General features: G+C 42.9%; 2 protein-coding genes across 17 annotated transcripts; one reads left to right on the plus strand and one right to left on the minus strand.

Annotated features, from left to right (window-relative positions):
- Positions 1-1,068: 1,068 nt before the first annotated feature.
- kdm2bb (lysine (K)-specific demethylase 2Bb) lies at positions 1,069-43,773 on the plus strand. Of its 11 annotated transcripts, XM_029709100.1 has the most exons (22): positions 1,522-1,645; positions 2,030-2,096; positions 2,750-2,894; positions 3,151-3,229; positions 3,647-3,693; positions 4,581-4,759; positions 4,854-4,960; positions 9,993-10,086; positions 10,467-10,620; positions 10,807-10,922; positions 19,182-19,308; positions 19,613-20,034; positions 20,167-20,253; positions 36,520-36,756; positions 36,898-37,041; positions 37,282-37,368; positions 37,524-37,871; positions 38,177-39,249; positions 39,497-39,660; positions 40,472-40,633; positions 41,107-41,325; positions 42,873-43,773. In XM_029709100.1, exons 2-22 carry the CDS (start codon positions 2,064-2,066, stop codon positions 43,052-43,054), a joined length of 4,206 nt encoding a protein of 1,401 aa, XP_029564960.1. In that variant the 5' UTR covers positions 1,522-1,645; positions 2,030-2,063; the 3' UTR covers positions 43,055-43,773. The 11 variants fall into 11 exon arrangements, with proteins under 11 accessions (XP_029564965.1, XP_029564956.1, XP_029564958.1 ...); XM_029709105.1 differs by lacking the exons at positions 1,522-1,645; positions 2,030-2,096 and adding an exon at positions 1,069-1,086; XM_029709096.1 differs by lacking the exons at positions 1,522-1,645; positions 2,030-2,096 and adding an exon at positions 1,163-1,365 and having other exon boundaries at positions 38,180-39,249.
- A 1,802-nt stretch (positions 43,774-45,575) lies between these two features.
- On the minus strand, positions 45,576-70,528 carry rnf34b (ring finger protein 34b). Of its 6 annotated transcripts, none has more exons than XM_029709113.1 (9): positions 70,433-70,528; positions 70,194-70,229; positions 55,185-55,403; positions 51,127-51,522; positions 49,297-49,362; positions 48,901-49,102; positions 48,638-48,673; positions 48,395-48,436; positions 45,576-47,421 (listed from the first exon to the last, which is right to left on the minus strand). In XM_029709113.1, exons 2-9 carry the CDS (start codon positions 70,200-70,202, stop codon positions 47,237-47,239), a joined length of 1,155 nt encoding a protein of 384 aa, XP_029564973.1. In that variant the 5' UTR covers positions 70,203-70,229; positions 70,433-70,528; the 3' UTR covers positions 45,576-47,236. The 6 variants fall into 6 exon arrangements, with proteins under 6 accessions (XP_029564973.1, XP_029564970.1, XP_029564966.1 ...); XM_029709110.1 differs by having other exon boundaries at positions 49,297-49,359; positions 51,127-51,576; XM_029709106.1 differs by having other exon boundaries at positions 51,127-51,576.
- Positions 70,529-72,089: the final 1,561 nt, after the last annotated feature.

Below are 72,089 nucleotides of genomic sequence, written 5' to 3' on the forward strand. Positions count from 1 at the left end.
TGGTTGTCTGGTACTCTTCTAATACGTCTTGCCCACCAGGTCTACTACTCAGGGCATCTCGGACCATCTATTAAGACGAGATAAAAGTTAAACAATTTAGGGTCGTAGGCAGCTGTAGCGTCTGCTGCCTCAATATACCCGTGATATCAAATACATTTTTGATAAGGCGCGATAATTAAATAAACGGTTTGGTATAATTGTTTATGTGGAAGATTGAGTAAGTGTTTGCTGTTTGCTTGGAATGATTTCTAGCTATCGTCTGTCTCTACCTGGGCATCCGACTCATTTTCCCTACCAGAAAACACGAACAAACGTAAATTGTGTTATATTTGCGCACCCAAATTCAGGAGGAAACGGACGTGCGGATGGCTTGACTTTTGTGAGTGTCGGCTCACTTAACGTCAGTCGGCAAGACCGTACGTACAGAAGCCGCTACATTGTTACAATTTAAAAATAAAGTTGTCACACGTTTGTCAAAGGAATAAATGTCGTAATTGAAGAGTCAGATGAAGCACGTTGCTGTAATTGTGATGGGTATGACGTTCCGGAGTTCCCGCAGTAGCTAGGATCAGGGCTATCCAGGCAGTGAACATAGCTGAATGAACGAGTGGAGATGAGATGGTAGTGGATGCCCCACACGACAAACACTAACAGTGAAGAAGGTGGACTTTGTTGCATTCATTGTGCACGAGATAAATTGCACAGGACAAACTTATAAAACATCTAAGATGCTAGACATAGTTGTAAAGACGGCAAAAATAGTTCTGTATCTCCAGGACTTAAGTTGACATGTTAGTGGGAATACTTAATAAATAGGTTCACCCCTCCCAGGTTCATGAGCAGGGATTTGAATCCGACTGAAGGAGTACATGTTTTGGGGGGTTTACTTTTGAATATAAGAAATATTGTTTCGCCCTTCCCTTTTCCCTATTACTTTGCGTTAAAGTGATCACTTTTCACCCCATCCACTAGGTTGCGGCACACACCACAAACGTTTACGGACCGCCATAATACCATAGAAGATGGTTTCTTGTGAAATTTAGGGCCGACTACATCGATTCGCCAAAGATCAATACTTCTAAACATGTAAATTGTTAAAATCTTACCCCGTACCAATGTTTAACCTCTGTAGTTGTTTCCTCAAATCCATACTTTTTAACAAAACGTTCGTCAAATACAACCTCCGTTTCCGTTGCTCCAAAATGGCATATCAGGAATACGCTAATTCAATCGCAGATTACGTTAAGTAAAGTCATTTTAGAGCAACAGAAAATGAGTCAACGGTCGGTGGTTGTATTTGATGAACGTTTTGTTAAAAAGTTTGTATTTCAGCAAACAAATACAGGCAATACAGAGGACAAACAGGTACAACGATTTTTTTGAACGAAAATCGTTTACCATTTTAAGAACAAAATGGAAGCAAATGAGTTTATATTAGACAAATTAAGGTAGGTTCCTCCCGGTTTCGTTCCGTTTAAGAAACGTTTTGCAGCGGGATCGTTCTAGTGAATATGTCCCTGCTCTGTTCTGTTTCAGTTCATCAGAAACTTCCCTCACCATGTGGGGTTGAGTTTAGTTTGCTAATCTGAAACATATGCTGGAGAATGCGCACCAAGCCAATTGCAAACGATTTGAATGATAGCGGGTGATTATAACGAAGCCATTCGTGTCACACGTTGTAGTTACAAACGAACAAATTGTTATAATAGATTGTCTAAATAATTCAATGTCTCCGCTGCGGATATCGCGCATGTATGTCATGCCGTTGATGAAATTTCCGATCTGTGACGGACAGTGGAATAGTCGCAGAAAGAAATGGAAGTGTTTTTCTAGACGTTTACAACTATTTGAGTTGACATGAATAAGTAGTGTTGGAAATCAGCCACTACGGATGACGTTGTCCAACAATGTTTTGATTCAATCGGTGACGTAATCCAGAACACAACAAATATGGTTCCCACTTAGTTTTGTGTCGAAACGTAAAGTGATAATTACTTTCAATGTGATTATTTGTTTTCTTAAAATTAAGGTTTAAACGGATATACTAGGCAAGGGCTCAGATCATGGAAGCGAGTGCAGAATCTGGACGCAAACTGGTGTGTAGCATTACCCTATTATAGCTAGCCTAGTTTGCCTACTGTGTACGCGTTAGCTGAGCTATCATCAATAGCTAGCTAGCGTTCAGTGATCCTCATTAGTCAGAAGAAGTGCCGTGTCAATTTCGTTAAAATGTTGACAAAGTTCAGCTTTATGTCGTTACTTACATTTTACTTGTTTGGTAAATTATATAGCTAGGTAGTTGGCTACATTACATTATTCACAAGCCCACTCAGCGCATCGTTATGGCAAGTGCAGCAGTTCCAACGTTGTTATTGTTTTGCATCTATCTTAGCACGTTATGTCAATGTTGATCCGGGACATGATATCAGCGATTGATGTTATTAACGAACACTGTTTAATCATCTGTAAAGGTGTTTGGAGCAGAAGGCCCATCTACAACCACACATTCAGAGGTTTAGCCTAGCCATGTGCACGTGCACCACTGTTTTATTGTGAATTATTTCGAGCCTCCACAACAATGCACTGACTGGCCTACTCTTTTCTCATTTGAAACGACAGCTATTATTCAAAGATATGCATACATGTTCATTATATACATTTTTAAAAAAACACTGTTAGTGAGATGTGATAAATTAATATATTTATATTGATATATATACTTTTATAACAGTTATTTTCATTCCTCTAGCGCTCCATCTGCCGGACAATGTATGACGAAAATGAGGACTTCTCTGACGTTGAAGAAATTGCAAATGTCAGGGGTTTCAATCTGGAGGAGAAACTTGTTAGCGACTCATACAACACACATTTCGTTCAGTTGATGGATGGCAAAGGTACACATCTGTTTCATTCATAAAATATTACCACACACTCACAGTCCCCCATGCAGACTCATAACTGGCTGGACATGCACAATTTCTACCCTTTATGGATTCACACATGATAAGGGAAAAGTTCCTGTTGGTTAATTCGTTTTTGTGCAGGATGTCCTTACAAATCCATGATATTCACACACATCACACATTGCTCTACCTGAATATATATGCTGAAGTTATGGCCCACTGACTACTTACACTTTTTTCTTCTCAGATTTCACTTATGAGTATGTTCAGAGAGAGGCACTTCAGACCCCTCTTATTTTCAAAGCCAAAGATGGACTGGGAATCAGGTGAGACATGAGTCAAATATGATGACCTGTGACCAATACAATCAATTTGTTTTTACACTACTGCTACTCACTGTTTATTATCTATGCATAGTCACTTTACCCTACCTACATGTACAAAATACCTTCACTAACCTGGACCTCCGCACATTGACTCTTACAGTTACTTTTTACTTTAGTTTATTAAGTAAATATTTTCTTAACTCCTTCTTGAACTGCATTGTTGGTTAAGGGCTTGTAAGTAAGCATTTCACGGTAAGGTCTACACCTGTTGTATTCGGAGCATGTGACAAATAACATTTGATTTGATCATGTTTAGCCTATTACATGCTCTTTTTCTGCCTTGGTTAAATAGTAGGCTTTATGGAATGGTTTGATGTTAATATGCTTATCTTGACTATATTCTTTAAAAAAAAACAGAATGCCAGACCCGGAGTTCACCGTCAGTGAGATTAAAGGTTTGGTTGGTAAGTCTATTTGTTTTTAAATAGCAGGCAAAAAAGTTGCTAAATGCTTCCTTTCCCTCCATCAATTCTTATCTTACACAGCAGTGCTGACGTACTCCACAATACTCTGCATTTCTTGATGAATGAAAAGCATGCTACTGGAAAAGGTGTTATGTCAAAAAGTATGTGGGTGTTGATGTAAACTTCTATAAGCCTGTAATGCAAAAATGAGATGACTCACTGTACCAAGACAATTTCTATACATTTGCATTGCAGACCCAATAGATATAGGCCTATTCATATAGATCAGTTAAATGGCACTTTTTACTTAGGCTAAATGACCATTTATTAGATCATGGCAGGGTTCTTCAGTGCGACCATTTTACTTGCATATGCGCTTAAATATTTTTCTGTGCGACCTAGAATTTTAATTAAGGATTACCAGTGCCTAGACAAATGTAGGATTCTAGCTTTACTACCTCAAAGATTTTTAATTGTGCTCCTACATTTCTTTGTAAGCGCCTACATTTTCAACTTAGTGCACATGTATTTGGTATTTTATTAGGATCTCCATTAGCTGTTTCAAAAGCAGCAGCTACACTTCCTGGGGTCCACACAAAACATGAAACATAATACAGAATGACATAATACAGAACATCAATAGACAAGAACAGCTCAAGGACAGAGCTACATACATTTAGTTTATTTGCTCAGCGTAGGCTAGCCCTGCTCTCATGTCAGATGATGAAAGGGTTCAGGACAGAGTGTACTTTTTTTATTATGGTACATAATGGATGTGCGCTGTGGTTCAGCATCTCCACCTGTTGGTAAAGGTTATGAACAACATGCATACAAATTGTACAGTTGTACCCAGGTTTACAGTAAGACTGCTGTGTTGGTGTTTGCAGGTAGCCGTCGTGCCGTTGATGTGATGGATGTGAGCACCCAGAAAGGCTCTGAGATGAGCATGGCCCAGTTTGTCCGCTACTATGAGACGCCTGAGGAAGAGAGGGACAAACTCTTCAATGTTATCAGCCTAGAGTTCAGCCACACCAAACTGGAGAACCTCATCAAGAGGCCCACTGTGGTGAGATGACGCTGGCAGTTTTTATTTCATGTGTTCATTATGAACGAGGGCAAATTTGATAGTGAATGCCAGCCAACTGTCAACTCTCTTATAGGTGGATTTAGTGGACTGGGTGGACAACATGTGGCCCCTAAAACTGAAACGAAGACAAACCGAAGCCACTAATGTCATCTCAGAGATGAAGTACCCCAAAGTACAGAAGTAAGTATTTTAGAAATGTCCTTAGTTATTGCATAGTATTTCCCATGCAATGTCAGAAAGTTTATTTGGATGTTTTAACCTGTTTGCCAAACGTAGTGGATTGTACCTAACAGAAACATGCTCAAGCACAGGCCACATTTTATTTTAAAAAGCTGCTTTGCTGGGAGGAAATATTAGCCTACTCCTCCTCCTTTTTCCAAAGTCCCTCTGCCCGCTGCGCACTGCTGTTGTTCACTTCCTCTTATGGCTCTAGATGGTTGCTAGGCAGCGGGGCTCTTTCATGGTGGAGGGCGGTTCTTCACAGGGTGCAGAAGTGACTATGGATCCTCCTCAGCCAATCAGTTGCCAGCATTAGGGCATAACCCGCACTCCAGAGCCAATTGTGCCCTCCCTTTCATCCTCATTCTTCCCCTCTCTCTCACACTCTCTATCTTGCTCTCTCTCTTTCACTATAATATTCTCTCTCCTCCCAGTTTCTCACTCTCTCTTCACTAAATGAAGCCCTCTTCAGATGGAGAGGCAGGGAAATAAAAGCCAGAAATAAAATCTATAGTAGTTCTCTCCTGTCCGGTCGGTGACCAGCGCATGGGGGGGGGCTGGTCCTGAGCTAACCGGCTCAGAGAGAGAGGAGTAGCTATCGGGTACGTCTCTGTCTTTCATTGGGAAAAGCTGCTGGGGTTTAGAGATGTCGGGAGTACTCTACCATGTGATTTGACTTAGATTTATTTACCCCCTCTTTTATGGAGACGCTTATGGGCTGCTGAGATTGATTGTGAGTGTTGTTTGTAGTGGGATGTATGGCTCTTAGCCCAGGGTCTGGTCACTCTCTGTCCATTGGGGAAACTGCTGTGCAGCCAATAGGATGGGGATCTATGTGTGCGATTATGTTGTGTCTCACAGGTTCAGCAGATGGCCCCTCAGTTTATGATAATTGCAACAGACGTGGGAGAAGATAGTTCTATCATAAACATCTGTGAATGTGTAGGAGGCCTATATGTGCTTCTTTGTAATTATTTGTCTTTGTTTGCAAGTATTGTATTCATAATGTAAAGAGAGTGAATGTGAAGTATGTAAGCCATACAGTTTTATGCGTCTCTACATGTTCCGTTGAGTGTAGGTGATATTTGTGTCTATTTATACAACGGGTGGGTCTAATCCTGGACACTGATTGTTTAAAACCGCATTCCAATTGGTGTCTATTCAACAAGTTACCACCGACTAAAGCTATGACGTTGAAATGCCTATTTACTCTGATCCATCTCACTGCGCAATTCACTGTCTCATCAACCCAGCCAGGCAATTTATAAACTTGATCTCCACTATAAAAAGCATCTAGACATTGGTTTTCCACAGCTGAGATTTGTATAAACCTCGCTGTCTCTCTGACATTTGCAACATTATTTCAATATTGACATTCGTTCTCCAGCTGTCCCATAGTAATGAATGTGTCGGGACGAGACAGACCACTTTTCTCAGCCAGTTAAATTCATGAATCAGCTGACATCATTTTTATGGATATTTACAAAGAAATGTCAATAGAAAACACGTAAAACAAAACAAAATGCAGCTTGTTTTCAATCTTTCCAGCTTCAGTTTGAAGTGATTGTGTTAGCTGTGTTGTTGGCTAGCTCCTCTGAACAACAGTGTCCTGATGAGAGAACACATTTTCTATGCCAGACAAAATCGCGGCCCATTAGCTCATTGTTATGGATGTATCCAAATAAATGTCACTAGAAAACAGCTTAAACAAACGCAAATGCAGCTACTTTGCTGTTATTCTGGCTGCACTGTTTGACGTGACTGTAATTTAGCCATAGCTGGCTAGCAAGCGAGGGATAAGAACGTTGCCAGCCAGTATGGTAATGGAACATTTAGAATGAACGACTGGGTCGCATCCATAGATGGAGAACAAAAATAACGGATGGGTCACGTCTTTTGCAACCGAACCGATAGAACGAATGACCAGTCGGCTTGGCTAGCAACCTTAGATTTGTGTCAGGACTATATCTCGTGGAAGGATGAAATAGTATGAATAAATTCATAAAAAATATTTTTTTAGGAAAATATGTCAATCATTATTTGAATATGTTGGTAACCCGTTGTATAAAAATCACAATGCCCTCGGTGCCAGTGTTTGGAGGATATATTGGCACGGTTTTCCGGCCCTCTACGACACTCGTGGTAATATATCCTCCAAACACCGGCTTCTTGGGCATTATCACTTAAATGGATGAGGTGTCCTTCTCCCTCTGAGTATTTATGTGCTTAAACTGGCAGTTTAACCCATTACCTCAGTCAAGGTCATACTCCTGTAAACCCTTTCCTCAGGTCTCTCTGTGGGAGGGAGCAGATACACTGCTGTAGGATGGATGACAACCCTGTATCTCTCTGACTAGCGTCATACAGTAGGAGCCAGTGGAGGCTGGAGAACTATATCTTAGCCCCCGACTTATGTAATAGACCAAATGAAATATGTATGGCTGAAATTAGCCGTGTTGACAGGATGGGAAGTGGTCTGTATTTTATGAGCTCTTGCAACTGACTGGATCAGAGGAGGCAAACAAGCTTGTATTGATCAGCTGGTGTTATGGAGGCTCCCTGGTGGACTTGTGCTGCCAAGAGAGGTTATTTGTCCTACAACAGGAACGGGTTGTGTCGATCAGAATTTGGTATAGAATTGGTGTATTGTTTGTTCATCACTCATGATGGATGTCCCATGGCTTGAATAGTGGAATTACAACCCTGTGAAAGGCTTTGAATTAGAAATGACACAACCTTTTTTATCAAACACTCAGTGTATGGATGGACCTGTAGTTAGTAAAAAATATTCCCTGATGCACTGTAGGGTATAGATCTACCAGGAGAATGGATGCACCATTTTGCAGTAGCCTACATGCAAATCAAACCATCTTACAACAATCATGACTGTGGCTTTAACCATAATGTGCATTGTTTCCCCTATATTAATTTAGCAGCTGCGGCCTGCTGCTGCTAAATAGTTGCCGCCACTGTAAAAAATATACGATTTTTATTTAAGTACATTTTTATTTTGTTTTGAGAGAGGGAAGATATTGGGATTGTAAATGTATTTAGTGTAAACTTAAAGCTTCAATATGCAACTTTTTGGGTCTGTCATTCTCATTGAAAGCATGTCTAAGAAGCGGTAGATCTGTTCTATGTGCACTATTTCTATGCTTCCCGTTCTTAAGTTTAGTTTTTGCGTCTTTTTCTTTCGGTTTTGTACACCAGCATCAAACAGCTGAAAATACAAATATTTGGTTTTGGTTATGGATAAGATATTTCACAGCAGTTTTGATAATACAAGGATTCTCTATACTATACTTGCTTGTTTTGTCACAAACTGAAATTTGGGGAACTATTAGAATTGTAGCAATTTTAGGGATTTCTGCGTAGTGCATCTTTAAATTACTAAAACCAGATATAAAGTATGTAGACAAGATGGAGTTATATATTTGTTTAAGATCATCTTTGAGAACTGACAATCACAAAAAGAAAAACTAGACTGTGGAGAATATTTTGTTATGTTTGATTCACTCCGATACATAAGAACACGGCATAAGCCTCGGCAAAATGTGTAGAATTGCAAGAAATGAGCTTAAAACGTTAACATTTTCTCCCCGCCGAAGGCAAAATTTGCAGGAAATCTCTGCGCCATTGGCCACGGCCACAGATTTCTAAGTAGATTTAAGTCAAAACTCCCAGTGTTTGGAGGAATGCGGACTGAACCAGGTTTTACTTTTGCCTGCCCTTAGCTCCATTTATTTTTTTATCCTGAAAAACTCCCCAGTCCTTAATGATTACAAGCACACCCATAACATGATGCAGCCACTGCTATGCTTGAAAATATGGAGAGTAGTACTCCATAATGTGTTGTGTTGGATCTGTCCCAAACATAAGACTTTATATTCGACAAAACTTTTGCATTTGTACTTTAGTGCCTTCTTGCAAACAGGATGCATGTTTTGGAATATTTTCATTCTGTACAGGCTTCCTTTTCACTCTGTCAATTAGTTTAGTATTGTGGAGTAACTACAATGTTGTTGATCCATCCTCAGTTTTCTCCTTTCACAGCCATTAAACTCTGTAACTGTTTTAAAGTCACCATTGGCCTCATGGTGAAACCCCTGAGCGGTTTCTTTCTTCTCCGGCAACTGAGTTAGGAAGGACGCTTGTATCTTTGTAGTGACTGGGTGTATTGATACACCATCCAAAGTATAATTAATAACTTCACCATGCTCAAAGGGATATTAAACGTCTGCTTTAAAAAAAAAACAACATCTATTTACCAATAGGCGCCCTTCTTTGCGAGGGCCCTTCTTTGTGAGGCATTGGAAACCCTCCCTGGTCTTTGTGGTTGAATCTGTGTTTGAAATTCACTGCTCAACTGAGGAACCTTACAGATAATTGTCCATTGCAACTTATATTACTTGCTAAGCAACATATTTACTCCTGAACATAGGCTTTCCATAAGTAAGGAGTTGAACACCTATTGACTCAAGACATTTCATATTTTCTTTCTTAATTAATTAGTAAAAATTGCAAATAACATTCCACTTTGACATTATGGTGTATTGTGTGTGTTCCCTGTAGCACATTTGTCGTTATTGATTTTTTTTTTTATGTTGGTTGGAATAGAGTATTGGTAGATGTAGAAGATTTCAACCAGGTATTGGGGCTGTTCCAAATTGGTTGAACTGCTTGTTTTGAAGGAATAAATAGACATTTTCGGCCAAATAGCTTCCATATTCAAGCTCCATTCCATGTACTGGAATGTTGCAATGCTACACTTTCTGTATAGTTTCTGGGGTAAGAACAGTGAACAAAAATTTGCTCACTGAATGTTTCTTTGACAAAGTTGGTGCTCATACTGCACATGTTTTATTTACCCATTTCTGTTCATGATGTTCATTCAGCTCAGCATCTAGCCCACGGTCTTTATACGATCCCTCAGGGTCATCATAACTGCAGATGCAGGGTCTCATCATCCATCCCTCTCATCCCTCCTCTGTAGGTACTGTTTGATGAGCGTGAAGGGCTGCTATACTGACTTCCACATTGATTTCGGGGGCACGTCTGTGTGGTATCACGTTTTCAAAGGAGGGAAGGTAAGTTCATGTATTTTTATAATTATTTTTTAACAGTATGTGGATAACAGCATTGCATCCACCTGAGGCTCTGATGTACCCTCCCCCAATGCTGGTACTGTATATGTATCAGATTTCTGCAGAGGCGCTACAAATTAACCTGTCACCTGTTTTTCTCAGCGACGGCTGCAGAAATCACAGGACTGTTGCTAGGTAGTCCGTTGAGGGATCTCATTATATAAACGTGCAAATTTCAAGCTAGAGGAAGAGAAATGTTGTGATAGGATAGTCAAATCTAAGAAATGTCCTGACTTCTCTAATATAAGATGTAACATTGAGTGCTGTTATCACCCTTTGTTTTAGATGACTACCAAAGCTACATTCACCCTTTTCATACCCAGGTGTTCTGGCTGGTGCCCCCGACACCTCATAACCTTGCCCTGTATGAGGACTGGGTTCTGTCAGGCAAGCAGAGTGACATCTTCCTGGGAGACCGTGCAGATGGCTGCCAGAGGGTGGAGCTGAAACAGGGCTACACCTTCTTCATCCCCTCTGGTGAACTGCCTAGCATTTAATTTTTATGTATTCCTATCATATTAACGTTAATATTATTGTAACAAACCATACATTACATGCTCTGCTTTATTCAAGCATGTGTTTGAGGACATGTTTGGGCATGCCATGTCTGTTTTGAGTGGGTCAGCCGGTTCTCATGATGTTTGGCTGGCTGTCCTGTTTCAGGCTGGATTCATGCAGTCTACACCCCTGAGGACACGCTGGTGTTCGGAGGCAACATTCTGCACAGCTTTAACATTCCCATGCAACTCTCCATCTATGAGATAGAGAATAGGACTAAGGTAGGCTGTCATACAGGTGTCCCACTACATACGCTTCACTCCACCTATGACCATTAGTTAAACTAAACTGTGTCTCAACAATGAAGATGGATGGGGAAACAGCCTCACCTCATACAAACTTAGTTTGCTGCGTCAATGAGTGTGAGAACGACAAACCAACCTTGTGACGTCATCAGAGTGCGCAGCTGAACACTATATGCTGGAAACACTCGGTTTGTTATTTTATATTAAAACAACTAATATTCGTTAAATATAAATACCAAACTTGTTTTTGCGTGGATTCCGTGACGTGGTTAGCTTTTAATAGCTAGGACCGCTATTTCTTGAATGTTTACCTTTTCCATGCCAGTGGCTGGACGGCATTCGCGCTTGTTGGATGACTCTCCGCCTTGTCTTTTGTCATTATGCGACTGGCCGGTGTTGCCTGGAGCTCCCCCATCTGATAGCAGAGTCGAAGGGGCACAGCAAGAGGAGCAAGGCAATCAACGATGGTCGCATGTCATGACAGCGGCCTCCCGCGAAGCAGTCTACACTCCCAAAGAGAGGCCCGGAGCAGATACAAACAACGAATAGTTTTGGCATCCTGGAGCCTGATCTTCCTGCACCTTTGTCGCAGGGGGTACCTATGTCTGCGGCCGCAGTGCCTACTCCTATGATTTCGAAGTCGACGTCGGGAACCTTCCGTCCCTGCTCTGGATCGAGCGGGGATTCTCCATCTGTCGGAGGCCTGCATCGAGAGCAATGGGCTCAAGTAATCCTGCCTCTCGCCCGTCCATAAAGTGTTCTCCGAGGCATGGGAGTGGGTGTGTGTCCTCGTCCTTCTCGCCAGCTGTGATTTTGGGTTGCTCCATGGTATGAAATGTGACTGTTTTTGCACTAGGAACAATGTCCTATCCCAGAGCTCGAGTAAATGACATTACTAAACTGCTACCGAATGTACTACTTCAGGACATGGAAATCGATTCTACTGTAGTTCATGTGGGTTTTAATGACATTATGAAGGGCAACTCTGAACTGTTGAAACTGGATTTTAAAGAACTCATTGACTCTCTGCCAGACGCTAATAAAAGACCCATCATATCTGGCCCTGTGCTCTCTGAATCGTGGCATTGAACGCTTTAGCAGGATTCTTTCTCTTCACAACTGGCTACGTGATTATTGCAGCTCAATGGGTGTAACTTTTGACAATTTCGATACCTTTTTGGAAATGTTATAAGGAGGATGGGATCCACCCAAATCATTTGGGTTCCTGGATCCTGGATCCTTTCACAACACTGTAAGGCTGCGTTGAGACAATGACATATCAATGACTCAAGCCCAGCTCAGCTAATCCCTACCATTGTGACGCTGAGTTATCATAATTCTTCAGCAATTGTATGTTATACCAGGGGAGTTGGTAGACACAATGTAAGTAACCTGATGTTCTGAAAGAACTGCAAAATCTGGATCCCTACAAATCAGCTGGGCTAGACAATCTGGACCCTCTCTTTCTAAAATTATCTGCCAAAATTGTTGCAATCCCTATTACTAGCCTATTCAACCGCTGTTTCATATCGTCTGAGATCCCCAAAGATTGGAAAGCTGCCGCGGTCATCCCCCAAAACAGACCTCTCTGTATATATCAATGATGTCGCTCTTGCTGCTGGTGATTCTCTGATCCACCTCTACGCAGACGACACCATTCTGTATACATCTGGCCCTTCTTTGGACACTGTGCTAACAAACCTCCAATCGAGCTTCAACGCCATACAACTCTCCTTCCATAGACTCCAACTGCTTTTAAATGCTAGTAAAACTAAGTGCATGCTCTTCAACCGATTGCTGCCTGCACCCTCCCGCCCGACAAGCATCACTACTCTGGACGGTTCTGACCTAGAATATGTGGACAACTACAATTATCTAGGTTTCTGGTTAGACCGTAAACTCTCCTTCCAGACTCACATTAAGCATCTCCAATCCAAAATTAAATCTAGAATCGGCTTCCTATTTCGCAACAAAGCCGCCTCCACTCATGCCGCCAAACTTACCCTCAAAAAAGGGACTATCCTACCGATCCTTGACTTTGGCGATGTCATTTAAAAAATAGCCTCCAACTCTCTACTCAGCAAACTGGATGTAGTCTATCACAGTGCCGTCCGTTTTATCACCAAAGCCCCATATACTACCCACCACTGTGACCTGTATGCTCTCGTTGGCTGGCCCTCACTACATATCCATCGCCAAACCCACTGGCTCCAGATCATCTATAAGTCTTTGCTAGGTAAAGCCCTGCCTTATCTCAGCTCACTGGTCACCATGGCTACACCAACCCGTAGCACGCACTCCAGCAATTATATTGCACTGGTCATCCCCAAAGCCAACACTTCCTTTGGTCGCCTTTCCTTCCAGTTTTCTGCTGCCAATGACTGGAACGAATTGCAAAAATCTGAAGCTAGAGACTTATCTCCCTCACTAACTTTAAGCGTCAGCTGTCTGAGCAGCTTACCCATCACTGTACCTGTACACTTGTACACTTTGGGGATCCCAATCTGTAAATAGCACACCCGACTACCTCATCCCCATATTATTACTTACCCTCTTGCTCTTTTGCACCCTAGTATCTCTACTTGCACATCATCTGCACATCTATCACTCCAGTGTTAATGCTAAATTGTAATTATTTTCACCTCTAGGGCTTATTTATTGCCTACCTCCCTACTCTTCTACATTTGCACACACTGTAATTAGATTTTTCTATTTTTCTTTTGTGTTATTTATTGTTTGTGTTATTGTTACACATTGTTTATGTGTAACTCTGTGTTGTTGTTTTTGTCGCACTGCTTTGCTTTATCTTGGCCAGGTCGCAGTTGTAAATGAGAACTACCTGGTTAAATAAAGGTGAAATAATAAATAAAAAACTGCGTAATTTATGTCCCTCCAGCTGCCCTGAATGCCTCTGCTGATCCTTCAGCTATTGTATGCAGTAATCATGTGCATATGAACCAGATTTATACTGTTAGCACTGAGGCGGTATGCCCTAGTAGGAAGTCCACTGTGTGCAGCTCACCCTGCACTAACATAAATAACATGAGCATATCTACTTCTGCTAAGCTTCACCGTAAAGCAATGAAAACAAGTAAGCATCCCAGAAGAAAAGTGCTCAAAATAGCCAATGTTAACATATTTTTCAACCTCTCCCTGTCCGAGTCTGTAAAACCTTTTATTTTTTACCCCATTTTTCTCCCCAATTTCGTGGTATCCAATTGGTAGTAGTTACAGTCTTGTCTCATCACTGCAACTCCCGCACGGACTCGGGAGAGGCGAAGGTCGAGAGCACAACCCAACCTAGCCGACCAATCAGCCTGGTGCCAACCCTTAGTAAACTTATGGAAAGAATTGTGTTAGATCAGATACAATGCTATTTTACAGTGAACAAATTGACAACAGACTTTCAGCACGCTTATAAGGAAGGACATTCAACAAGCACAGCACTTACACAGCCAGAAGAGGACTGCCCACCCCTCGTAGCCTGGTTCCTTTCTACATTTCTTCCTAGGTTCTGGCCTTTCTAGGTAGTTTTTCCTAGCCACCTTGCTTCTACACCTGCATTGCTTGCTGTTTGGTGTTTTAGGCTGGGTTTCTGTACAGCACTTTGTGACACCAGCTCATGTAAGAAGGGCTTTATAAATACATTTGATTGATTGATTACACAAATTACTTATGATTGGCTGAGAGAAATTGAGCATAAAAAATATTGGGGGGGCTGTTTTGTTGAGACTTCAGTGCGGCTTTTGACATTATCGATCATATTCTTCTGCTGGAAAAACATGTGTAATGGCTTTACACCCACTGCTATATTGTGTATAGAACTCAGAGGGTGTCCTTTAATGGAAGCCTTTCCAACATAATCTATGTAGAGTCAGGAATTCCCCAGGGCATCTGTCTAGGCCCCTTACTTATTTCAATCTTTACTAATGAATTGCCACTGGCTTTGAGTAAAGCCAGTGTGTCTATGTATGTGGATGACTTATCACTATACACGTCAGCTACTACAGCGACTGAAATGAATGCAACACTCAACGAAGAGCTGCAGTTAGTTTCAGAGTAGATGGCAAGGAATAACTTAGTACTAAATATTTCTAAAATTGAAAGCATTGTATTTGGGACAAATCATTCACTAAACCTCAACAAAATCTTGTAGTAAATAATGTGGAATTTGAGCAAGTTGACTAAACTGCTTGGAGTAACTCTGGATGTTAACTGTCATGGTCAAAACATATTGATACAACAGTAGCTAAGATGGGGAGGAGTCTGTCCATAATAAAGCGCTGCTCTACCTTCTTAACAGCACTATCAACAAGGCAGGTCCTACAGGCCCTAGTTGTTGCAACTGGGCTGCTGTTCAGTTGTGTGGTCAGGTGCCACAAAATTGCAATTGGCTCTGAACAGGGCAGCACAGCTGGCCCTTGGTTGTACACAGAGAGCTAACATTAATAATATATGTCAGTCTTTCCTGGCTCAAAGTGGAGGAGAGATTGACTTCATCACTACTTGTATTTATGAGAGGTATTTATGAGAGGTATTGACATGTTGAATGCACCGAGCTGTCTGTCTGAACTACTGGCGCACAACTCGGACACCCATGCATACCCCACAAGACATGCCACAAGGTCTCTTCACAGTCCCCAAACCCAGAACAGACTATGGGAGGCACACAGTACTACATAGAGCCATGACAACATGGAACTCTATTCCACATCAAGTAACTGATGCAAGCAGTAAAATTAGATTTAAAAACATAAAAATACACCTTATGGAACAGCGGGCACTGTTAAGAGACACATGCACACACACATACACACACACACACACACACAATAACATACTCACTATACACACACGTACACATGGATTTTATATTGTAGATATGTGGTAGTGGGGGAGTAGGGGCCTGAGTGCACACAGTGTGTTGTGAAATCTGTCAATGTATTGTAAGGTTTTAAAAATTGTATAACTGCATTTAATTTTGCTGGACCCCAGGAAGAGTAGCTGTTGCCTTGTCAGCAGATAATGGGGATCCATAATAAATAGAAATACAATTAATCAAATGTATTTATATAGCCCTTCTTACATCAGCTGACATCTCAAGTACTGTACAGAAACCCAGCCTAAAACCCCAAACAGCAAGCAATGCAGGTGTAGAAGCACGGTGGCTAGGAAAAACTCCACAGAAAGGCCAAAACCTAGGAAGAAACCTAGAGAGGAACCAGGCTATGAGGAGTGGCCAGTCCTCTTCTGGCTGTGCCGGGTGGAGATTATAACAGAACATGGCCAAGATGTTAAAATGTTCATAGATGACCAGCATGGTCAAATAATAGTAATCGCAGTGGTTGTCGAGGGTGCAACAGGTCAGCACGGCCAGATGGACTGGGGACAGCAAGGAGTCATCATGCCAGGTAGTCCTGAGGCATGGTCCTAGGGCTCAGGTCCTCCGAGAGAGAGAAAGGACAGAAAGAGAGAGAGTTAGAGGGAGCATACTTAAATTCACACAGGACACCGGATAAGACAGGAGAAATACTCCAGATATAGCAGACTAACCCTAGCCCCCCGACACAAACTACTGCAGCATAAATACTGGAGGCTGAGACAGGAGGGGTCGGGAGACACTGTGGCCCCATCCAATGATACCCCTGGACAGGGCCAAACAAGCAGGATATAACCCCACCCACTTTTCCAAAGCACAGCCCCCACACCACTAGAGGGATATCTTCAACCACCAACTTAACATCCTGAGACAAGGCCGAGTATAGCCCACAAAGATCTCCGCCACGGCACAACCCAAGGGGGGGTGCCAACCCAAACAGGAAGACCACCGTCAGTGACTCAACCCACTCAAGTGACGCACCCCTCCTAGGGACGGAATGGAAGAGCACCAGTAAGCCAGTGACTCAGCCCCTGTAATAGGGTTAGAGGCAGAGAATCCCAGTGGAGAGAGGAGAGCCGGTCAGGCAGAGACAGCAAGGGTGGTTTGTTGCTCCAATTAGGCCCTTCCTCAGCCAGGCCTCCTTGGTTTTCACAGATCTGAACAGGATAGGTTTAAGTAATATGAAATAAGCTGTTGGGAAGCTAGGGATTTGAATGGAACTGTGCAGGAATGTGACACCGTAAGGCACACAAGTGCTGAAAGTGCAGTAATTTCCATTACCGTCCAATTCAGAAGCAGACTGATACTAATGGTGGTGCAGATGAGGATGAGGGCTTTGCCCCCCTGCTTTTATAAAAAATGCCATCCATATTCATGTGGAAATGGAGTCGGTGACAGGAGTGCATGTTGAATCAGAATACAGCTTTACAAAGGCTGAAATTAATCATGGCGCTTGTTTCATATTAGCAGCCAGAGACGGACTTCTAGGAAAGAGGGTCAAGCCTGTAGGCCTATTTGTTTATCTCTTCTTTTCACACAAACTCCCAAGGGCTTCTTATGGTGATCAGATATTGTGTAAGATTGGCTTTGTGTGTATGTGTTTGTTTGTACTGTATGACCTATATAGAGGGATTCCTAGACAGATTTCACTCTTCTTATTCGGATATTCTTTACAATAATATGATCAGAGTAGTTATTGTAATGATATGGATGCAAGTCCTGCAGGCTTTGCGATTTATATGGATACTTGGCTAAATGTGGCTTTCTCAGAAATGATGGATAGATTGTAGGAAGAGTCAGCTTTGCAGGAAGTACAGTACTATTTTTGTTTCTGCTGGAAAAGAGGCATGAGCGTAACAACGGCGACAGTTTCATATGCTCCCCAGGGCTCGGCACGTTGTGCTCGCTCTATTTTTACACCTCGAGATAGAAATGTAGCTAAAGAAAGGAAAGGATCATCACTTTGACAAGTGTTGATCTGTGTGAAATTGTCTTTGGGAGATAAATATAGCTGTGTTTCTAAGAGGAGAGTGGGAATCAGATCATGCCGCTGTGTCTATGAGAGGGCAAGCTCTGCCTGGATAAGTGAATGAATGGAAGAGCTTGGGCTTCAGAAGAGCCTCTGGTTTGCCAGTGTGTTACATTTGTGTCACTTAACTTAAAGGTCCTGAACAGTCATTTTGAAAAGTACTTTTTCTCAAATGGCTAACTACTGGGAAGTTTGAAAAGACTGGCTGAGTGGGCGGGGAGCTTATATTCAGGAGCTCGCTTTGACTGACCAGTCATTGAAACACCTATGTCAAAAGCAACTTGGATGCAGTGTCGCAGTAAAATCATCTCAAGCAAATTTGGTGATACACAAAGCAACTCAAACAGCATTGAAATTGCATCAATTATATAACATTTTTCATAACATCTCTAGGTTTGTATGTATCTTGTGATGTGGTTCACAGCAGCACTTATGGATGTGTTGACTTGACAGCTGCATCTTAGTTTTGGACCCCCCCCATTTGTTCCATGCTGGCTGAAGACCTAGCTAGCCAGTAACTAGCTAATACCAGACACAGATGAAAGGGGAAACATATAAGTATTTTTGCCATAGATGAATAGGGTACACTTTTTAAAAATTATATTTGCTGACACCCTACAGTCACATTTTTGGCACCAGAAGAGTAGCTATATAAACTACGCGCCGCTGCAAACACTTCTCCGATGTTGGTTACAAGACGGTACTTATTTAAATTAGGTAAGAGAATATCATGCTGTATTAAAATGAGAGTTAAGGTGAAGTCACCTTGTCCCCTTTATAATGAATCCAATAGGTTGACAAGGGGGAGGGGACCAGTAACTTTATGATCAAACTTTCAATCAATGCACAAGCAAGTCAGTTTTCATACTTGGGTCATACTTTGATCTGGTTTCCTTAAAATATCATCCAATTTCATGAAAAACATGATTTTTACTGTTCATAACCTTTAACCTTTGTCTTTTATCCATGTTGTTATTAAGTTGGATTTTTTAACTAGTTCTCATTTTCATAAAATTCCCAGCCACTGAAAATATCACTACTGTCTAAATGTATGTATGTATGTGTGTGTGTGTATATATATATATATATATATTTATATTTTTATTTATTTCAAAAAAATTATATATATATAATTTTTTATTTTTTTACACAACACTTGACAGTCACAGTAGATCAACTGTCTGGGTATTAACACAGTGAATGTATCAACTCTTGTTAATCATTAAAAAAAATGGTAGTAGGTTAAACATGGTAATGAAACCCCCATTGTCTTTTTTTAAGCTTTTTGGTCTCTCAGATTGTGAAAGTTTCTCCAAACTCGTTTCAGGTTAATTCCAAGTTCCGCTACCCATTCTACCATGAGATGTGCTGGTATGTCCTGGAGAGGTACGTGCACTGCCTGACCAAGCGCTCCCATCTCACTCTGGAGTTCCGCAGAGAGCCTCTGCTAATCGGTGAGTGAGCCCAGCTAATGCCGCTATTTAACAAATACCCAGAGTGTGTCTATGAATACTGGTTCTATCCCGAGAACTCTTATGGGGAGCCTTGCCTTGCACTCTTGTTGTAATTACCACTCACAAGTGGGTAATGCTTTGGAAAGAGCCAATGATATAACTCATCTGTTTAATCAGTTAGTTTGCCTTCTCACATAAATGATAGCATGATGAAAGTGACTGTAATTATAATCTGACCGGAATGGTTACACATGGAGCACAGCAGATTGGTCCACTCGTCTTCTCTCATCCTTGTCTTCCTCAGACTTGGAAACTAAGCTGAGCACAGAGAGCCCCTCCTCTGACTCCCGGAGTCAGGACATGGACGAGGAGGACTCCTGCGAGACGCAACAGGGACGAGATGAACAGGGTGACAGGTCAGCATTTGATGATCCCTGCTCTCCTGATAACAGGAAGGGTAAATCCAGCGGCCTTCGGCACCTCAAAGCTGCCTTGTCCAATGATTCTGAGGACAGCTGCATCCCCACCTCCACCCAGCCTCCAGAGTTCCCCAAAACCCCCTTTGGCTCGCCAGTCTCAGAGTCTCAGAGTAAATGGACTCATCTCACTGAGTTTGAACTGAAGGGCCTCAAGGCCCTTGTGGAGAAACTGGAAGCCCTCCCTGAAAATAAGAAGGGTGTTCCAGATGGCATTAAGGACCCCCAGGCCCTGCTGGAGGACATGAAGGTATGTGCCTCATCCTGCTTAGTTCTCATGCATTTTTTGTCTTGTGTATATATCTGGATGAACCATTACAAAACACTGGATGAACCATTACAAAACACAGGAACATACTTTACTCTTCTACCCTTTCCCCAGGTTGTCTTGAAGGAACATGAAGACGATGATCCCAAAATGGCTGCCACTGGAGTACCTGTGGTGTTCTGGCCCAAGAAGTCTGCCAAGGTGAGAATGCATATTTGTTTCCTCAGTATTGTTATTCATTTTTCATCTGATATCCTGCCCATCCTCATTCTCTCTGTCTTGGACCAGTGAAGTAGGGAGCATGTCCTAGGGGAGAGTGGGGTGTCCTAGGGTCTCACTAAGCTTCAATATGAGGTCCTAAACCTAGCATGAAAGCGCATCCTTTTTTTTGCCTCGGGTTAAGTTGAGCCAATGGCAAGTTGAGCAAATTTGAAGTGTTTTCTTCTCAGGTATAATGCAAGGCATTATCACTGGGATATGAGGTAACAGCAAGGCCTGGCCTATGTTAAAGTACAAAGTGTTTGTTAGGTGTTAAGCGCTGTTATATACTTACAGTTATTAAAAGACATTGTGATTGTATGGAATTGTGTTTGGGAAATAAAGATGGTTTTGACATTTTTGGCCGATACCGATATCCAACATTTTCCTTGCCCCCAAAAAAACTAAAACGATATTTAACATTTTTGTGGCCTTTTAAGCATTGTAGTACAGTTAGAGTTAACACACACATGGACCGAGCGGTCGAAGGCACTGCATCTCAGTGCAAGAGGCTTCACTAGAGACCCTGGTTCGAATCCAGGCTGTATCCCATCCGGCCGTGATTGGTAGTCCCATAGGGCGGTGCACAATTAGCCAAGCGTCGTCCGGGGTAGGCCGTCATTCTAAATAACAATTTGTTCTTAACCGACTTACCTAGTTAAATAAAGGTTGCACACACACTAGCTATATATAGCTAGGTGTCATCATCTAAAATAACCATATTTTATAAGACAGTTCTTATTTGATTAATAGTGGTTGGACCCATCTATGTGAAGCTAACCAGAATAAGGATTTGCCACAATAGTGGACTTTGCGTTTAGCCTTCAAAATAAAAGTATGTCATTAACAGTGATGTAAATGAATACAAATAGTACTATGCCATACTTTTATTTTGAAGGCTGTCCGCAAGGTCCACTATTGTGGCAAATCCGTATTGTGGCTAGCTTCACATAGATGGGTCCGACCACCATTAATGTGAAGCTAGCCACAATAAGGATTTGCCACAATAGTGGACTTTGCGGTTAGCCATCAAAACAAAAGTCCGCTCGAGCCTCACTAGCCAGATGATGCTATCTGGCTGCTTATAACGTTAGCTTTGGGCAACAGGGTTAAGTAGCTGGCTAGCTATTTATTTTCATGAACTGAAGTTCAATTTCAAGTGGCAACCTAGCTAATACACTCACAAGGATTCCTAAATCATTGCTAATAATAATGAAAATACTGCCGTTTCTACTGGTCATTGTTTTCAGGCTGGTTGTATTGGTGCTAGCTAGGTACAAAGCTAAAGCTAGCTACCCCAGAAGTTGCGGTTGAAAGATTATGCTTTATTACCAACGCGGTATTGTAAACACATCATTTGTGGCCGGTGTTTGGTTGTTTGCAGACTTTTTTGTACAGCTTTGACAGTGCTACTGTATCTATTTTGACACGCATAGACCCAAACGGTGTTCCATAGTATGTATGTATGTATGTATGTATGTATGTATGTATGTATGTATGTATGTCGTGAAGCTAATAGCAGTGTAGCTATTACTGTGCAACTTCGGTAGGGCAACATCTGAAAAATAGCACACTTGGTAGTGTGTACTGGTGCTCGACCAGTCGGCGAAAGCCAACATCACCCACGACAGAGAACGGTTGATTGTCAAGGGCAATGAATTCCATTATCTTGGCTTTAATGGATTTCGCCTTTTGAGTTGTCTCACTGAAATGTTCTTACTCTTTCAAATAACTGCTCGATCCACACAGCAGACATTGTGTGCTAGGTTAGGAATGCTGTGTTGCAGGTGTAGCGCAACATTTTACGTGGCGTCATTATGTCATGTACCTGCCTTCTATAGGTATGCACGTCAGCTTTGACATCGGGACAGATTTTGGCATTTTTAGCTAATATCGTCCGATTCCGATATGTTCACCGATATATCGTGCATCCCTAGTAATATTTCATTCAGTACAGAAATTTGAAAGTGGCAAATTACCCAGGGTAAGTTGTGCCAAGAGACCATTTTTTAGGACAAGCTATGTTTTCAAAACTAATGTTGACATGAATTCTGATTATTTCCAGGGATACACAACATCCTGAAACATATGCAGATATCTTTGTTGGAAAGAATACTATATTTCTTTGACGGAGTGATGCTGAATGTAAAAAATGGCTCAACTTACACAAGCACCAGAAATAGGGGAGAGGGGTATGTGTGTCACTCTCTCACTTCATTGTCTCCTTCCCTAGAGCAGAGGCTATACTTATTTCCATAATTTTGACTTAGCGGGCTGCAGGGTTGCCTAACGAGGAAGACAATGAGATTCTGTATTTGTTGCTCTTCATCTTCATGTCACAGCTGGGCGTCCTCATCAGTGTTTGTTGGATAATTAACACTGTTATGAAGTGTTCTTGTTTACCAAGCAAGAGCTTTGCGCTAAATGATAAATTGTTTTCTCTCAGTCGGTTACTCAGTATAACATACTATGGGGAGTCAACTATTTTTTATAAAAAAAATGTTCACCTTTATTTAACTAGGCTAGTCAGTTAAGAGCAAATTCTTATTTACAAACCCGGACGACGCTGGGCCAATTGTGCTCCGCCATATGGGACAATCACGGCCGGATGTGATACAGCATGGAATCGAACCAGGGACTGTAGTGACACCTATTGCACTGAGATGCAGTGCCTTAGAAGTGGCGCAGCGGTCTATCAATCCTGCTCACCTGAAGCAAACTGAAATCACGCCCAACGGGCCAATGGATGGCGCATCCATTTCCTTAATTCTTCGCTCTTCAGGTTGCCTGAAGGAAGAACGTGTCACGCAATTTGCAAACTTTTAAAGCACGTGAAGGCTACGAGATTCGCTTCCGAATAAGGTGTCTGTTAGTGGGGAGAGAGTACTCGTCCCCCTAGATGTTGCAAGTTTTGGGCCTGGGGCCTTGGTATGGCTTTTGTGTTTGCTAAAAGCTAACTACTTTCTGCTCTTCTTGTGTAGCCAGTGCTTCCTTGCTTGAGTAAGATGGCCAGTGGTGAGAAGAAGTTCAAAAAGGCTAACTAGTTGGGTTTGAACTTCCGACCGTGCTGTCGGGCATGTGATTTCACAATGAAAATGAAAGATACTCATCACTGAACAATGATGTGATATCATTTAACTGAAGTTTTCTGACAGTTGCTTTTTTGCTTGTGTGCCATTATTGCTGGCTAGACTACCCTAGACCTTACTTAGATGGCAGATGTGTTCTGATTAGTCTGTCAGTATTTGTTCAGGCTTGTGATTGCATTGCAGATGGAAACTTATAGCGCCCAGTTCAGATGGGTTTATGCAGATAGAACTTCACAGATATACTGTATGAAGAACCATCTGAAGCTCTGTTATATGTAACTAACTCATTTGACAATGTCAACCTTGTAGTCCCAAGGTTACGATTTGTAGTTGAACAAGTCATTGCATGTGTAGATTTTTAAAAAACTATTATTTTTACTTGAATTGAAAAAACTTGACATGCTCTTAGGATGCATGACTTGGACTGTGTCCATAGTATGACGTGATTGTGTGTGTTATACAGAGTCACCGACTGAAAGGTAACGTACAGTTATAATTACTGTTCCCTGAAAGAGGGAACAAGGTATATAACATGTTTGGCCCCACGCCGTCAGGGGTTTTGGGCTCGCTGAAGAGCGGTACTGAATTGAGAAAATGGATGCAAGCCCTGGTATTGTAGCCAGGAAGGCTGTGTGTGATTTCATCTTGATTCAGGTGAATAGGATCGGTCATTGACTCTTCATGGTATGTTGTACCTTATTCCCTCCTTTAGGGAACATTAGTTATATTCATAACTGTACATTATGGATGACCTAGGCATACTGACCAGCTTGACAAAAAGTCTGATTTATCCTTTTGTAGCAGGTCCAAAAATGCTAAATTGTGTCACTGCATCTGTGCCTTTTGTAAAAAAAGAAATATATTCATGTAGTTCTGTCCTTGAGCTGTTCTGTATTATGTCATGTTTTGTGTGGACCCCAGGAAGAGTAGCTGCTGTGTTTGCAACAGCTAATGTGGATCGTAATAAAATACCAAATACCACATTTCCACTGCTGTGTTAAGACAGAATGGGGAAGGAATGGCAGTATAATAGAACATGGTCTGTGTGGAGCCCTTTGATCTTCTCTAACTTCCTGTATTGCATGTTAAGTTCCAAGCTACTGGAAATATAGTAGATGCCATAGCAGAGCCATCAAATCCAGATCCACTGATACAGCGGGCAGGCAGGAAAGCAACAGACTAGATCAATCACTCACAGAGCAGTGCGATTGAGACACAATAGCAGATCTCTGCATTTTGCTAGAATTTTGAGAATAGAAATCTGTGGTCTACTGCTCCTCCTGTCCGTCGGTCCCTTTAAATGCCAGCCGGTGATTCTGTGTGCACCTTTGGTGATTAAACCCCATCTGTCTCTCTATTGGCTGGACTGGTCTGGTTTTCCTTCCCAGTGATCCTGCTCATGAATATCCCCCAATTGTTTTTGCGTTCTCTCTCCTGACTGGAAGAAGTGGGGCTCCCTTGCACATATTCAAATACATTATCTGCATATGGTCTTCCAATTGGCTGCACTGTCTTCCTGTACTCCCTCCCAGACCTAGCTTTTCCCTACTCATGAGCTAGCCTGCTATGTGGTGCGGTGCTGTGTGCCTTGCCTTTGCTGGTGATTGTGGAGCAGGAGGGAGGGCCGTGGGGTAGACAGAAGTAGGAGGAGGAGGCTTTAGGCTGGGGCTGCCTTCAGCCATGTCAGTTTTCTGTGAGCTGGTCGGGGTATGAAAACCAGCCATGGCCATGTCGCTGAGCGCTGACGATGAGGATTACGACTCAGAGGCTGAGCAGGTAGGTTAGCGCACTGAACCCAGCCCCTCGGGACAAAGTAAAGGAGAGGAATGTGTATGTGTGTGAGGCACGGTGAATTGAGCTGAGCATTTGGTAGATGTTGTGTGGAACTGGAGTCACCTAAAGAGATGCTGGTTTCTCATTTCTCTCGTTTCTTTTCTCCCCTGTACTTTTCATTGACAGGTTGTGTGCGTGTGTGTACCTGGTAAGTGCAGGAAGAAGGCACTGAGTGTTCAGACAGCAGTGTTAGTACTCAGGGCAGCTACTGGTTGTTCCAGAACAGGGAAGAAAAACGAGATAAACAACAAGAATGTCGTGTGTGATCAGACAGAAAGATGCAGATTAGAGATTAATATTTAAATGGTTTGTATGAGCTTGTGTAAGCATGTATGAACAGGGAAGAATAAATCAGATGCATTTTAATAGATTTACTCTGCCTGCGATTGTGTATGGCAATAAGAGAAAATGAAGTTCATGTGTACCGTATGAATTGGGTTTGGCACAGCCTGCAAATTGTGCATGTAAACAGTGAGGGAGGTATTGTGTTTGTGTATAGGCTCTTCAGCCACACAGTCATATCCCTGACTGCATTCCACACCCCCTTCCAATTATACACAGACTGGGTTGTGATATCATTGGATACAGTTGAATTCTTTTCCATCCTTCCACAGATGAGATGGCGGAAGATATCCCCCCCGTAATTGCTGTAGATATTAACACAACCAGTTTGTATGTGGTGTTCCTGTTCGACAGGGATTTGCAAGTTTGCAGATGTTCAATGTCAGATGAAAACACATCACCATTTCAAGGGTCTGCTTGCAGATGTTTTTACAGTGCTATGAGATATGGATAGATTGATTTGAGATAAATTACAAGAAGTTGTTCAGTCAGTCACTAGTGAATTCCTTGTCCTTTTTGAGCAAGTTTCATAGGCTTGTAAATCCCCCAGAAGATTACAATAAAAGTGTCAGTGTAGTCAATGATTGGACAGCAGTTGGCAACAAGCCTTTTTGATCCCCGTTAACATGAATATTCATGAAGTAGCCTAAAATAAATATGGTGACGTGATAACGATTCATCTTTTTCTGACCGTACCCCTGGGCGATCACAGCGCCTCAGGTTCTGAGAGCTCTGCATCTATTAATCCTCGTTCGCGTTTCCTCTTGAGGTTTTCCAGCTGTATTTTATCTAAGATCCAGGCGTCTGTTTGTACTGTATGACTGTGAGTGCGTGGGTATGGCCAATGCACATTGAGTAGGTTCTCCTGTGCTTAGCTGTAGTGCAGTAGATTATTATGCTGTGGCATCTGCTTCTACTCCTCTGCTGAACCTCAGCTTTGCTGAGCTAAGGAATAAGCCTGCTTAGTAACGCTCATCTTCATACCTTACATAATATATGTCTGTGGTCTGGGAATGCATTACATAGTTTACAGATAACAAGCCTGTTGTCAAACTACTAGGCATTAAAGGCTTTGTTGCTGATGAGATGGAGAGGCTACACTTCTGATGTCATTGCATGTCCTTGCAAGGAGATGGCATGCTCCCTATACAATCTCCATTGGAATATGATGAGGATCATCTGTCACTGAAAGGGATCCTAGCTTCCTGTGACCGTGACTATGGTAACTGAGACTCTTTCTCTATGTCGAGGGAGATCTAACCCCTTCTGTCACTGCTCTACAGGAATCACATTGTGCGTTTATCCCTTCAAGGGGTGTTGCATCCAGACATGGTGGGAGACCAAGGTGATTATGGAGACAGTGTGGAGGGCTGTCTGAAATATTTTCTCGTGTAAGGTCTGTGGTCCTTTGGCTTCCTGGCCTGAGGTATGATCTGACAGCGATAGAGCTACTCTTTTAAGGTTAACTTGAGCATTAATAGGGAGTTGGTCCCACCCTTTGCTGCGATAACAGACTCCACTCTTCTGAGCTTTCTACTAGATGTTTGAACACTTATGCGGGGACTTGCTTCCATTCAGTGAGGTCGGGCACTGATGTTGGGCGGTTAAACCCAGTTTGCAGTCTGCGTTCCAATTCACCTCAAAGATGTTCGATGGGGTTGAGTTCAGGGCTCTGTGCAGGCCAGTCAAGTTCTTCCACACCGACCTCGCTTTGTGCACGGGGGCATTGTCATGCTGAAACAGGAAAGGGATTTCCCCAAACTGTTGCCACAAAGTTGGAAGCACAGAATCATCTAAAATGGCATTGTATGCTGTAGAGTTAAGATTTCCCTTCACTGAAACTAAGGGGCCTATCCCGAACTGTGAAAAACAGCCCCAGACCATTATTCCTCCTCCACCAAACTTTACAGTTGGAACTGTACATTGGGGCAGATAGTATTCTCCTGGCATCGTGATTGTGGTGAATCGTGATTCATCACTCCAGAGAACGTGTTTTTCCACTGCTCCAGACTCCAATGGCGGCGAGCTTTACACCACTCCAGCCGACGCTTGGCATGGCACCTTGTGATCTTAGGCTTGTGTGCGACTGCTGGGCCATGGAAACCCATTTTATGAAGCTCCCGATGAACAGTTCTTGTGCTGATGTTTCTTCCAGAGGCAGTTTGGAACTCGGGAGTAAGTTTTGCAACCGAGGACAGACAATTTTTACGTGCTTCAGCACTCAACAGTCCTGTGCTGTGAGCTTGTGTGGCCTACCACTTCGCGGCTGAGATGTTGTTTCTCCAAGACATTTCCACCTCACAATAACAGTACTTACAGTACTGGGACAGCTATAGCAGGGCTGACAAACTGACTTGTTGGAAAGCTGGCATCGTATGACGGTGCCACGTTGAAAGTCACTGAGCTCTTCAGTCCATTCTACTGCCAATGTTTGTCTATGGAGATTGCATGTCAGCGTGCTTGATCTTTATACATCTGTCAGCAACGGGTGTGGCTGAAATAGGGGTGTCCACATACTTTTGTGTTTATATGGTGTTTGCCAAGGAGGTGACCGGTGACACAGGACAGGTCATGGAGCACTGTACTGTATATGTCCATGCTTTGTTTAGTTTTAGCAGTTGCTTGGATCAGTCAGACCCCCAGTCTGTAGTCCTAACAGAGTCCCTCGGATTCCACCACTGATTTAGATTTCTCCCAATATCCAAAATAATCCTCTCTGGCTGTTTCCTGGATCTCTGATCACCCCAGCCTGGACACTCTGCTTAGTGTCCACTTGTTTGAGGAGTCTAGAACAAGGCAAGGATCTATCCTCGGACCCTGCTGTTCCTTTATGTGTGCTAATAAAATCGCTGATTGATTGTGTTTTCTCTGTGGTAGCTGGGTTGGTTACTGAACTGATTTCTTTGTGTATGACAGTAAAACATTCTTCTGATGACTATAACATTTGTTGGCACCTTCAATTCTTGCACATTTTCTTGTAAAAAGTATATTTCAACACTGTTTGCTCAGGTAAATTTGCTGAAATGCTAAACTTGGACCCAATCAGAACTCCTGTATATACCCCTCGTGATGAAGGCAGCCAATGGCCTGCTTCTATGTAGGATGCAAACACACGCTCACGTGAAAACTGTGATAAAGAGGATGATCTAGCTAGCCCCCAAAGACTGAAATAAGATACATATCTGTTTTCGAATGTTTTGGATTTTTGACCTGAATTCATTTTTCACTTTTTCAGCATCTCCTTTCAGGAAAGCAAACTTCCTTTCATTGAGGCACATGTTCAAGTCATTAGACACCCAGGGCTTGTCGTTGGGAAATACTCTTAACAGTTTTTGTGTTAATGACGGTATACTCACAAAACTGGATGTATGATGTGATGCTGTCTGTCAACTCATGGGGATCCTTTCACGAATCAAAGAACACCTCCCAGTCTGACGTCAAAGCAGTCCTTGAGCTCCTCCCTGCCCCCTTCTGTCTATACCTGAATGGATTTCGTGTTTCACCTGCTACCTGTATCTCGGGTGCGCTGCACACTGCCTTCTATGCGTCATCTACATTGGCATAACAATGTAGTTGAGCGAGTTAAACAGGTGACGTACTGTTGCAGACTGGGGAGGTGTGCGGAGAGGGAGAGGGTATTAAAATCCTCAAGCACAGTCAGGTCAGCCGATGGTGAAAGAGCAGCATTGAAACAGTCTGTGGTCCTGGCAACAGCTTCCTTATTGTTAAGTCCAGGCACATAGACCAGAGTAATGGTAACCTGTCCAAACTCGCGGGGTAGATAGAATGGCCTGAATGATACAACGAGAATCTCAGTCTCTGGTGAACAATTGTTCAATGACATTACACTGCTCGGACAAGCATTTCGCTACACTCGCATTAACATCTGCTAACCATGTGTATGTGCCCAATAAAATGTGGTTTGTATTATCTACAAAGATGCATAGTCCCCCAGGCTATTGATTTATGTGTTGTTTTGTCTCGATCTGTTCTAATAACATTGTGTTCACAATTCACATCAATATTGAGCCACGTTTCTATAAAGCTGAATTTAGATATCTTCTCCTGAAGGATTTAGACTAACTCATCCAGGTTATTATTTAGTGACTGCATGTTTGACAGGGTGATCACCGGGGAGCGGGTGATGGCTTCCCTGTCTCCGTAGTCTGTTGCTAATAATACCACCTCTTGAGCCTTGCTGCTGCTTCTTCTTTACTTTTTAACAAAGCAATGCTGCTTTCGAGCTTTATCTCGTAAAGGGAGCAGGAACTCACAGGAATAGATGATGATGGTTGATTTACTGATTTACTCACTGACTATAGTGGTTGCTCCACTAAAAGTTTTGCGATTATGCTGCGGGACTTAGAGGTAATTTGTTGTTTAGTACTGTACCCTGCGTCACCACTTCATGGCTCCAGACCAGCGCAAAGGAGAGTTAGAGCACCGATTATGCTTTTGGGTCCTGCTTTGTCTCTAACTGACAATGAATGGGTGACCATAAACCTAAATCGAAACTGCTAATTGTGCATGACTTCAGTATTACTTACTAAAACTGTTGTTATACTGAGGTTTTTATGATTTTATTTTGTTAGGATTATTTTGCTCTTACTGTAGTACTGTAGCCCACTCCTGACTGATCACATTGTACAGCGCCTGAGTGGTGCAGCAGTCTAAGACACTGCATAGCAGTGTTGTTACAGATGCTGGTTCAATACCTGTACCAGCCTCGACTGGGAGACCAATGAGATGACTGTAGGTTTTTGGTTTCTCTCCCTCTAAAAACAGAAATAAATCATTCTAAATAACGAACTGGCTTTATTTACAAATTAGTAACAATCTCTCACCCCATGGCCTTTTTCTCACTCATTTTACGTAATTTGAAAACAAAATAATCTCCAAAATATTGTTATTTTTTAAACAAAACAATTTATTATTATTAATTAAGAATTATATAAAAGCCCCTTGGATATTCTCACAGATATATGATTAACCCTGTTGTTAGCAGGACAATATCTATTGGTCATATTGGTCATGGCTCCCGAGTGGAGCACAATGGGATTGCCTTGCAGTTCTCCAGCTGTATCCACTGAAAGCGCGTGAGGTTTAAGGCACGAGGGCAGGGGGCACGGGATGGGCCACAGAAGACAGACCTAAGCCCATGGGGAAGGGGGGTGGCCCCCCACCCCGCCACACTGGGTAGCACAGAGCAACACTTTAAGGGGCATTGCACTAATAATGGCACTGACTAGGGAAACGTTGCTGCTGTTCTTAGTGCCAGTCTGCACATTCAAACTAAAACAATATAACTAATAATGGCATCTTTATGCTTTCGCTAATAAAGTTATTTATAAAAAATACTCTTTCAAAATGCCGATGTTTATTTAGTTATGGATCCATAACGAATTACTATGGGAATAAATATCACTGAAATATCCCATTTCTATAGGCTATGCAGTTACGTGAGAAAAGCGTTTTGATGGCCTCTATTAAAAAGAGGATCCCAGCTTTCTTGTGCTGCTATATTTAGTGCTACATTCTTAAAATGAAGCACGTTAATCTGCATTCCAACCGGTGTAGCCTAGCAGTCATACATAGGCGCGGTGCATGAGTTTTAAGTTTGGGGGAAGCAAATTTTCACCATAAATGCACCTTTTATAATGAAGCATTCCATTCCATGTATCATCGCATTTGCAGACTTGTGTAAGATAGCCTACTATTTTGCAATGTGATGAGTAGATTGGATAGTCATAATTTAGGCTAATAATGTAACTCAATCACTGTTTGCAAAAAAGACCGTTCAATGCATGGCTGAGCGTGTAGAGTAGGCCTGGGCTATATCAGATAAGTTTCTTCTTCCTGCTGGAGGAAGAAATGATTGTCCAAAAACAAACTTTTAAGTAGCACTGACCCAACATTGATAAATAGTGAATATGTGCAGTGTGCACTCACCAGGGATATTGCCTCCACTATTGGCTCAATTAAGTTGATCATTTTGAAAACTAAAAGACCTGTTAGTCTTCTTTCTTCACAGCAATAACCATTTGCATTCCGAACTGTTTTCCCGCGATTTATATTTTACATTTTTTAAATATGCCTGGTTTGGCCTCTAGCGTACTTTTCAGACAGTCGCAACACAACAATAATCCTTTCCTTACGACTGTAGGCAATGCGATTTTAAAACAATACACAACTACATTTAAAAAAATATATATAATGATCCTCTGTGGCCAAATCATGACTATAGTACCCTGTTTTGAATGATTTTATTTATTTATGGACAGGAGTAGGCTAATTCAGCTATTTCATTTTGGCAATTTAATTGTATTTACTTTAGGGAAAGCTTAGTTTCCCCTCGCCTTATGAACTTGCCACCTATGCTTGCATATTAAAAACGTAACCGCACGTAACCTACATTCGCTATTCGAGTGCAGGCTACAGATTTTTATATTTTTTTTGTGGGCCATTATCAATCAAAAATAATTCCACACATACAGTACCAGTCAAAAGTTTGGACACACCTACTCATTCAAGGGGTTTTCTTTATTTTTACTATTTGCTACATTGTAGAATAATAGTGAAGACATCAAAACTAAAGTAACCATTTTTTTTAATTTTTTTTTTTACAAATCAAAATATATTTTATATTTGAGATTCTTCAAAGTTGCCACCCTTTGCCTTGATGACAGCTTTGCACTCTCTTGGCATGAACTCAAGCAGCTTCATGATGTAGTCACCTGGAATGCATTTCAATTAACAGGTTGTTAAAAGTTAATTTGTGGAATTTCTTTCCTCCTTAATGCATTTGACGCAGTCAGTGACAAGGTAGGATTGGTATACACAATATAGCCCTATTTGGTAAAAAACCAAGTCCATATTATGGCAAAAGCAGCTCAAATAAGCAAAGAGAAATGACAGTCCATCATTACTTTAAGACATGAAGGTCAGTCAATCCGGAACATTTCAAGAACTTTGAAAGTTTCTTCAAGTGCAGTCACAAAAACCATCAAGCGCTATGATGAAACTGGCTCTCATGTTGACCACCACAGGAAAGGAAGACCCAGAGTTAACTCTGATGCAGAGCACAAGTTCATTAGAGTTACCAGCCTCAGAAATTGCAGCCCAAATAAATGCTTCACAGAGTTCAAGTAACAAACACATCTCAACATCAACTGTTCAGAGGAGACTGCGTGAATCAGGGCTTCATGGTCGAATTGCTGCAAAGAAACCACTACCAAAGGACACCAATAATAAGAAGAGACTTGCTTTGGCCAAGAAACATGAGCAATGAACATTAGACCGGTGGAAATCTGTTCTTTGTTCTGTTAAGTCCAAATTTGTTTTTTTAAATTCCAACCGCTGTCTTTGTGAGACTCAGGGTAGGTGAACGAAGGATCTCCGCATGTGAGGCTCCCACTGTGAAGCATGGAGGAGGAGGTGTAATGGTGTGGGGGTGCTTTTTCTGGTGACACTGTCACTGATTCATTTAGAATTCAAGGCACACTTAACCAGCATGGCTACCACCACATTCTGCAGCAATACGCCATCCCATCTAGTTTACGCTTAGCAGGACTATAATTTGTTTTTCAACAGGACAATGACCGCAAACACACCTCCAGACTGTGTAAGGGCTATTTGACCAAGAAGGAGAGTGATGGAGTGCTGCATCAGATGACCTACAATCACCCGACCTCAACCCAATTGAGATAGTTTGGGATGAGTTGGACTGCAGAGTGAAGGAAAAGCAGGCAACAAGTGTTCAGCATATGTGGGAACTCCTTCAAGACTGTTGGAAAAGCATTCTAGGTGAATTTGTTTGAGAGAATGCCAAGAGTGTACAAAGCTGTCAAGGCAAAGGGTGGCTACTTTGAAGAATCTCATATATATAAAATATATTTTGATTTGTTTTAACACTTTGGTTATTACATGATTCCATGTTTATTTCATAGTGTTGATCACTATTATTCTACAATGTAAAAAATTAAAATAAAAACATGAATGTGTAGGTGTGTCCAAACTTTTGACTGATACTGTATATTAATAGGCTATACAGTGCATTCGGAAAGTATTCAGACCCCTTAACTTAAAAATAAATAAATTACGTTACAGCCTTACTCTAAAATGGATTAAATAAATAAAAAATCCTCATCAATCTACACACAATACCCGATAATGACAAAGGGAAAAAAGGTTTTTAGAAATGTTTGCAATTTATCAATAAACAGAAATACCTTATTTAAATAAGTATTCAGACCCTTTGCTATGAGAGTCGAAATTGAGCTCTGGTGCATCCTGTTTCCATTGATCATCCTTGAGATGTTTCTACAACTTGATTGGAGTTCACCTGTGGTAAATTCAATTGATTTAACTTGATTTGGAAAGGCACACACCTGTCTATTAAGGTCCCACAGTTGACAGTGCGTGTCAGAGCAAAAACAAAGCCATGAGGTCGAAGGAATTGTCCGTAGAGCTCCGCGACAGGATTGTGTCGAGGCACAGGTCTGAGGAAGGGTACCAAAAGATTTCTGCAGCATTGAAGGTCCCCAAGAACATAGTGGCCTCCATCATTTTTAAATGGAAGAAGTTTGGAACAACCAAGACTCTTCCTAGAGCTGGCCAACCGGCCAAACTGTGCAATCGGGGGAGAAGGGCCTTGGTCAGGGAGGTGACCAAGAACCCGATGGCCACTCTGACAGAGCTCCAGAGTTCCTCTGTGGAGATGGGAGAACCTTCCAGAAGGGCAACCATCTCTGCAGCACTCCACCAATCAGGCCAGACGGATGCCACTCCTCAGTAAAAGGCACATGACTAAAGGACTCTCAGACCATGAGAATGGCAGCATCATGCTGTGGGTATGTTTTCAGTGGCAGGGACTGGGAGACTAGTCAGGATTGAGGGAAAGATTAATGGAGCAAAGTACAGCGAGATCCTTGATGAAAACCTGCTCCAGAGCGCTCAGGACCTCAGACTGTGTCGAAGGTTCATCTTCCAACAGGACAACGACCCTAAGCACACAGCCAAGACAACGCAGGAGTGGCTTCGGGAGAAGTCTCTGAATGTCCTTGAGTGGCCCAGCCAGAACCCAATCGAACATCTCTGGAGAGACCTGAAAATAGCTGTGCAGTGATGCTACCCATCCAACCTGACAGAGCTTGAGAGGATCTGCAGAGAAGATTGGGAGAAAGTCCGCAAATACAGGTGTGCTAAACTTGTACTGTAGCAGCATACCCAAGAAGACTCGAGGCTGTAATTGCTGCCAAAGCTGCTTCCATAAGGTACTGAGTAAAGGGTCTGAATACTTACGTAAATGTGATATTTCATTTTTTTTATGTTGAATACATTAGCAAAAATGTTTTTTAACTATTTTTGCTTTGGCATTATGGGGTATTGTATGTAACTTGATGAGAAGGGAAAAAAACAATGTAATCAATTTTAGAATAGGGCTGTAATGTAACACAATGTGGAAAGTCTAGCGGTATATATACTTTCAGAATGCACTGAGATAGAGACCAGATTCAATTTGAGAATAGTCTGATGGGTGAAACACGTGTTCTTCTGTGGGTTGCTGTGGAAACAAGTTTCTTCTTGTGTACAGCCCTCTTAAAGTGGGTATTGGTCATGCCATAACCATACATCAGTATGTGCCATTTGGTACAGTACAAGTATAGTATGTCCCTGTGATCTATACTATGAGTAAAGGGTGGTTATGAGTGCAGCATATTTTTGATGTAGGAACAACCTCCAGTAGTCTGCCTATATAGATGAGATCACAAGTACCCTCAGTAGCTAATATATTCTGGCCAGGCATAGCCTGTGTGTTCTTGTTTGCGTACAGTACATCTATATAACGTGTGTGTGTGTGTGTGTGTGTGTGTGTGTGTGTGCGTGCATTTTTATGAGCAGCATGTACAGTATTGTCTCAGTGTTGGCTCAGCCAGTAATAACAGGAGAACATAAACTCAATAATGGAAAGTGCTTTACATCAAAGCAGTCCCCCTTCTCATCTCTCACTGCCTTCAATTTAATTTATGCCCTCTCCCTGTTATATAACACTTTGTTAAAGTGGTCCATGTTATGGCATACCGTTTTTTTATTTTATTTTACCAGGTAAGTTGACTGAGAACACGTTATCATTTACAGCAACAACCTGGGAAATAGTTACAGGGGACAGGAGGGGGGTGAAAGAGCCAATTGGAAGCTGGGGATGATTAGGTGACCGTGATGATATGAGGGCCAGATTGGGAATTTAGCCAGGACACCGGGATTAACACCCCCTACTCTTACAACAAGTGCCATGGGATCTTTAGTGACCACAGAGTCAGGACACCCGCTTAACCTCCCATCCGAAAGACTGCAACCTACACAGGGCAATGTCCCCAATCACTGCCCTGCGGCATTGGTCATTTAAAATATATTTCTTTACCTACTGGCCCTCCAACACCACTTCCTGCAGCATCTGGTCTCCCATCCAGGGACCGACCAGGACCAACCCTGCTTAACTTCAGAGGCAAGCCAGCAGTGAGATGCAGGGTGTTATGCTGCTGGCAAAATGTTGCTAGGTAAACAGAAGCACATTCAAACCAAGCTTTTAAGACGTTTGAGTGCAGATAATTTGAGTTTGAAAAATGTCATGTTCTCACTTGAGTGCGGTCAGATGATGGCTTCTTCCCTGTCCTGTGTGTTCCATAGAAAGTGGAAGTAGATAGTTAGACCAGACAACTGAGTACAACCGGTCATAATAAAGGCTCTGCTGCTTATGACTCAGCACTTAATTGGTCAACCGCTAGCGTTGATTAGATGAGCCAATTCACCTGGTTTCCCTAATCAGCTGCCAATTCAGGGGTCAATATTACAGACACTGCAGCACACCGTAGACCTGATCCATCTGTCTCTGTACCTTTTTAGTGTTGGGCTATAAAGACACCTCTCCCTCGACTTCTACTTTCAGCAGCAGCGGCCTCCCAACAGACCCAAACCCAAAATGGCGGCCTCGTCTCCTGCGGCTGCGGTCAAGCTGTCGGCCAGCCGGAGCACGTCTGGCGCCCGGAGGAGGAGGACGCGTTGTCGGAAGTGCGAGGCGTGCCTGAGGACAGAGTGTGGAGAATGCCACTTCTGTAAAGACATGAAGAAGTTTGGAGGGCCAGGTCGCATGAAACAGTCCTGCATCATGAGGCAGTGTATAGCGGTAGGTCTCCGACTAATCTTAACTACAGTAAGTCTGTTTGGCTTTTCATTGTGATATGTTTTAAATGGTCAAACTAAAACTATCCTGCAAGGTGTGGACGTTTTTAGAGTGAGTTTCTAATATGATGTTTGTGGTCTCCAGCCTGTCCTGCCCCACACAGCGGTGTGTCTGGTGTGTGGAGAGGCAGGGAAGGAGGACACAGTGGAGGAAGAGGAGGACAAGTTTAACCGCATGCTCATGGAGTGCTCCATCTGCAATGAGATAGTCCATCCTCTCTGCCTCAAGGTAAACGGCTCAATACAGTGTGTGGATGCTGTCACTGAGCCTCATATCTCTCTGTACGTGATCGATCGATTCAGTGTGAGCACTTACGTTACTGCAGTGTATTTGTTTATGTTTGCCCTTCATCCTATAGAGGACTTCTATGCTGCAAATGATAAATGATAGCTTTGCTTCTTACTGTCTCACTTTTACTTGTGCTTTCTATCACCTTCACCCACTCAGTACTTGTGCTCTTTTGTTCAGGTGAAAGATTCCGGTGGAGTTGTAAATGACGAGTTGCCAAACTGCTGGGAGTGTCCAAAATGCAACCATTCAGGGAAGACAGGGAAAGTAAGCATCTATGTGGGTGTGGAACCGGAATGTTCGGAATATCCAGCCTCTGTTCAAGACATCAAATGTATTGTAAAAATACTTTAGAATTAAAAGTGTCCGGAAACAAATAGGCAAAAGATATAAAGTAGTCTTCTCTTGTTTCTCACCTTTTGGCCGTCAAGCAAAAAAGAGGACCAGGGTTCAAGTACGCGTCCAACCTTCCCGGGTCGCTGCTGAAGGACTCACGATTGAACCGTGATATCAAGGAAGAGCCCGACCCGCCCAGTCTGCCAACATCACCCACTGGGACCACGGAGACCATGACCACAGTGAAGAGGAAGGCGGAGCGTGATGACACCCCCAAAACGAAAGCAGAGGAATCGCCTCCTCTGAAGAAACGTTCTCCCATGCTGTCTCTGGGCGGGCTGCCCCGACCCAGGCCTGAGGACAACCCTCTGAGGAAGAAGAGGATGCTGTTCGACATCAAAGATGAGGACGAGCCTCCTGTTGTCAAGAAAAAGGTAATTTATCCAACAGACTGATCAGCCTGATCATGGATAATTACGTTTATAATGAAGTATCTGTACTGAGCATTCCTCTTGATTTGAGAAAATTTGACAAGGTCCTAAGTTTATTTTGGCAAGATTCAATTGCCAAACAGTAACCCTTGTCATTTGAGAATTGTAAACCCCTTAAACCCCTTGTGAAACACTACTTGGAGAAAAATGTAGAAGATTATATGTATAAGGCCACTTCAAACTGTGTAAAGTGGATTGTAAGAAATGCATGTCAGAGTAACTGATCTGCTCCTTATGTTCCTTTACAGAAGAAGCCCCCAAAATCTGATGACCTTTTGATCCCCAAGCTGTTAAAGACCATCAAGCAAGAGCAAGTAGATGAGGACGAAGAACACAAAGACCATGAAGATGAAGAGCAGGACAGATGCACAGGGGACAGGGTTGCAACTAAAGGGAAAAGAGAAGAGGGGGAAGAGGATGGAGATGAGGAGGAGGAGAAAGATGGTGGTGTAGAGGACAGTAAAGACGGTACAGTAAAGACTATACTGAGTCCACTGCTACGGACGTCTACAGCCAGAGAGAGTGACCAGTCCTGCTCCAGCTCTCCCCGGGCAGGGCCCAGCAGTGAAGGGTGCGATGCCCCAGAGAAGACACCTGGCCAGCTGAAGGCACGCAAGCGCCGCCGCCTCCCCAACAAAGAGTTGAGCAAGGAGCTAAGCAAAGAGCTCAATCTGGAGATCCAGAAGACCGAGGACTGCCTGGCCAATCAGAACCGCAGACCACTGAAGAGGGAGGACAGCCCAGCCAATAACAGCCGTCGACCCTTGAAAACTGAGGACTCCTCGACCAATCCGAACCGCAGACCACTAAAAACAGAGGACTCCCCTGCCAATCATAACCGCAGGCCAATTAAGACTGAGGATGGCCTATCCAATCACAACCGCCGGCCATTGAAGACCGAGGACCGCTTAGTCAATCAGAACCACAGGCCAATGAAGACAGAGCCTGAGAGCGATGGGGAGGAGCCTAAGCCCAAGCGGCCACTCAACAACTGCACCAGTGACCTCGGAGACTGGCTTCACCCCAGGGGGCGGGAATTAAACGGGACGCCCCGCCAGATCTCGCCCCTGGGGTGGAACCGCAGCCCTCCGATCACACCCATTTGCCCACGCCCCCCTCCCTGCCGCTCACCACCCAAGTGTGTCCAGATGGAGCGTCACGTGATCCGGCCGCCTCCCATCAGCCCCCCGCCAGACAGACTGCCCCTGGAAGACGGACAGACCCACATGATGCACAGGGAGGTGTGGATGGCCGTGTTCGGGCACCTCGCACACAGAGACCTTTGTGTCTGCATGCGCGTCTGCAAGACCTGGAACAGATGGTGAGTTTTCAGATGTGCTGTGGCTATCAGACAGAGCAAGGGGTCTGATAGCAAGTTAAACCAGTCAGTCTTGTGAAGTAGTGGGTTGTGCTTCTCATAATGGACCTTGTTCATTGGAACTACAGTATGGACGCTAAGCTGTAAGGCTGATGGCTAGCCTAGAGCTCTCACCTCGGTGTAGTCGTTCCACAGCTGTAGCTAGGGTGGCTGTGTGATCGTGTGCTGACCTTCGCCCCTGCCTCCCCAGGTGCTGTGATAAGAGGCTGTGGACGCGGATCGATCTAAACCGCTGTAAGTCCATCACTCCCCTCATGCTGAGTGGCATCATCCGCAGACAGCCTGTGGCTCTGGACCTCAGCTGGACCAACATCTCCAAGAAGCAGCTCAGCTGGCTCATCAACAGACTGCCAGGTAAACACCAGCCAGCAGTGTTGGAACTGAGGGAATGTGCAAATCCCTCTGTGCCTTTATAACAGAATGGTCTGAACTGTCGTATGGTATGTATGTATGTATGTATGTATGTATGTATGTATGTATGTATGTATGTATGTATGTATGTATGTATGTATGTATGTATGTATGTATGTATGTATGTATGTATGTATGTATGTATGTATGTATGTATGTATGTATGTATGTATGTATAGAGCTGTTACACTGTATCTCTGTCCATGGTTCTGGGTACACACTACAAACCTGATGTCACCACTACAGTCTATTACAGTGCGTCTCTGTACTGAGGGAATTGACAGGAACATATTTAATGTGACTAGTTGTGATAGGTTTATGTTTGGCGCTACTGTAATGCCGTCTTTGTTTCCATGGCTGGGTGAGCTGCTCCGGCATGTCTGACGCTTGCATCCCCAGGGTTTCCTTAAGTGTTTCAGCCCATTTGCTTTGTTTCTTATTAATTTATGCGGCGACTATAATTACATTTGCATAGTGATTGTTTTTGTTTCCTTGTTTTTGCAGCCTCAGGTTAACGAACTGTTGGAGACTAATATGATTCCTTAATGGAAAATCACAATTAGTCCCCTCCCCTCCCCCTCAACGATTGAAAATAGCAGCAGAGAATGTTAGACGTTAGTTGGGACTGGCCTAGTTGGAGGGAGGGGAGCCCTAATGATGTATTATTCAGGCTTCATTTTTGGCAGTGCTAGGGTGTTAGCAAGAGCGATGTTGAGTTTTGACCCCTGTTAACCCCTGACTGTTGTCCCTGCAGGTCTGCGGATGCTGCTGCTCTCAGGCTGCTCCTGGGTGGCTGTGTCTGCCCTCTGCACCGCCAGCTGCCCGCTGCTGAGGACCCTGGACGTCCAGTGGGTAGAGGGGCTCAAAGACGCCCAGATGAGGGACCTGCTCTCACCCCCCACAGACAACAGACCAGGTATATTCCCACCATCCTCCAGTGTGTTAGAATTGTTCATTCGAAATGACACAACGACAAGGTTCCAGTTTAACAAAGTTTACTATACTGTATGAACACTCTACAAGGTAGCCATTCCACTCAAGGCTAGGTCCATCAACAACCAAACTTCCCGCGCAGGCGCACTCTTGACAGAGTGACAGCCCCGTAATAACAGAAATATAGGGCTACTTAAAACATGAACTTAACAAGAATGACCATCTGGACACGTGGCGTGAAGTTCTGAACAGCATGTCCGTGTGTTTTGCGATCCAGTCAGGCTGTTGCAGCCCATCGATGTCAGGTCTTGCTGTGCTCTCTGCTGCCCCCTTGTGGCTGTCTTTACAGGCCACACAGCTGGAAACACTTGGACCTGATTGTGCTCCGAGTAAGGAAGCTTTAAAACAACTTGACACATTCAATCTCTCCGTCTCTTTCTGTCTCTCCCTCTCTAGGTCAGCTGGACAACAGGAGTAAGCTGCGGAACGTGGTGGACCTGCGTCTGGCCGGGCTGGACATCACAGACACCTCCCTGCGCCTCCTCATCCGCTACACGCCCCAGCTGACCAGACTGGACCTGAGCTACTGCAACCACGTCACTGACCAGTCGGTCAACATCCTGACCGCTGCAGGGACCACCACCAGAGACTCGCTCACTGACATCAACCTCTCTGGTAGGAGGATACAAGGCCGTGTCACAATGCCTACTATCACTACGGACAATGACTATGTCAGAATGTCCCTACAGCCCACTGTTAACTGAAAGTATTTATTACTAACAGTAACAGTACTAGTCACTAGTTAGAACATATTGGTTAGAATCCAGACACAGCCATTGACTGTTCGTTGCAACGTTTATTTGTTGCTTCATGGTATGTTTCCTATTCATCGGTCATGGCATGTTCCCATGGATGCCAATATAAATATAGGGCTGGGCGATATGGCCTAAAAATCATGTCTTGATTTTTTTTCCTAACTTATGGGCGGTTCACAATATCTTTCTAGAATTTCTAGAACGTTTTCTCTCAATAAGCTTTGTTGCACAATTAACAGACAACACACCTCATTTCAAACCGTCAGGAATAATCTAATGAATTCAGGGCTTGTTAAGTTACACCTAGGCTAAATAGAAGCCTTCCACAACCATAAGACCCACTAATAATGGAATTATTTTATTAAAATAGTTTAACCTGCTTTTGTGGTGTTGCAATAATCATTGATCTGGCTTTCAAGTCTGTGAATGACAATGCCCTTTTTTGTTACAAAATTACCCAGAACCATGCGTAATGCAAATCCACTAATGATGACGAACTTCTTGAGGCGGACATTATAGAAAATGAACATAAGTCTCATAAACAATATCTCAAACACAAGCCCACGTGCTAGTGAGGAGCCAGCTAATATTCATATTTCAAGTCTAGCCAACTTGAATCTATTTGTTTGCTAAAAAGGCAGAACAGTTGAACTGTTATGAACACACCCTCCTGTCCGTCTCTAACTGTGTGAACGACATAGTGATTCTGTTGGACCAAACCTCAAATGCAAATAGCTAGATGAAACTGATTGTTGTCAGAGAGGAAGAAGCTCTTTTGTCATGAGTGGCAAGGGGAGGGACTTGGGGTCTGTGTGCGAGTAGAAATGTGCACGCAGCACAGAAGGTGCGAAGGACACGAGACCAAAAAGACAGACGCTCAAAAACTAACAAAATGTGATTCTTGTGATAGACATTTGGAACACCGCGCTAAAACATACATTCAAATGAATTATATCGATTGCGCAGCCCTATATAAATACCTTTAATTGTGTCTACTTGTGATGCGCTAACTGAAACACCCCCCATGTTCCTCCACTCTGAGTGGACCCTTAAAGGTTAAAGGTTGGATCAATGAGAGACAGACATTCCCATTATGAGACAGTCAGGGGGAACCCTGTGGTAGTCAGACTAATGATGCCTCTGGCACCACTGATGTCTTATCCACTGTCAGTCACTCACTGATGGAACCACTTGAACGCTTGTTAATGGAGGTAGCCATCACCTATTGACAGCACTTGAAATCCCCATGCACATGACTATGGTGAGGTTTTGGTTAGAATCTTATATCCTAGAAAACAAAACGACCGGTAGGTATATAGGAGGAGCCTATCTGTCTGTATACGTACTGAAGATGCTGAGTGGTCTCCTGTTACACCAACCTATCTTCCTCCTCCCTCCCCTCTGCAGTGTGCAACAGAGTCACGGACCAGTCGCTGACCTACTTCAAGCGCTGTGGAAGCATCTGTCATATTGACTTGCGCTACTGCAAGCAGGTGACCAAGGAGGGCTGTGAGCGGTTCGTTGCCGAGATGTCAGTGAGTGTACAGTTTGGACTTGTAGAGGAGAAACTACTGCAGAAACTCTGTTAGTGGCTGAGAGAGACTCTGCGCTGTGTGCACTCGCTAGTTAGGACACCCGTTAGAATAAGGAACCGTCAAGGGCGGCGTTATCGCCATGGAGAAAGTGTTGTATTTGACATAGGACATTTTCCAAGTGACTGTGGCTCTGATACTCATTGAATGCCTCTTGTGCTGCTGAAACAGTGTTTTCCAAAACAGGAGTTTCAACATGTAAGGCCACCGAGCATTACTGGTCATTTGACAAAGCATGTTTTTTCCCCCCCGTTTTGTCTTTGCCAAGATATTAACGTTTTTTTTTCTGCAAATGAACAGGCAGTGTATGTTCACAATGGTTAAGTTTTACTTCTTTTGTTTAGTATGTACTGTTGTTGCAGTGCACAGTTTATGCATTACACATCAATATTTTTGTATCAGAAAGTGTTTCATACTTTTATGTGCAGTGTTGAATGCACTGATTTACAGCACCATTTTTGATGGACAGTATTCAATCTGTCTCTGTTTTTTATTATTTAGACTGTAGATTTATGCCAAGACCAGTAGCTTGTTTTCTGTACGGCTGTTTTATATTTAATTTATTTAAGTGCTGATGTTCAGTTTGATGCGTGTAATTGTCTGTACAGTCCACAGATGCGTTCTTCTTTTCATGTTTTACTCAACTTAAATTTCTAAATATCTAGAAAGAAATCTATTTGTACTGTTTGACAAATAAATATTACTGTCCTTTCCAAGGTTTTATCAAGTCCGTATGAGTAGGCACCAGTGACTGTTTGCAAGAGGAAGCATCATAAGGCTGATTCAGTCTACTACTGCATACTGAGTATCTGTCCGTCTCCATATACCAGGCCGGTGTGACATTATTATGGTCTGTGTTGTTTTTTTTACAAGGGATTCTCACACCTATGGATGCAAGTTTTAAGTAGACACTTGCTTTTGAATGAAACCAATACAGTATGTACACTGAGTGTACAAAACATTAGGAACAGCCTCAGTTTGTCAGGCCATGGACTCTACAAGCTGTCGAAGGCATTCCACAGGGAGGTTGGCCTGTGTTTTCTCTCCAGTGCTTCCCACAGTTGTGTGAAGTTGGCTGGATGTTCTTTGGCTGGTGGACCATTCTTGATACACACTGGAAACTGTCGTGTGTGTGAAAAACCCAGCGCCGTTGCAGTTCTTGACACTCAAACCGGTGCGCCTGGCACCTACTACCATACCCTGTTCAAAGTATAGGTGGCTGGTGGCACTTTAATTGGGGAGGACGGGGCTCATAGTAATGGCTGGAACGGAATACATGGAATGGTATCCAACATGATTCCCATTCCATTGTCTCCTTTCCAGCCATTATTATGAGCCGTCCTCCCCGCCAAGCCCCCTGTGGTTCAAAGCCACTACATCTTTTGTCTTGCCCATTCACCCTCTGAATGGCATACACACAATCCATGTGTCGATTTGTTTCAAGGCTTAAAAATCCTTCTTTAACCTGTCTCCTCCCTTCGTCTACACTAATTGAAGTGGATTTAATAAGTGACATCAATAAGGGATCATATCGTTCACCTGGAATCACCTGGTCAGTCTGTCTTGGAAAGAGCAGGTGTTACTAATGTTTTGTACACTCAGTGTATATGATCTAATAATACGAACTGGGGTACTGTACGGTCAGTGTCTGACAGGTAACAAACTACTTTATATTATACCTTAATTACACTGGTTGTAAGTAGTGGCTTATTTTTGTGTATGCAGGCTATTATTAGACTATATACACTGAGTGTATAAAAAAAGGGTATGTACAGGAAATGACAAAAGTATGACTACTAGGGGCTCCTAATCTATGTTTTGATAAATCTCCTTTTTGTATGTGGACAGGCCTAACTACCAATCACCATGTCTTCCCTGTGTGGTTGGGAAATGTATTAGTATATAATTGGTTCAACTGTATATACTGTAAATCTTACGCTTAGAGAAACTAGTTTGTGACTTTTGAGTTATTAAAAACTCATCCTAAATACTGAGCTCTCTATTTTTGGTCACTTTTTTTCCCCCCACAATCGTCTTAATTTATCTTTTTGTTCATAACCAGTCTGTGCAATATGTAAACAAAAAATGTGTGAAATATGTTTAAAATGTCATACATTGGAATATCTATGAATGTTTTTTAGGTTCTGAAATAAATACCTTAAACATCAAATTTAGAGTATTATGCCATTCTGTCAACATTGCATTCATTAAACCGGGAATAAACAATGAATTGGTAACCAGTCGGATACAGCGAGCAGCGTTACGGGATCTCTGATTATTATTTTATGGTATAAATCTTGTAATTACCAAAATAAGAAGTTCAACATTCCAAAGATCCAGGATTCCATTGAATGCTCATATAACTCATTATACTTTAATATCATATAGCTGCCTACAAGTGACATCTTTTTGAGAAGTAGCAGGATTATAATAAACATGTAAACACGGTGACAGTGTTTGCTACCGTGCGTGATGTATAAATGGATCCCAGCAGGTAAGAACAAGAAATCCTCCAAAGGAAAAGAAGAGAACTTTAATTGTGAGCTGTCACATGATCAGTAAGCGCTCTGTTTTTGATTGGTGGAGCATCATATTCATCTGATCAAATTAAGTGCATTTACATTCTGAAAAGAATTGCAATTCAACCTCTCAAAAATATCTATAAATGCTAATAAATTATATAAGACTTCCAAAGCAAATGGAAAAATATATTTATCTATAGATTACATATCAGTGAACAACAATATTAGATATCATATGCAATACATTTTACAGCAATAAGCTTTTCTGCTATAACGTACCACAGGCATCAGTAGCTACCTTTTTAAAGTCATTCGAAAAATCTGAAAGAACAGAAGTTGTATTAACTGATTAATGTAGAATAGACAGGTTATGCTTCCTTTTTATTCTCTTAAAAAAATATTAGAGATATCACAAGACACACCCACAACATGATAAAAGATATGTTTAAGTATAAGCACCTATTACCTACTTCTCGAGTTGAACACGGCCAATGGACAACACAAGCGGACAAAACACCTATGGAAAAATAATGGCATGATATTTGCTTAATTAAATTAAATGGCAGAGACACAAAAGCGGCACAGAGCACAGGAATATAAAGCATGGGATGACCCAGCCACAGTGTATGGCATGTTACCACAGTAGACGGCGTGCAGTAGACGGGAGCCTTATCCAAGCCAAACAAGATCATCAACATAGTACATATTGATCATAATGTGATATCACTTGTGACTGACTAAACACATGCAAGAAGAGATGGGTGGAACAACTCTCAACTGAAGCCCCTTCGAACCCATAGCATGTGGCTCAAGTGTTTCCCTACAATCTAACCAATCACTGAGCTTGAACACATTTGATTCGTTTAAGTTTGGGTTGGATGCTGCTCCAGTCTACAACGCATGGCCTGAAGTGAGGAGTGACACTTGGCATAGAAACCACAATCAGACATCAGTAATGTACTGTAGTTGTGGTGTGAAGGTTGGCACCTAAAACACCCTACGGTGTGTGTGTACAACGAAACGGCACTGAAACATACAGACTGGTTTATAGACGGACAGTCCCTCACTCACACATAGAAGTCTCTTTATTTTTTTATATTGCACATACTAAAGAACAGTGAAGGAGATACGTACAGTATAGTCTGGTGTGACAGGAGTGTGTAAACCATATCGACTCTAACCCTGGGATATCGTCATCATTTCTACCTTGATCACCTCAGCCACTCACCATGAACAATCACATCCAATTCAAGCATCCATGGGACTAACTCCACTCCATGGTTAATTATAAGTAAAAAAATAATAAAAAATTCTACAAACTGAAATGAAGCACTGTAAAATAATATATTGTAGAGTTATTTTTGGAACAGGTCAGTGTGTGTTACACTAAAGACTTGTAGAAGGTCAGTCAGTGCAGCCAGTGGGGTCCAGACCATCACCGGGGAGGAGTGGGACTTGTAGTTCTAGTAATAGAAGTTAGGTTGTGTGAAGCTGTCTGCTCTGCATGTCATTTCAACTGGAGGATGTGCACGTCTGTTGCATCCTTGGAAACGTGCACAGCCCATTCACACTCCCTCAATACAGATTCAGGTTTTCGAGCATGTGCACACTGCCGCAGGTTCAATGTCCTCGGCTGAAATGCACGCTCACGGCAGAGTTAAGACTTGAAGACGTGCACGGCCCGCACCACGTACTGCCTGCAGATGGGGCACTCGCTCATCCTCATCCCACATTTGGTACAGGTGACCATGTGGCCGCACTCCAGCAGCACACAGTCGATCACAGCGTCCATGCAGATGCGACACAGGTGATCATCAGAGGCCAGCTGAGCCTTCATACTGTCTGTGGAGAGAAACAAGGTATGAGGAAACAGCATTACCCTACGCAGTACGCAGCCTGAGGATGGCCGTCTTCTCTGGTTCATTCACATACCCGACATCAGTAGCAGTGGAGGCTGGCGGGAGGAGCCCTCAGAAGACGGGCTCATTGTAATGGCTGGAATGGAATACTTGCAACAGAGTCATGTGGGTTCCATATATTTGATCTGTTTGATACCGTTCCATTCCAGCCATTACAATGAGCCCATCCTCCTATAGCTCCTCCCACCAGCCGCCTCTGATCAGTAGCTACATGATGTATGTAGTGCGTCAATAGCCAGTTTAAACAGCAGGATTAACTGGTCTCTTTCCAGAACAACACTTAGTGTGTTAAACAGCAGGATTAACTGGTCTCTCTCCAGAACAACACTTAGTGTGTTAAACAGCAGGATTAACTGGTCTCTTTCCAGAACAACACTTAGCGTGTTAAACAGCAGGATTAACTGGTCTCTCTCCAGAACAACACTTAGCGTGTTAAACAGCAGGATTAACTGGTCTCTTTCCAGAACAACACTTAGCGTGTTAAACAGCAGGATTAACTGGTCTCTTTCCAGAACAACACTTAGTGTGTTAAACAGCAGGGTATAATGCAACCCTCAAGCCCTTTATATTATTAGGAAGCGTGTCTCAAAGACCTGCCCTACAATGAAACCTGATGAAGATGGTGGGATTCAAATAATATGACGGGTCGTAACGAGGTAAGAGTTGTTAGGGACTGCGTTAATGACAGGATGAACAACAAGCCTTCAGTACTAATGAGATGACGGAAATGAGAACAACATGGGACCATGCCAGGAAATATGATCAGGATCCCACAGAAATTAGACTTCAGCATGCATCAATATGGAGAGTTGTATTTAAGACAGTGCTGAGCACTCTGTGGTTTTGCAGGTGGGATGATGGTGGAGTTAGACATGCTTTACACAATACTGCCTTACCTCCCACTGCACCATTGCATATAGGTGGAGGATATGCCACCACTTAGAATGAAAGCACATACCAAAAGAGCCATTAGTGATTCTAACAGGATACAAGCTCTTACTCCAATTCTTCCACCTCACGTAGTACTGAGAACAACTCCTGTACACAGTCATCTGATCCAGCAGTGAATGAGAAGTCACACTTCAACTCAAATATGTGCATGTTATATACAACCCAAAGAAAGAGTATTGAATGCTCACCTGCGGTCATGCTGTTGATGTTACTGACATTTTCCACTAAAATAAAATCAAGAAATGCATCTTTAATACTGTGCTGTATCTGGAGCTGTAAATAACACCAATCAAAGAAAGATGTTTTAACTTGGACAGTTTCTATATTGTTCAAAATAGGGTTTAACTGGAGATTGATAAGCTACAATGGTCGTCATTAACAGGATCACTATGGGTTCTAGCTGAGGTTAGGTTGGTTGGTAAAGGAGGAAATGATTCAACATGGTGCTTACTGGACTTCCTGTTCTGCTCGTTCTCCCTGTAGAGCCGATGTACCCGCTCTATCAGCTCCCACTTCTCACAGCAGCCAGAGTAGTTGACAAAGTTACGGGCCAGAATCTCTTTGAGCTGCCGAACAGACAGGCACTCAATGTCCCCTTCGTTGTCCAGGTCCGATAAAGAGGCCCGCATCCTCCTCTGCGTCACTGGACTGACCTACCAGAGAGAAAAGAGGAGGCCCTTCAGAAAACATGTTCAAGCCAACAAGTTCAACTACGACTAGGTTTTGTAGTGAACGCCATGGTCATTGAAGCAATAGCACAAAGTGAATCCTCTCACAAGAGTGGGCCAGTGAGTTCTCGTCAGTTAAATACAAGCGTTAGAGACAGAGGCAGAGCTGGCTGTCTCACCTCGATGGTAGGTTCCCTGGAAGGTTCCAGGTGCAGGAGGGGGATGGTTGGAGCTTCCCCATGCTGCTGGGGTTTCAACCGAAAACAAAACATACAACAAAAAGATGGTCAGATTCAGTTTTTGAAATGGTATGAAAGCAGATAAGCAGCTTTGAAATACTTGTTTTTTTCCCTACAGGATGCTCCTCACTCTTTCTCCCACAAATCAGAATTTCTATAAAACGCCAGAGGGTGGGCTGTAATCACTGGACTTCCACTTGCAGTTAATCACATTGATATTTGATGGCTCTCTTAAAATGTCTGATAAGGAAATGAGGTATGGAGGCATATCCTCTAAAAGGTAGTCCGTGTTACACTTAGTATTCAGCATCATTTGCTTCTTCTAATCTTCAAATCAGTGGTTAATTATTCCCTTTTTGAAGGCGATGGCTTTATTAGGAGTTTGCCTGCGACCAGAATCCAATGGTCTTGGCAGGGATGCAGCAAAAACGCAGAGTGAGTCTGGTGAGAATGTGTTTGGCTTGTGGCATATTTCCCTGCATTAACTCAGCCCTTTATGTGCAATGAAGAGAGAACATAAAGAGAGTGGCCTGGACTCCCCTCGTCTCTGTCTCCACCGGACCACAGCACAAAAAGCAATTAGCTAATGGTGCAGGCGCCGGGCATTCTTCTGGTGTGATATCACAACGAGGGATGGGTGTGTAGGGGCCGGGGGACGCTGACGTCCCTGGTTGTACATGCACACACACACGCTCCCTCCGTCACATTCCGCTGGACCAATAAGCCGCAGGCTCCCAGCATGCACCTGCGTTAATAATGCATCAGCAGTCCTGTTGGTGGCGTGCTAGCCTCCCCAGCCCAGATGTCACGCTCCAACGATCGGCAACGCCACAACCGAACCGCTGTGCGAACACCGGGCACCAGCGATGCCCATAAGCAGCCGAGGGCGTTGAAAGTTAGTGCGTTCATCTTAAGATAGTTGGTGAGACAACCACATATCACTGTCAGAGTACATCTCTCCTCAATAGCAGCAAAGACAGTGCTAGTGGTATCACAATAGGAGGATGTTGATGTTTGGGATGCCGAAGATGACCCCAGGGATAGAAATGTGAGAAGCACTGTTGTCTTTCTCTTTCTCTCTGTCTTTTCAGTTACAGCTGTGCCATTGAGAGGAATCAGAAGCCAGCCTGTGTGCGACTGAGCGTTACATAACCGACTCAGCATAACAGACTTAAAAAAAAGGCAAAGGGTTTAAGCCCTTTGACTGTTGCTGACTGGCTCCAGCTCCCAGGGTGACACTGTAAACGCAGCTGTTTCCAGCAGTCAGTCAAGTGGACGTCAGCTCACTGCAGTGGCGCTGGGCTTTTCCCTGTGTGAGTGAAGCACCTCATTCATGTCAAACACACACAGCACCAGACTGTATCAAACTGTTTTTTTCTGGCTGCAAAGAACAGGGCCTGACTGCAATACTATACTGCTTGGAAGCTTTTCATGCTCCTATATTTAGCCTATATGGTTATCCCAGGGGGTTACTTTCAGTAGGACTGGGGACAATCATAGCCCTACAAACCAGCACTAGAGATCTAGAACAGATTGCACGTTGCTGATTGTTATGCTTTGCTGTGACAACTTTACACTGACAAATATGTTTCCCACATCCGTGCCATGTGCTCTTCAAGCTTCACATTAATTAGCTTTGAAACAAGTAGGACAGATGTCAAAAGAGCAGGGAAGGCAGTAACGGAGGAGGACAGATGTTAGGGAATGGGACCAAGTTGTGTGTGTGCGCACGTGTGTGAGTGTGTTGTGTGTGTGTGTGGCTAGTCACACCTGGCTCTGAGCGGTCCCTGAGCTGTCACTCCGGCTGAGAGGAGCGTCTCCCTGGGAGGCAGAGAGCGCCGACTGCTCCGAGGCGGAGCGTCGTGTGGCTGAGGGGGGCGAGGCATGGAGGGAGTGTGGGAGGGAGTGGGGGAGGGAGTGCAGGCTGTCTGTGTCCTCCTCCTCCTCCTCCTCCTCTACAGCTCCTTGTGTGGAGGTGTTTTCCCCTGCTTCCAGGTGGCAGAGCACCAGGTCCACCAGGTCCTCCTTCTCCCTGCAGGTGTCTGTGGGGATGTTGCGCAGCAGCAGGTACTGGCGCAGGTCTTTAACGCGCAGCGCCATGAGCTGTGGTCTCTGGAAGGCCGTGCCGCGCAGGAGGTGACAGGTGGTGCAGCAGCGGAGGTTCTCCTGCAGCACCGAGCACAGGGCACAGAAACTCTTCTTACAGTCCGAGCATATGTGCTGAGAAAGAGAGGGAGAGAGAGAGGGAGAAGGAGTAGAGAGAGGGAGATAGAAAGTAGAGAGAGAGAGAGGGAGGGAATAGAGGGAATAGAAAGAGGGAGAGAGGGAATAGAGAGAGAGGGAGTAGAGAGAGGGAGAGAGGGAGTAGAGCGAGAGAGAGAGGGAGTAGAGCGAGAGAGAGGGAGTAGAGAGAGAGGGAATAGAGAGAGAGAGAGAGAGAGAGAGAGAGGGAGTAGAGAGAGGGAGTAGAGAGAGGGAGTAGAGAGAGGGAGAGAAAGGGATTAGAGAGAGTGAGAGTCACTACACACATTTAGAAGACAGGCAATCCCATCAGCCAGTCATGTCCATTCCTCCTGATCAATTAATTACTAGATTTAATTAATTATTTGGCATCATGGAGTCATTTAACTTTCCTGTTTTTGGAAATATATTAATTACAGCTAATGAGAGGGATCTGCCAAATTTGCTAGACAACAGCGTTCCAAAACAAGGACTCATTTGTGAAGGTGGTAAATGACCTTTTAATGGCGTCAGACCGAGACTCTGCATCTGTCCTCGTGCTCCTAGACCTTAGTGCTGCTTTCGATACCATCGATCACCACATTCTTTTGGAGAGATTGGAAACCCAAATTGGTCTACATGGACAAGTTCTGGGCTGGTTTAAATCTTATCTGTCGGAAAGATATCAGTTTGTCCCTGTGGATGGTTTGTCCTCTGACAAATCAACTGTAAATTTCGGTGTTCCTCAAGGTTCTGTTTTGGGACCACTATTGTTTTCACTATATATTTTACCTCTTGGTGATGTCATTCGGAAACATAATGTTAAATTTCACTGCTGTGCGGATGACAGACAGCTGTACATTTCAATGAAACATGGTGAAGCCCCAAAATTGCCCTCGCTGGAAGCCTGTGTTTCAGACATAAGGAAGTGGATGGCTGCAAATGTTGTACTTTTAAACTCAAACAAAACAGAGATGCTTGTTCTAGGTCCCAAGAAACAAAGAGATCTTCTGTTGAATCTGACAATTAATCTGGATGGTTGTACAGTCGTCTCAAATAAAAAACTGTGAAGGACCTCGGCGTTACTCTGGACCCTGATCTCTCTTTTGACGAACATATCAAGACTGTTCCAAGGACAGCTTTTTTCCATCTACGTAACATTGCGAAAATCAGAAACTTTCTGTCCAAAAATGATGCAGAAATATTAATCCATGCTTTTGTTACTTCTAGGTTAGACTACTGCAATGCTCTACTTTCCGTCTACCCGGATAAAGTACTAAATAAACTTCAGTTAGTGCTAAACACGGCTGCTAGAATCTTGACTAGAACCCAAAAATGTATCATATTACTCCAGTGCTAGCCTCTCTACACTGGCTTCCTGTTAAGGCAAGGGCTGATTTCAAGGTTTTACTGCTAACCTACAAAGCATTACATGGGCTTGCTCCTACCTATCTTTCCGATTTCGTCCTGCCATACATACCTACACGTACACTATGGTCACAAGACGCAGGCCTCCTAACTGTCCCTAGAATTTCTAAGCAAACACCTGGAGGCAGGGCTTTCTCCTATAGAGCTCCATTTTTATGGAATGGTCTGCCTACCCATGTGAGAGACGCAGACTCGGTCTCAACCTTTAAGTCTTTATTGAAGACTCATCTCTTCAGTAGGTCCTATGAATGAGTGTAGTCTGGCCCAGGAGTGTGAAGGTGAACGGAAAGGCACTGGAGCAACGAACCGCCCTTGCTATCTCTGCCTGGCCAGTTCCCCTCTCTCCACTGGGATTCTCTGCCTCTAACCATGTTACAGGGGCTGAGTCACTGGCTTACTGGTGCTCTTCCATTCCATCCCTAGGAGGGGTGCGTCACTTGAGTGGGTTGAGTCACTGACGTGGTCTTCCTGTCTGGGTTGGCGCCCCCCCTTGGGTTGTGCCGTGGCGGAGATCTTTGTGGGCTATACTCGGCCTTGTCTTAGGATGGTAAGTTGGTGGTTGAAGATAAACCTCTACTGGTGTGGGGGCTGTGCTTTGCCAAAGTGGGTGGGGTTATATCCTGCTTGTTTGGCCCTGTCCGGGGGTATCGTTGGATGGGACACAGTGTCTCCCGACCCCTCCTGTCTCAGCCTCCAGTATTTATGTTGCAGTAGTTTATGTGTCGGGGGGCTAGGGTCAGTCTGTTATATCTGGAGTATTTCTCCTGTCTTATCCGGTGTCCTGTGTGAATTTAAGTATGCACTCTATAATTCTTTCTTTCTTTCTCTCTCTCGGAGGACCTGAGCCCTAGGACCATGCCTCAGGACTACCTGGCCTGATGACTCCTTGCTGTCCCCAGTCCACCTGGCCGTGCTGCTGCTCCAGTTTCAACTGTTCTGCCTGCAGCCGCAGGAATCCTGACCTGTTTACCGGACGTGCTACCTGTCCCAGACCTGCTGTTTTCAACTCTCTAGAGACAGCAGGAGCTGTAGAGATACTCTGAATGATCGGCTATAAAAAGCCAACTGACATTTACTCCTGAGGTGCTGACCTGTTGCACCCTCGACATCCACTGTGATTATTATTATTTGACCCTGCTGGTCATCTATGAACATTTGAACATCTTGGCCATGTTCTGTTATAATCTCCACCCGGCACAGCCAGAAGAGGACTGGCCACCCTTCATAGCATGGTTCATCTCTAGGTTTCTTCCTAGGTTCTGGCCTTTCTAGGGAGTTTTCCTAGCCACCGTGCTTCTACACCTGCATTGCTTGCTGTTTGGGGTTTTAGGCTGGGTTTCTGTACAGCACTTTGAGATATCAGCTGATGTAAGAAGGGCTTTATAAATACATTTGATTTGATTTGATTTCCTATGACGTCACCATGTTCTAGGACAGAGGAGGACTTTATCTCATTTCTTGGCACAGAAAATGTAAATAATACTATATGGCAAATTGCCCAGATATTCCTGACATTCACAAGCTTATCTCGGTTTACTGAGGCAATTCAGATGAATCGACTGACAGACAGGCAGTTTGAATGGAGATTTTTCCATGTCATTGGTGTGTAAATGAGCTGCGGACCACTCTGACAGATCTATTCTTCAATCATCAGTGTTAATCCCCCTGAACCTCTGCTTTCATGACACAAATATCAAGCTGAGCCACACACACACACACACACACACACACACACACACACACACACACACACACACACACACACACACACACACACACACACACACACACACACACACACACGTGGTTATAATATATCCCGAGACTGAACCTGCCATCGGCATAGCAACAGGTGTGAGCGGGCTGATAGAGCAGTCTGAGCCTGGAAGCTTGGAGAACGCTCCAGGGGCTTCCATCACTGTCCCGGCATGCCACACCGTCAGACAACGCCTAGAGACACTCTGCCATTTACCTGTCTGCAGTCTAAGCTGGTGCCCTGGTGTGGCCATTATGATTGAGTACTTCATATGGAAGCTAGTTTTATTTGTTTATTTTTAAGGGGCGCATTCTTCCTCCTCCTCCTCGTCTTACACACTGTCCTCATCAGCTTCCTCATCATAAACAACATCATCATCATCATTGTTTTAAACACTAGAAACATCATCCTCCTCACCACTTACCTTGCGCCTGAAGACAGAGAAGGCCAGTCCACAGGCCTTGCAGAGCTGACCTGCGCTTCCTGAGCTGGTGGGGGGGTAGGTGGAGTACCCGGCGCTGGGGGCAAAGCGGAAGGGCCCTGCCCCGGCCCCGAACCCTGGCTGCTGCCCGCGCACCGTCCCTGTGCCCATCACCTCGTTCAGCAGCCCGCAGCATGATGCCCACATGGACGATGCCCCTGCCTACGACACAAACAGCATGCACGTCTGTTCTCCAAGTTTGAATGCCTAGTTTAGAGTCCTATTATCCATCGCAGTAGGTTCATAAACAATATGCCTTTGGCAGTACTGAAATCATAGTAGCCTGCAATGCAATCAATACAGTGCCCCAATTTCATCCCTTTTTTACAACTTTTGTTGCAGGTTGCATCACTAAGGGAAAGGATCTCAGACTTCACACTTTATTCGTCATTTGTCCCTGAATCCCACAATGCCTCTTCCGCTGCTCAACAACCTTTCCCCTCAATGAACTACATGCCTTTGTGGCTCCTGAGTTCCTCTACAAAAAGGCATTGAAGTATTGTAATACAGTCTCCGGGATCCTAGCGCATTGAAAATTGTGTAGCAGAGCATGGCGGCAGCCGGCGTATTCAGAACAGAGGCCTGTGAACAGTGGTGTAGCAGAGGCGGATGTTACGGTTTATAGAGCTTCAGAGGAAAGACGCAATAGTCTCTCAGACTGGAACGAACAGGGTGACACAAAAAAAGACAGTGGATGCGGGCTGCAGATACATTATTATGAGAACTCTGTGGGTCTGTTGGAGGTTGAAAATGACTGAGTCAAGCACCAGAGCCCAAACAGCCTGTCCTAATGAGCTAGTCCGAAGGGGATGTTGCAATTAATCTGTACATTTCTGTCCATTATCTAATGAATAACAACATTGCAGCAGGAAAGTGACCACAACGCTTACAGACAAAAAACACCTGATGAGAGGAAGGTGAAAACATCTTCTCTATGTAAAGACTTATATGGTTACAGTGGAAGCAGTGGGGTCATTTCTCAGTTATGACAGCCTTATGACCTGGTAGAGAAGGTGCACTTAGGGATATTAGTGTGGTCAAGGACCATAAGAGGACCGTACAGTGCATGTGACATGTTTGCCCGATCAATGTTTTACTGACAGCAAGACTGTCCACTCCAGAGCCTGAGACCCAAGATGGTGTGATCTCAGGCGCAGCTCCTTGGAGCATACTGATGAGAGGATGAGGGAGGGGCAGGGAGAGAGAGAATATGTCTTCTGTTCCGCGGTCTGGGGAATCAAGAGCTGACATGAGCATACAGTATGTGGCTCTGTCTGAGTTCAGAAGAGAAGACAGTGTATATTTTACAAGCAGGGGTCGCCGCTGTCCACAAATAAAGCTCTGCTCAGCCATGACCTGCCACAATACTCAGGCCTGCCCTGTGCTCTGTGACCTCACCTCACTCGCCTGCCTACTTAACCAGCTTGCAGTTACACAATCCAGGAGCTAGATGGAATATGTGGAACTGTCTGCATTGAGAAAGAGAAGGTCTTCTCGGGAAATACATTACAGCAATAAGCTTGTTGTGAAACTGAACAGAAAGGACCACAGCAGCTCACTTTTTAGTTCCAGTTTTCCTGATAATATTTTGCTTTGTTGCCTTCAGAAAGTATTCATACACCTTGACTTATTGCAAAATGTGTTGTGTTACAGGCAGAATTCACAATGGATTCAATATTTGTTTTTCTTCACCCATCTACACACAATACCCCATAATGACAAAGTGAAAACATGTTTTTAGAAATGTTAGCAAATCTATTGAAAATGAAATTAAGAAATATCTCATTAACATAAGTATTCACATTTCCCTAGTCAACACATGTTAGGATCACGTATGACAGTGATTACAGCTGTGAGTCTTTCTGGGTAAGTCCCTAATAAGCATTTGTTCTTAACTGACTTGCCTAGTTAAATAAAGGTAAAAAAAGAAAGTGCTTTACACACCTGGATTATACAATATTTGCACATTTCTTAAGTGAAAACTGTAACTAGGCCACTCAGGAACATTAAAATGTTGGCTTAGTAAGCAACTCCAGTGTATATTTGGCCTTGTGTTTTAGGTTATTGTCCTGCTGAAAGGTGAATTAGTCTCCCAGTGTCTGTTGGAAAAAATCCTCTAGGATTTTGCCTGTGCTTGTTCTATTCAGTTTCTTTTTATCCTAAAAAAACTCTAGTCCTTGCCGATGACATGATGCTTGACACCATGCTTGAAAATATGAAGAGAGGTACTTAGTGATGTGTTTGATTTTCCCCAAACATAACACTTAGTTTTCTCTTATCATAGCCGTTTTTTTATAATGCATTTTTATTTTATTTACTTTTACCCATTTTTTCCCCCCAATTGGTAGTCTTGGCCCATCACTGCCACTCCCGTACAGACTCGGGAGAGGCGAAGGTCGAGAGCCATGAGACCTACAAAATACGACCCTGCCAAGCCGTACTGCTTGCTTAACCCAGAATCCAGCCGCACACCCAGAATCCAGCTGTGTCAGAGGAAACACCATACAACTGGCAACCAGAGTCAGCTTGCAGGTGCCCAGCCTGCCACAAGGAGTCGTTAGAACCCAGATGACGCTGGGCCAATTGTGTGCCGCCTCATGGGTCTCCTGGTCATGGCCGGCTGTAACACAGCCTGGAATCGAACCCGGGGCTGTAGTGGATGCCTCAAGCACTGTGATGCAGTGCTTGAGACCACTGCGCCACACGGGAGGCCCTACTCTGTAACTGTTTTAAAGTCACCATTGGCCTCATGGTGAAATCCCTGAGCGGTTTCCTTCCTCTCTGGCAACTGAGTTAGGAAGGACGCCTGTATCTTTGTAGTGACTGGGTGTATTGATACATCATTCAAAGTATAATTAATAACTTCACCATGCTCAAAGGAATATTCAATGTCTGTTTTTTTATTTTAACCCATCTACCAATAGATGCCCTTCTTTGCGAGGAGTTGGAAAACCTCCCTGGTCTTTGTGGTAAAATCTGTGTTTGAAATTCACTGCTAGACTGATATTCACTTTCAGATAATTTTATGTGTGGGATACAGAAATGACGTAGTCATAACAAAATCATGGTAAAGACTATTATTGCTCACAGAGTGAGTCCATGCCACTTATGTGACTTGTTAAGCACATTTGTATTGCCATAACAAAGGGGTTGAATTCTTAATCACTCAAGACATTTCAGCTTTCATTTTTAATTAATTTGTTAAAATTTTAAAAAACATCATTCCCCTTTGACATTGTGTGTAGGGGGTATTGTGCGAAGGCCAGTGACAAAAACATCACAATTGAATAAATTTTAAATTCAGGCTATAATACAACAAAATGTGGAAGAAGTCAGGGGGTATTCAGACCCCTTGACTTTTTCCACATTTTGTTACGTTACAGCCTTATTCTAAAATGGATATACACACAATACCCCATAATGACAAAGTAAAAACAGGTTTATACATTTTTGCAAATGTATAAAAAATAAAAACTGAAATATCACATTTACACATGTATTCAGACCCTTTACTCAGTACTTTGTTGAAGCACCTTTGGCAGCGATTACAGCCTCAAGTCTTCTGGGGTATGACGCAACAAGCGTGGCACACCTGTATTTGGTGAGTTTCTCCCATTATTCTCTGCAGATCCTCTCAAGCTCTGTCAGGTTGGATGGGGAGCGTCGCTGCACAGCTATTTTCAGATCTCTCCAGAGATGTTCGATTGGGTTCAAGTCCGGGCTCTGGCTGGGCCACTCATGGACATTCAGAGACTTGTCCCGAAGCCACTCCTGGGTTGTCTTGGCTGTGTGCTTAGGGTTGTTGTCCTGTTGGAAGGTGAACCTTCGCCCCTGTCTGAGGTCCTGATCGCTCTGGAGAAGGTTTTTATCAAGGATCTCTCTGTATGTTGCTCTGTTCATCTTTCTCTCAATCCTGACTAGTCTCCCAGTCCCTGCCCCACAGCATGATGCTGCCACCACCATTCTTCACCGTAGGGATGGTGCCAGGTTTCCTCCAGACGTGACGCTTGGCCTTCAGGCCAAATAGTTCAATCTTGGCATTCATCCGACCAGATAATCTTGTTTCTCATGGTTTGAGAGTCTTTAGATGCCTTTTGGCAAACTACAAGCAGGCTGTCATGTGCCTTTTACTGAGGAATGGCTTCCGTCTGGCCAATCTACCATAAAGGCCTGATTGGAGTGATGCAGAGATGGTTGTCCTTCTGGAAGGTTCTCCCATCTCCACAGAGGAACTCTGGAGCTCTGTCAGAGTGACCATCGGGTTCTTGGTCACCTCTCTGACCAAGGCCCTTGTCCCCGATTGATCAGTTTGGCCGGGCGGCCAGCTCTAGGAATTGTCTTGGTGGTTCCAAACGTCTTCCATTTAAGAATGATTGAGGCCACTGTGTTCTAGGGGACCATTCAATGCAGCAGACATTTTTGGTACCCTTCCCCAGATCTGTGCCTTGACACAATCCTCTCAGAGCTCTATTCCTTCAACCTCATGGCTTGGTTTTTGCTCTGACATGCACTGTCAACTCTGGGACCTTATATAGACAAGTGTTTGCCTTTCCAAATCATGTCCAATCAATTAAATTTACTACATGTGGACTCCAATCAAGTCATAGAAACCTCTCAGGGATGATCAATAGAAACAGGATGCACCTGAGCTCAATTTCAACTCATAGCAAAGGGTCTGAATAGTTATGTAAATAAGGTGTTTCTGTTTTTTTTATCTGTAATACATTTCCCAACATTTCTAAAAACCTGTTTTCCCTTTGTCATTGACGAGGGAAAAAATTATAATTTAATCAATTTTAGAATAAGGCTGTAACGTAACAAAATGTGGAAAAAGTCAAGGGGTCTGAATAGTTTCCGAATGCACCGTATGTCAATGCTACAGTATTCACACCCCTTGACTTTAAAATGCAAATGAGCCACCATGACTCAGATGCGCCCCTTCCCTTTGGACAGTCACTCAGTGGACCCTTCCTCCTCTTTTCTGCTAGATTTACCAGGATGAGGCACAGCGGTCTGGCCATGAAATCACTCATATCTGGCACAGTGCCAGAGGCAGAGCTTTCCCCTGTCACCTCAATTAGCACCCAGTAAGCTCTGCAGGGAGGGACTGCCAAAGCATACAAGAGTTAACTGCAAATAAGAGTTACATTACGGTGCACTACTCTGTTACCAATATCTACACTTTCTTTGCGCTTATTAATATCTCATCTACTGTACATGAAGATGAAATATTAATTACTATAACATGCCTGGTTGTGGGCAGTTTTATCTGATGGGGGGGTGGGGTGTTTAGGGACCCCACCTGTCATGTTAGACATTTTAACAGTGTAGAAAACAGTCAATCTCATGATGCGCTGGACCTGCTGTTGAGCATTGTGATACTTAAATGCTTCTGACCTTTGACTTCTATCATCCTTTTTTTGCAGACTATATGACAGTGTAAGACATTCCCTAAAGAACAAAGACCAGACAAGGTTGACAAACTATGCAAATAATTAACGTTTTTTTCCTAAACGCTATATCCACCAATTCTTCACATTTGTGTTTTTTCACTAGAAATGATTGCTTATGGGTACCTTAATGCGTGTGTAAAATATTACTGTTCTCATCTACTGTTTTTTATTCATAGATTTTAGATGCGGATTAAAAAATAACGCTATATATCCATTCTTTAGCTGGAATGGAATGTTCGTATCCTGTATAATTGACTGTGACATGCCGTTGTCTATCTTAAGACCAACGGACTAACTGTAAGTCAATATGGATAAGAGCATCTACTAAATTACAAAAATGTCTAATGGAAATGTTTTACCTACAGATCTCATTTTACTGTATTGTTTCATTTATTTTTATATTGATGTCACAAATGTACAGTTCTTTATTCAAAATGTAGTTTTTGTTACATTTGACTGTGTATAACCTATCAGTACTACTTATTTCTCAGAGTGAGGTGGATATTGTTCAGCAAAATAAAATGATTATTTATCTCTGAAATGAAACCATCAAGTGATAGATTTCAAACAAATGCATGTCTGTCATTGAAGAACCCCATGCCATGATTAGATAGTGAAAAAACACACCAATCTCTTTCATAAGTTCTTCATACAATAAAAGTTCATTTATCAACATTTCAAAAAATGTATTCTATAGCGTTTTGCAGTGGTGGAAAAAGTACCCAATTGTCATACTTGAGTAAAAGTAAAGATACCTTAATAGAAAATGAGTCAAGTAAAAGTGAAAGTCCACCAGTAAAATACTACTTGAGTTAAAAGTCTAAAAGTATTTGGTTTTAAATATACTTAAGTATCAAAAGTAAATGTAATTGCTAAAATATACTTAAGTAAAAGTATAAATAATTTTCAAATTCCTTATACATATACAGTACCAGTCAACAGTTTGGACACACTTACTCATTGAAGGGTTTTTCTTTATTTTTACAAAGCTGTCATCAAGGCAAATGGTGGTTACTTTGAAGACTCTAAAATCTACAATATATTTTGATTTGTTTAACACTGTTTTGGTTACTACATGATTCCATATGTGTTATTTAATAGATTTTGATGTCTTCAATATTACTCTACAATGTAGAAAATAGTAAAAATAAAGAAAAACCCTTGAATGAGTAGGTGTGTCCAAACTTTTGACTGGTACTGTATTAAAAACTCAGACAAACAGAGGGACAGACAAAGAGAGAGAGACATACATATCTACTCACAGACAGACAGAGAGAGCGAGAGAGAAAGACAAAAGAGACAGGCAAACATATAAACTCACAGACATACAGACAGAAAAACTCTAAACTCAAACCTAAACCTAGCTTCATGTCCACATCCCGGCTCAACCCTAACCCTAACCCTGATATGAAGCTATGGTTAGGGTTGAGCCGGGTGTTGATATGAAGCTAGGGTTAGGGTTAATCTGGGAGTGGACATGAAGATAGGGTTAGGGCCTCAACCCTAGACATACTCTAACCCCCATACTCAAATTACATTCCCACTCTCCCCACTACATATGGCAGAAAGGTAGGCCTCACTTGAGGCTAGGTTTAGGGTTGAGCCGGGAGTTGATATGAAGTTAGGGTTAGGGTTGAGGCTAGGTTTAGGGTTGAGCCGGGAGTTGATATGAAGTTAGGGTTAGGGTTGAGGTTTAGGGTTGAGCCGGGAGTAGATATGAAGTTAGGGTTAGGGTTGAGGCTAGGTTTAGGGTTGAGCCGGGAGTTGATATGAAGTTAGGGTTAGGGTTGAGGCTAGGTTTAGGGTTGAGCCGGGAGTTGATATGAAGTTAGGGTTAGGGTTGAGGTTTAGGGTTGAGCCGGGAGTTGATATGAAGTTAGGGTTAGGGTTGAGGTTTAGGGTTGAGCCGGGAGTAGATATGAAGTTAGGGTTAGGGTTGAGGCTAGGTTTAGGGTTGAGCCGGGAGTTGATATGAAGTTAGGGTTAGGGTTGAGGTTTAGGGTTGAGCCGGGAGTTGATATGAAGTTAGGGTTAGGGTTGAGGTTTAGGGTTGAGCTGCAATGTGGACATGAAGCTAGGGTTAAGGCCTCAACCCTAGACACACTGGCCACCCCTCAGAGTCTGGTTCCTCTCTAGGTTTCTTCCTAGGTTCCTGCCTTTCTATGGAGCTTTTCCTAGCCACCGTGCTTCTACATCTGCATTGCATGCTCTTTGGGGTTTTAGGCTGGGTTTCTGTACAAACATCTGCTGATGTAAAAATGGCTTTATAAATAAAATGTGATAGATTGACATAACCCTAACCTTAATCCAATGAACAATGAATTAATTTGCCCCTCTCTCCACTACAAGGCAGAAAGTTAGGCCTCGCTTGAAGCCTGAGCTAGAGTTAATGTACTTTTGAGTGACATCGGCAGAATGGTTGAGGCTAGAAACAAAATTCACGCATGGGATCGTTCAACAGACACTACTGATGAGCCCAAGCCTATATCTGACCATGTGAAATTAACTCTTCACATTGAATACTTGGTCCTACAGAGAACAAGGCATTTCTTCCATAGAAAAGCATTACCTACACCGCTTACATAATCATAAAGCCCCGATAACTGCGATTGAGATAGCTAACCGTCCTTGCACACAACCAATCGTGACCTTATAGGGAAGCCCTGTGTTGTGGTTCAGCTTCCTGTGGCAAAAGGAAGTGTCTTAATTCATCCTCAACATGGTCCTTCATTTTCTCCCTGCAGTTACACAAAAACACTCTCTTCCAACCTCTGTAGAACGGTCAATTCCTAACGTAAAGACTTGAAACTCAGGGCATCATTAAAGAGTGTCCCCAGGAGAATGTACGTTTAATCCTATGATTACAGAAAGTGACTTAATAGGGGGTCATAGGGGCAGTTTCAAAGGGTTAAAAAGGTTGAATCTTCCCAAATGGTACATATTTGTGACCGGGGGACCTGGCATATGAAAGTCAAATCGACCCAAAATAATGTTTCACCACCATTGGACACAATGGTCTTGCAGGTCTAGAAACTAAGAGCCTTGTTATGAATTCCTGAATTAATTCGGAAGAGGATATTGGTCTTTTTTTTTTGTCTGCCTAACTGCTTGCCTGCCTAACTGCTTGCTTGCCTGCCTGCCTGCCTGCCAGTCTGTCTGCCTAACTGCTTGCCTGCCTGTCGGCCTGCCTGTCTGTTTGTCTGTCAGTCTGCCTGCCTAACTGCCTGCCTGTCTGTCTGTCTGTCTGTCTGTAGGAGTGTGGAGGGAGAGGGAGAGATAAGAGGAGGGAGAGGCAGGAAAGAAGGAGGGAGAGAGAATGAAGGGGGGAGGAGAGAGAGAAAAAGTGAGGGAGGGGGAGAGAGAGAGGGAGAGGGTGAAGGAGGATGGGGATAGAGGAGGGGGATGGAGGGAGGGAAAGAAGGAGAGAGATCAAATGGAGGGGTAGGAGGGAGGGAGAGAGAGAGAAAAAGAGAATGGGGAGAGAGGGGAGAGAGGGTGAAGGAGGGAGAGGGGAGAGAGAGGAGGGAGGGAGGGAAGAGAGTGTCAACAGACAGACAGAGGTGGAGAGAGGAGGGAGCACGAGGAGGGGGAGGCAGTGAAAGAAGGAGGGAGAGAGAATGAAAGGTGGAGGAGGGAGAGAGAAGGTGGACGGAGGGAAAGGGAAAAAAACGGGAAAGGGTGAAGGAGGAACGGGAAGAGAGAGGGATAGAGATGAGAGGAGGTGGACGGAGGGATAGAGAATGGAGGGGAGCAGAGGAAGAGAGAAGGGGGAGAGAGAGGGAGGGGGAGAGAGAGACAGAGAGGGTGAGGAGTTTTAAAGAAGGGGGAGGGAGTGAGAAGAGAATGAGGGGGTGATAAAGAGGAGGTAAATAAATGAGAAAAATATTAACCTTGTTACATTCATCTTTTCCCAATGACTACAATGTATTGAAAAAAACACCAACCCTGTGACACTAATATTTTCCCAATGACTACAATGTATTGAGAAAAACATCAACCCTGTGACACTGATATTTTCCCATTGACTGCAATGTATTGAGAAAAACATTAGCTAATTCGACATTTTACCTTTTTGCAAAAATGTGCCAGGATGACGTTTTCCTATGATATCATGTTGTAAAGCCTGAATACTCATAAACTGTAAACCAGGTCTACCCCTGCACCTCAGTTCCAGTACAAACCAGGTCTACACCTTTGACTGAGTCCCAATACTAATATAACCCAGATCTACACCTGTACATCTCAGTCCAAATACCCATACGAACCTAGATAATTGGCTATGTCCCAATTATCTGATAAACCAGTTCAACCCTTGTGACTATTCAGCAAAACTCACATAAACCAGGTCTACCATTGTGCAACAGACACTAAAGACACCTTTTGACATTAAATATTTGTTACGTTATTACACTAATTCAGTTTATGGGTCTATACATGGCCAATTCCCCCTGATTTAAACATTTAAAAAAATCTATATTTTATTTCACCTTTATTTAACCAGGTAGGCTAGTTGAGAACAAGTTCTCATTTACAACTGCGACCTGGCCAAGATAAAGCAAAGCAGTGCGACAGAAACAACAACACAGAGTTACACATGGAATAAACAAGTGTACAGTCAATAACACAATAGAAAAAAAAGAAAGTCTATATACAGTGTGTGCAAATGGCATGAGGAGGTAAGGCAATAAATAGGTCATAGTAGCAAAGTAATTACAATTTAGCAGATTAACACTGGAGTGATAGATGAGCAGATGATGATGAGCAGATGATGGTGTGTAAGTAGTGATACTGGTGTTTAAAAGAGCAGCAAAGTAAATAAAAACAATATGGGGATGAGGTAGGTAGATTGGGTGGGCTATTTACAAATGGACTATGTACAGCTGCAGCGATCGGTTAGCTGCTCAGATAGCTGATGTTTAAAGTTAGTGAGGGAAATGTAAGTCTCCAGCTTCAGTGATTTTTACAATTCGTTCCAGTCACTGGCAGCAGAGAACTGGAAGGAAAGGCAGCCAAATGACATGTTGTCTTTGGGGATGACCAGTGAGATATACCTGCTGGAGCGCGTGCTACGGGTGGGTGTTGTTATCGTGACCAGTGAGCTGAGATAAGGCGGAGCATAGACTTGTAGATGACCTGGAGCCAGTGGGTCTGGCGACGAATATGTAGCGAGGGCCAGCCGACGAGACCATACAGGTCGCAGCGGTGGGTAGTATAAGGCGCTTTGGTAACAAAACGGATGGCACTGTGATAGACTACATCCAATTTGCTGAGTAGAGTATTGGAAGCTATTTTGTAGATGAAGTCGAGGATCGGTAGGATAGTCAGTTTTACTAGGGTAAGTTTGGCGGTGTGAGTTAAGAAGGCTTTGTTGCGAAATAGAAAGTTGATTCTAGATTTGATTTTGGATTGGAGATGTTTGATATGAGTCTGGAAGGAGAGTTTACAGTCTAGCCAGACACCTAGGTATTTCTAGTTGTCCACGTATTCTAGGTCCGAACCGTCCAGAGTAGTGATGCTAGTCAGGCAGGCGGGTGCGGGCAGCGAACGGTTGAAAAGCTTGTATTTGGTTTTGCTAGCGTTTAAGAGAAGTTGGAGGCCACAGCAGGAGTGTTGTATGGCAATGAAGCACATGTTAACGCTAATGGAAAAACCATCTGTAAAATAATCTTGATCAAGTATATCCATTACCCAACTCAACTTCAATCTACTGAAAAAAAGCAATCATCTGCTATAATTAAATATACTGCTCAAAAAAATAAAGGGAACACTTAAACAACACATCCTAGATCTGAATGAAAGAAATAATCTTATTAAATACTTTTTTCTTTACATAGTTGAATGTGCTGACAACAAAATCACACAAAAATATTGTCTTGCATTAGGAGGAACCCAGGGCCAACCGCACCAGCATATGGTCTCACAAGGGGTCTGAGGATCTCATCTCGGTACCTAATGGCTGTCAGGCTACCTCTGGCGAGCACATGGAGGGCTGTGCGGCCCCCCAAAGAAATGCCACCCCACACCATGACTGACCCACCGCCAAACCGGTCATGCTGGAGGATGTTGCAGGCAGCAGAACGTTCTCCACGGCGTCTCCAGACTCTGTCACGTCTGTCACGTGCTCAGTGTGAACCTGCTTTCATCTGTGAAGAGCACAGAGCGCCAGTGGCGAATTTGCCAATCTTGGTGTTCTCTGGCAAGTGCCAAACGTCCTGCACGGTGTTGGGCTGTAAGCACAACCCCCACCTGTGGACGTCAGGCCCTCATACCACACTCATGGAGTCTGTTTCTGATCGTTTGAGCAGACACATACACATTTGTGGCCTGCTGGAGGTCATTTTGCAGGGCTCTGGCAGTGCTTCTCCTGCTCCTCCTTGCACAAAGGCGGAGGTAGCGGTCCTGCTGCTGGGTTGTTGCCCTCCTACGGCCTCCTCCACGTCTCCTGATGTACTGGCCTGTCTCCTGGTAGCGCCTCCATGCTCTGGACACTACGCTGACAGACACAGCAAACCTTCTTGCCACAGATCGCATTGATGTGCCATGCTGGATGAGCTGCACTACCTGAGCCACTTGTGTGGGTTGTAGACTCCGTCTCATGCTACCACTAGAGTGAAAGCACCGCCAGCATTCAAAAGTGACCAAAACATCAGCCAGGAAGCATAGGAACTGAGATGTGGTCTGTGGTCCCCACCTGCAGAACCACTCCTTTATTGGGGGTGTCTTGCTAATTGCCTATAATTTCCACCTGTTGTCTATTCCATTTGCACAACAGCATGTGAAATTTATTGTCAATCAGTGTTGCTTCCTAAGTGGACAGTTTGATTTCACAGAAGTGTGATTGACTTGGAGTTACATTGTGTTGTTTAAGTGTTCCCTTTATTTTTTTGAGCAGTGTATATATAATAAATTAGATCACAAATGTGACCACTAATATATGTATATACCACAAGCATCATGGATTCAATGTATTGAAAATGAAGGCACATTTGTAAACTAGACCCTTTCAACATTAGATTTACAAAAGACAATATTTTAAGAAGAAAAAAAAATTATTTGAAGAGTTTATTCCCAAAACGCTGTATTCACCAATTTTTCAAATGTGTGTTTTTACATCAGCAATTATTGCTTATGGGTCCCTTCATGTGTGTTAAAATATTAATGTTCTCAGATGTTGTTTTTATTTTTTGTGTGCAAAATACTATATACACTTTGTTTACTGTGACAGGTAGTTGTCTCACCTACCTCTATCTTCAGATGAAGGCACTTACTGTAAGTCACTCTGGATAAGAGCATCTGCTAAATGACTAAAATGTCCAATGTATAGATCTCATATTACTGTATTGAATTATTATTTTGTTAAAAGAAATATATATAATATTGATGTATAAGTCACTAATGTATAATTTGTACATTTCTTTTTAGAAATGTACTTATTTGTTACATTTTACTGTGTAAAACCAAGTAGTACTACTTCTTCCTCTCAGAGTGAGGCGGATATTTAAAAAAAAACATGATTATTTGTCTCTCTGAAATTAAACCTTCAAGTGATAGATTTTAAACATACTGATTAGATTGTGAAAAAAACACACCAATCTATTTCAGAATTTCTTTAAACAATAAAAGCAAATTTTACAGACAAATTTGGAATGAAACTCTCTTTGTTTTTAAACTGTTGAATACAGACTTCTGGTGCCAAATTCGTCAGTAAAGGACACCTTGGAGATTTATGCTTGTGGTCTTGTGACCATTTTGAGAAATCATATGGAACCTCTGAATCATACTAGACACCATAATATATTGCTTATTTGTTGATAAGTACAACTTTAACTTCTCTAAAGCCTGTAAAGTACCAAAATATTTCTCTCACTATTGTGACCGATGAGATGAAATGGGCTAAAGGCTGTTGGCACATCTAGAAATAAGACCTTACGCGGTCAGGAAAAAAAGTGAAGATCAACTGCTTTAAACACTTACTCTTGGGGTGGAAGAGGACAGCTCCTACTAATAAAAAAATAGTGATTTGGATCAGGGAATATTTTGGTTGCAGGAAATAAAAAACTAAGTGGTGTATCTGCTCCTGTGATATTAAATATAGTATGACTGTTGTATTTAATAAACTGCTACCTTTCTGAGTGTCACATTTCATTCCAACAGACCATAGCTCATCTCACAGCTCCAAATCCATTTTGGACTTCAGAACGGTGTCATGGCAGTCAACCTATCCTGAGTGAATTCTCTTGTACAATAAAACAATATGCCCCAATGAGCAACAGACCTGTCTAACAATTCCCCATGACAATTCAATGGAACTCAAGAAAAGTCATGTTGAATAACAGAATCCTTTTGACAATGCAGTATCAATTCATTAGTTGAAAAACACATGATACACTGACTGCAACAACAAAAAAACGGTTAATGTGTGTTTCTGCACGTACTGTATTTCAGCTATCATCCTCCATTTCTCATGAGCTGAAAATCTCATTTTCAATATAAACCAGATTAGTCAATAACACATCCCAGCCTTCTCTCTGGGACAGATTATGGTTTTTCATGATCAGACAGAAGACCAGGTGACCTTTCACCTGCACTGAGACAACAAGGACAATATGGAATAGTTGAAGATGTAGATGTTACACAAACATGCAATAATACACATATGTTTATCATAGGCCTTTGAACAATCATAGCCAACACTTTGATATTAGACAAGTGTCAATACAATGTGTTCCTTCATTGCATATACAAGGAAGATACAGTATGTCTTCTGCAAAGTATTCAACTCTCTACAATGGGTGAGGATAAACTCCTTATGTTAACTTTGCAAAGCGCCTTGTGATACTATTGTAATTTCAAACACAACTGCCTGCTGCATAACATAACACTGATATGCTGGATCGGAACCAAACATTACCATTGGAAATAATTGCTCAATTTAGAAAATCTTTACTCTAAATTCTATACTCTGATACTCATTAGTGTTGCAAGAAGCAGGACTTTTAAAAAGGGGGTAGAGATGGTTCATTAAAATGAGGTAAATAACTTTCCCGCTAGTTGGATACCCTCACTGAAAAAGTGCAAGAGGGTTATGTTTCATAATCATCCATCCTCCATCTCACCATCACCACTGTCACTGTTCTCGCCTGTTGTAGCACTACCGGTCAGTGAGTTGTGGAGATTACTGAGTCCAAAGGCTAACTAACTACGGGTATTTATCAACAGACCAAAAATCTCTAAAATATTCCCTCACTTCATTGACTGCAGTATACTGATCTCATTATAGCAGATTAACGCTGGGAAATGGAATAGACATCGCACTGTGGTCCCAGTCTGACACTGGTGCACTGTGGTACAGTCCACTGGTATCAGACAGAGGGTCAGAAAGCGCTCATGACCATCATCATATTATATCATGTATGGATACCATTATAAATAGAACGCAATATAAATATTTCAACCCTGAGAAAATATTCCAACCGGTAAAAACACGACTGTTACTCACCTTATACATGTATCCGTATAATCAGAGTTTGTAACCCTTTAAAGCAAACGACAAACAACACAATTAATGTATTGTAATTTTATAACATTGCATGGGTTTGACTGCATATGAAATTGACATTTTGTTTAAATATTTGTCGACGCACCGTAATTGAAAGTTGTAAAATAGATAGAATGCAAGCCGGTTGTGCAAAAATATAATAACACAGATACTTTGACATTGCAATAGGCTTACCATACCTTCATTCCGACTCCCGGTTCTGGAATTTGTCGAGCAATATTAGAATGATGACCATTGCAAGGGCACAAGGAATCACACCATTACGTCTTCCCTCTCAGAAGCTCTCTGTGTATTTGCAGAATGAGCATAACGCAACGTACAAGTCACCCTGGACCAATCAGCAAATAACCTGAGGTACGGTTATCTTTAGCAGCCAATCGCCTTTTCAATTGCCGCATAGTAGGCGTTCTAAACTATCCTTAGACACGCGCATGTCTTGATACGGGCAACCCGCCGTGCACTATCGATATTTCATTTAGATATTGGGAATTTATGAAACGCTGTTTCAGCATTTTTATTAAGATGTTAACTTGATTATGTTGCGACATGTTTAGGGGGGAACATGAAACTAGTGCACAGTGCACAGGTGAGTTATATCCCAGTAGGCTATGATTTAATTTGATCCAAACACAGAGCCATCGACGACACCTGTGGCTTCATATCTGCCGATCACTTCACTGCACTAGAAGTCTATAACAAATTATAGAGCCTAGTTTACCTGTGAATGGTCATTTGATTAGCCTATGATTATCAGTAATGCATACACAAAACATACTTCTTTGGGAAACAAATACAGTATCTACTATATTTTGCATGATTTTCATCTGATGTATTGAATAAGTATTCTTTCACAAAACACTTAATCAGATCACCTAACCTCTAAAACCAATATAAAATAAATTTGAGGCTATGCATCGGGCTCTACAAACTTCAAAGTTGGAGGGGAAACAAGTGTGTGTTTGTGTGTGTGTGTGTCAGGGTGATCAGAAATGCAAATGGAACCTAGGCTTGCAGATGCTGAGTGAGAGAGAGAGAGAGAGAGAGATGCTGCAGTGGAGAGATTACAGCACAGCAAAACATTTAGATAGGCCTACACAAAATGGAACATGTAAATTAACAAACCTATGCAGACAGCACTAACCATACAAATAATACTCCATGCATTTATTGAAAATGAAATAGATAAATATCTAATTTACAAACACATTCACACCCCTGAGTCAATACTTTGTAGACGCACCTTTGGCAGCGATTACAGCTGTGAATCTTTCTGGGTAAGTCTCTAAGAGCTTTCCGCACCTGCATTGTGCAAAATTTGCCCATTATTCTTAAAATAATTATTCAAGCTCTGTCAAATTGGTTGTTGATCATCACTAGACAACCATTTTGAGGCCTTGTCATGGAATTTAAAGATGATTTAAGTCAAAACTATAACTAGGCCACTCAGGAACATTCAATGTGGTTTTGGTAAGCAACAAGTATACTTGGCCTTGTGTTCATTTCTTTGCCACATTTTTTGCAGTTTTACGTTAGTGCCTTATTGCAAACATGATGCATATTTTGGAATATTTGTATTCTGTACAGGCTTCCTTCTTTTCACTCTGTCAATTATGTTAGTATTGTGGAGTAACTACAATGTTGTTAAACTATCCTCAGTTTTCTCCTATTGCAGCCATTAAACTCTGTAACTGTTTTAAAGTCACCATTGGCCTCATGATAAAATCCCTGAGTGGTTTCCTTCCTCTATGGCAACTGAGTTTGGAAGGACGCTTGTATCTTTGTACAGCCGTGGCCAAAAGTTTTGAGAATGACACAAATATTAATTGTCACAAAGTT

This window comes from Salmo trutta, chromosome 23 (assembly GCF_901001165.1).
Source record: "Salmo trutta chromosome 23, fSalTru1.1, whole genome shotgun sequence".
Classification (NCBI taxonomy): domain Eukaryota; kingdom Metazoa; phylum Chordata; class Actinopteri; order Salmoniformes; family Salmonidae; genus Salmo; species Salmo trutta.

Excerpts from the sequence above, each read along its gene's own strand:
- kdm2bb (XM_029709094.1), top strand. The coding sequence starts at position 1,273 with ATGAGTCAACGGTCGGTGGTTGTATTTGATGAACGTTTTGTTAAAAAG. Across the intron at positions 1,366-2,749 it reads GCAATACAGAGGACAAACAG|CGCTCCATCTGCCGGACAAT; the intron begins GTACAACGATTT and ends TCATTCCTCTAG. Across the intron at positions 39,661-40,471 it reads GCTCATCAACAGACTGCCAG|GTCTGCGGATGCTGCTGCTC; the intron begins GTAAACACCAGC and ends TTGTCCCTGCAG.
- rnf34b (XM_029709106.1), bottom strand. Across the intron at positions 49,363-51,126 it reads CAGGGACCGCTCAGAGCCAG|CAGCATGGGGAAGCTCCAAC; the intron begins GTGTGACTAGCC and ends TTGAAACCCCAG. Across the intron at positions 47,422-48,394 it reads ATGCAATGGTGCAGTGGGAG|ACAGTATGAAGGCTCAGCTG; the intron begins GTAAGGCAGTAT and ends TTCTCTCCACAG.